This window comes from Benincasa hispida, chromosome 2 (genome assembly GCF_027475165.1).
Source record: "Benincasa hispida cultivar pf3 chromosome 2, pf3_genome.v1.1, whole genome shotgun sequence".
In the NCBI taxonomy this organism is placed as follows: Eukaryota; Viridiplantae; Streptophyta; class Magnoliopsida; order Cucurbitales; family Cucurbitaceae; genus Benincasa; species Benincasa hispida.
The window spans coordinates 53,644,832-53,716,920 of record NC_143479.1 but is presented as its reverse complement, the minus strand read 5'-3'; the positions used below and the strand labels follow the sequence as shown (position 1 = coordinate 53,716,920).

The 72,089-nt window shown below is 32.6% G+C and overlaps 4 protein-coding genes and 2 long non-coding RNA genes across 6 annotated transcripts; 2 read left to right on the top strand and 4 right to left on the bottom strand.

Moving 5' to 3' along the window:
* Window positions 1–6,109: 6,109 nt before the first annotated feature.
* LOC150038001 (uncharacterized) lies at window positions 6,110–6,901 on the bottom strand. Its single transcript, XR_016527932.1, has 2 exons — window positions 6,445–6,901; window positions 6,110–6,305 (listed from the first exon to the last, which is right to left on the bottom strand). It is a non-coding gene; the product is annotated as an uncharacterized LOC150038001 (long non-coding RNA).
* Window positions 6,902–26,859: 19,958 nt separating this feature from the next.
* Window positions 26,860–27,843, top strand: LOC120071574 (NDR1/HIN1-like protein 13). The gene has a single exon (XM_039023913.2). It carries the CDS (start codon window positions 26,914–26,916, stop codon window positions 27,682–27,684), a length of 771 nt encoding a protein of 256 aa, XP_038879841.2. The 5' UTR covers window positions 26,860–26,913; the 3' UTR covers window positions 27,685–27,843.
* Window positions 27,844–32,861: 5,018 nt separating this feature from the next.
* LOC120070772 (Fe(3+) dicitrate transport system permease) lies at window positions 32,862–36,717 on the bottom strand. Its single transcript, XM_039022656.2, has 3 exons — window positions 36,330–36,717; window positions 34,634–34,961; window positions 32,862–33,345 (listed from the first exon to the last, which is right to left on the bottom strand). The coding sequence occupies exons 1-3, from the start codon at window positions 36,475–36,477 to the stop codon at window positions 33,129–33,131; spliced, it is 693 nt and encodes a 230-aa protein (XP_038878584.1). The 5' UTR covers window positions 36,478–36,717; the 3' UTR covers window positions 32,862–33,128.
* A 972-nt stretch (window positions 36,718–37,689) lies between these two features.
* Window positions 37,690–49,256, top strand: LOC150038000 (uncharacterized). Its single transcript, XR_016527766.1, has 2 exons — window positions 37,690–38,096; window positions 48,993–49,256. It is a non-coding gene; the product is annotated as an uncharacterized LOC150038000 (long non-coding RNA).
* Window positions 42,281–46,521, bottom strand: LOC120071839 (uncharacterized). The gene is made up of 4 exons (XM_090310896.1): window positions 46,083–46,521; window positions 45,914–45,979; window positions 45,748–45,825; window positions 42,281–45,351 (listed from the first exon to the last, which is right to left on the bottom strand). The coding sequence occupies exon 4, from the start codon at window positions 44,287–44,289 to the stop codon at window positions 43,645–43,647; it is 645 nt and encodes a 214-aa protein (XP_090167022.1). The 5' UTR covers window positions 44,290–45,351; window positions 45,748–45,825; window positions 45,914–45,979; window positions 46,083–46,521; the 3' UTR covers window positions 42,281–43,644.
* Window positions 49,257–57,098: 7,842 nt separating the features above from the next.
* LOC120070814 (large ribosomal subunit protein eL30) lies at window positions 57,099–58,820 on the bottom strand. The gene is made up of 5 exons (XM_039022698.2): window positions 58,670–58,820; window positions 58,462–58,567; window positions 57,967–58,068; window positions 57,409–57,477; window positions 57,099–57,318 (listed from the first exon to the last, which is right to left on the bottom strand). The coding sequence occupies exons 1-5, from the start codon at window positions 58,688–58,690 to the stop codon at window positions 57,278–57,280; spliced, it is 339 nt and encodes a 112-aa protein (XP_038878626.1). The 5' UTR covers window positions 58,691–58,820; the 3' UTR covers window positions 57,099–57,277.
* Window positions 58,821–72,089: the final 13,269 nt, after the last annotated feature.

Sequence of the window (72,089 nt, the reverse complement as noted above, 5' to 3'; positions counted from 1 at the left end):
AAAGCTATCATATAGCTGGGATGTTTATCGTTTAGACAAAGCTACACTATCGTGTAGGTTTTACTAAGCGATCGTCTAGTAATAGGTAAATGATCCTTTAACCATGAGATCCCCATTCGTTAACTGCCAGACATTCCACTAAAGACCAACATTTGAACTCTTCCTACCACAGATATATTTCTGTGTCCATCGGATATAACCAATCATGAGTACAATGACCTTCACAGATGCTCGTAAGTACAACTGGACCAATTTACCATTTTGCCCCTGTAGTTACATCTCACTCCTTAAGTACCACCGATTCCTCTAATGAACAATACAACATAGTCCAACTATGTGTGAACACCTCTTGGGCCAAGAGAAGGTGTGTGGCACCACATCGTTCAAACCCTGTAATCAGCCCTTAAGGGAGCTATCTATCTACTTGCCCCAGCTTCGGGGAAGGAGTGAATTCCATCTTGTGTAGCTGAGTTTCCAGCTCCCAAATCAGACGAATCCCCAAAATGGTAGGTTTGAATTGGCGACCTAGCCACTCGCACCCATACAAATCAAAGGACCGCCCTCAATGGTAAAAGTTCCCAACTCATTCAGGATTGAGGTCATGTTATCTATAGTCATCCTAGTGAAGTGAAGTCTCTATCATGAATGGTGTTATATAACGAGACGTTAACACTTCGTGGTCAGGTCTTATACCAACTCTTTGTATAGGACGCCCCCGCTCGCATGTCCTCTACACGAATGATCAGGATTAGACCATATGTGACAAGTCACAATATTTGTGACCATTCCTCAAAGCGGGCCGCGTCTATAGCATTACCAGGGTAAGGTTTCCTTCCTATATCCATATATTACAGACCATTTTGGTTATCACTTAAGACATGATCCACTTGTTTGTCACCACATGCATGCTTAAGTTACATACAGATAACCAGAGATTTTATGTTTATTGGTTTGTGGTAAAGCAAATAAAACATACAACTGAGCAAAATCAAAATACTAAGTAAAATATCATATATTATACAACACAAGTGTTAGTACAAACTGTTTACAAACTACAGAACACGAGATTTTAGGGCATCAACCCCAACAATTTTATTCACTATTGTCTATGAAATATGAGATATTTTAGTTGCATTAACCACAAACCAATAAACTGTAATCCCTGGTTATCGTTGTAACTTAAGCATGTATGTGGAGACATATAAGTGGATCGTGCCTTAAGTGATAACCTAAATGGTTTGTAGCATATAGATAAAGGATTGAAACCTTATCCTAGTGACACTACGGATACGACCCGCTTTGTAGATGTTATAAGTGTTGTAAAGTGCTACAAATGATCTGATCCTGGTCATTCATATGGACACATGCTAACGGGGGTATCTTATACAAAGGAGTTTGTATAAGACCGGACCACGAAATGTTTAGTCTCGTTATATAACATCGTTCATGACAGAGACTTTCATTTCACTAGGATGACCATAGGTAACATGACCTTAATCCTGAGTGAGTTAGGAACTCCTGCCTATGAGGGCGGTCCTTTGATTTGCATGGCTGCGAGTGGCCAGATCGCTGACTCAAACCTACCACTTTAGGGATTCGTCTGATTGGGGAGTTGGGAACTCAACTACACAAGACGAAATTCACTTCTTCCCTGAAGCAAGGGTAAGTAGATAAATTACTCCCTTAAGGGCTGATTTCGGGGTTTGAACAATGTGGCACCACACCTTCTCATGACCCGAGAAGTGTTCACTCATAGTGGGACTATGATGTATTGTTCATTAGAAGAATCAATGGTACTTACGGAGTCAGATGCAACTAAGGGGAAAAAAGGTAAATTGGTCCAACTGTGAAGGAAATCAAACATGAGGATTTCCATAGCAGTGGAAGGATCGTTCCAAATTCCATTCGAGTTGAACATAAACAATTACAGTACAAGAATGGAAACTAACAGGTCATACATAACACAAAATTACAGCATGCTTACAAAAAATATCAAGGGATAGAGTATGCATACCTTTGAAGAAACATTTTTCAAACTCCCCAGATCAATCTACAAGCGTCCACATCAACACAGCCCTCGAACACAACGACCAGTGCAACACGATCACTAGCACGAACACAATGATCATGAACCCAATGAACATCCTTCGGCTCCTCGAAACCAATCGAGTTGAGTAAGGACACCACCACAATGGTTACCTTAGTATTCTCAATGTGAGAATCTAGGAGTTATGGGCTCTGTATGAACTTGGCTTGAGAAAGAGACTGAAGGACAATAATCGTGAAGACGATCAAGCAAGTGGGAGATAGGAATTTGTCTATCGTATAGACGATATGCTCGATCGTGTAGTAAATGGCAGTCTATCGTATAGACAAAGCCACGCAATCGTTTAACTACGATCAACTAATGAACTATCGTATAGTCAATGTGCACGATCGTTTAGTCTCTCTATAGCTATTTCTTAGTGAAACAATTTCACTTAATAGCTTCTCCGTGAGTTCTTTCCGAATCAAGTAACTTCTAATTTAAGGAAAAATATTTTTCCTTTTGTCTCACGGTTATCATAAAACCACCAATAACCTCCCAATCAATTGGTTATTAGAGAAAAAGAGATAATTATAAAATAATTAATATTATTATAAATAAATATGATAACCAACTTACCATATTATATTTATAACATATAGTTTTAATATTTTATCTCATGAAACATACAAACCATAGTTCTTTTTCTATTTTATAGTATTTCATGTAAATCATATTTACATTAATCCTCCACTTGATGTATCTCATACACCACACCAATTATATCATATATAATTGAATTTTCTCTTGTTAATTTGAATACTTCAAACTAACCCTAAGAACTGATTCTTAACTTGAATCCATTGAGCTACCAAGGGGACCTTATACACCTGTAACTTGAAGCTCCAACGGTACGCGAATAACTGACTAAACTCTTTAGTCACAAGATCCACCATCCGTTAACTGTCAAGCACTCCACTAAAGACCGACAGCTGAACTTTCCTTACCATAGATATATTACATGTTCATCTTAATCAATCAATAGTGCGACAATCCTTCACAGATTGCTCATAAGTATAGCCGTCCAATAACCGTTATGCCCCTGTAGTTACATCTAACTCCTTAAATACTATTGATCCCTCTAATGAACATAAGTCATAGTCCTACTATAACTGAGTCCTCTCTTCCAAAGAGAGGTTGTGGCCACTATGTTCAAGACTCGGAATCAGGCCTTAAGGGAGCAATCTATCTACTTACCCCTGCTTCGGGGAAGGAGTGAATTCCATCTTGTGTAACTGAATTCCCAGCTCCCCAATCAGACAAATCACCAAAAAGGTAGGCTTGTTGAGTTGGCAATCTAGCCACTCTCACCCATACTAATCAAAGGACCGCCCTCAAAGGTAGGAGTCTCCAATACACTCAGGATTAAGGTCATGTCACCTATGGTCGTTTAGGTAAGATGTAAGTCTCAATTATCAACAAGATTATATAAAGAGACGAATCATCTCGTGGTCTGATCTTATATAAACTCTTTGTATAGGACACCCTCGCTAGCATGTCTCCACATGAATGGTCAGGATCAGACCATCTGTAGTAGTTCACAACACTTGTAAACCTTTACAAAGCGGACCGTATTCGTAATGTCACAAGGATAAGGTATCCCTCATTTATCCTTATACTACAAACGTTTTAGGTTATCACTTAAGGCATGATCCACTTGTATATCTTATATACATGCTTAAGTTTACATACAATAACCATGTATCTCTATTTATTGAATATGAGGTAAATAAAATAAATTCATAACAATGTGTACAATGTTTACAAACTACGAGACTCTGGAAGAATTAGGACACTAATCCCAACAAAATGATCGTGAATATGTAGTTGATTCCAACTAGCAAACTAGATGATGAAAGCCTGTCTGGGAATGTTGCCTACAAACCAAAGGAACTAGACCAAGGAACCACATGATGCCTAGGATGTAAGGACTCTCATGCACTAGCGGCAGAAAACACTCATGAACGATAAGGAAGCTAGGTCACATGATCCTCTAGTTGTGACGATTTTGGGAGCTAATTAAGTCGGATTGCTGCGAAATTTTCATCATAGTCAGCCTCGTTTCTACTTCTTTAATTGTATTGTCGATATGCCTATGCGAGCCTAGGTAAATTTTCTTGGGATTAGTTGTATGTCTTAATTCTGGAAGGATAGCTAGTTGATTTTACTTAATTGTTGTGAACCCTTTGGGTGGATTTGATTGAATCTTAATGAAATTTTTATAAATTGATTTGACAAATCAGTTATTGAAATTTTTGTTTGCAAAATTGTCATAGCCTATGCATATATTGGTTGATTTAGTTACGCATATTAGGATCACATGTCTAGGGTCTAGACTTTTTCTAAGCAAACTCGTGTATGCCCCAATATAATCTTTCCTAATTAATCATGCTATAAGGTATGACTTTTTCGGCTTATAACATGTCTCAATAATTGAACCCCTTCGTAATGAAATTCAATTTTAACTTGTATGTCACTAAAAAAGAAAAGTTATAAATTGAATTAATGCTAGTTTGATTTATCATCAAAATTGGCTAATTGGGATATTAAATTTTCTAATAGGTTGTGGGATTCACAGAATTAGTTCAATTAACTAGTACCTGATGATAGAAATATAAAACATATATACCAATCCCATGGTTTGTCCATCGAATTAATTCACTCCTCTTTCTGTGCTAATTCTTATTTCTTCGATTGCTTGTTAATTGTTTTTACAAAACCAACCAACCCCTCATTACTTAGAATTCTTGAATTATCCTAGCTAATCATTAGTCTCTCTGTGGATTCGACCCAGATCTTATCGCTTTACTGTGTTTGTGGTATAAGTCTTAGATCGGTGATTCTCTCTCTATTTCCTTGCTCGGTCCGGCAGGCGTGCGAGACGACGCTTTCTCAGGTCCCAAAAAACTGGTTGTCGGAGTCCGTGGTCGATGCTGCTACTTGCGGATTTTTTGCGTAGTCGTTAACAGACAAGACAAAAGGCAAATATGGTGGCCGTCGGCTCAAAGGGAAGAGGTAAAAGATGATGGAGGCTAGGGCATCAAGATAATTGATTAAAAGATCCATCTTTCAAGCCCAAAATGCCATTTTTTAAAATCAACTTTTTTTAGGAAAATTGCATTGGGTGGCAATTTAGGAATATAATATCATAGGCATGTCACCTACTTTTTGTATTTTGTACATATGAAAAAAATTTTAAATCCTATTTTTCTTTTCTTATTATTCTCAAATTGCCCATAATGGAACTATATATTCTTTTCCCTTCTTTTCTGCTTCAGCTACCACCCCAGTCTTTTTCTTCTTGTGTTTCTTCTCATTGGTGAGCATCCTCCAACGATGATAACAAGACACAAATACCTAATGTGTGGTGGATCAATGGGCGACGACAAATGATAGAGAGAGAAAAACGAAGAAGACGATTAATAGAGAGAGAAAAATGAAAAAAGAGAGAGATTGACGATCAAACATGTGTTGAAAGAGGTAGAGCAATTGCCGGCAGCAAGTAAAGCGGTGGCTAACAAAGGTAAGCAGCCGACAGAGTTGGTTTATGAATGTGGGGGGAGGGGAGGTGTCGTGCAAAGATATTTTATTTCAAGTGTATCATTATAAGTATGTTGATAGTATAAATTAGTGTATATCAAGTATATCAATAGAATATCAAGTGCATCATTATCAAGTTTATTAATAGCATATCAATTAAATGTATCAACAGTATAAATGATTGCATCATTATCAAGTGTATAAATAGTATATCAGTCAAGTGCATCAACAGTATAACAAGTGCATCATTATCAAGTCTATAAATAGTATACATGAGATATAAAACATGAGTGTATCAGATACCAATTTGCAAATACTTGAAGTAAGACTTGTGTGTATCAATAGGATATCTAACAATAATCAACATTCCATGTGTATCAACAAAATATCTAACAACAACCAACATTTAATTAGTAACTTATTTTAAAGTAAAAGATGTGTGTTTCATTTTATAAGCATGAGATTCCAAGTGTATCAATAGTATATTAGACACCGATCAGTAAATAATTTATTAATTGATATAATTAAAATGAAGTATATCATAAATATATCATCTATATATGATCAACATAAGGTATATCACTTAACAAACGTACTTAAGATTGAGTATATCAATAGCAGAGGGTATTTTAGACTTTTACATCTTTAACACTTGGGTTGGGCTGGTGTTTTCCTAAATCTGCAATAGTAAAAAAAAAAAAAAAAAAAAGCGCAAAGGCACGCTTGCAAAATTGATATCTTATTTTGCTATGTATGCAACTATCCCTTTTTTCATCTTCGGCGTAATCATCCACAAGCAAATTTACAAATTTACCCACCTTTGTTTTCTCTCTTCCTCCATCTTTCACGTTTTCTTTCTTTTTCTTTTTCTTTTTCTTTTTCCTGTTCTTCTTCTTCTCTCTGACTTTTGCTTTTCTTCTCCGACCCCAATTAGATTTGGCATATGCGACCCATCTAGCGAGTTTATGCAACTAGGCTTCCTCCATCAGATCCAATAGATCTTCTTCTTCTCTCCCTCATTTCCGTTAGTGTTGCAAAATGAAATTGAGTGCTAAAGAGTGAGATTGAACGAAAAAGGGGAGAGGAGAGCGATATCGAGCGAGAGAGAGGAAAGCGATCGTGAGAAAAATGGAGATATGAAAGCTATATGTGAGAGAGGAATGGGAGTGAGAAGCCAATATTTGCGTGCGAGAGGATTTTGTTTTACTAATTTTACCTGACTTTAACGTCAGGGAAACCTCATATTCAAAAAGCGGGTGAAATCTCATTCTTTCCTCATCCATACAAAACCCCTAGGGCATCCCTACTTTCTTTTTCTCTTTTATCCTTTATCTTTTCTTGCTTGAGGTTTCTCTAAACCTTTTTCCCCCCAAGACTCAACCAATTCTCTAATTCAAAAATCAAGATTCCAAATTCTCTGAAATTGCAACCTCATAAACCTCACTAATCCAACCCAGATAAATTAATCACATTTGAATCTAAATGGGTATTTAAAATGGGACATCGAAAGAAAATAAAATGAAATAATTTGGAGAAAACTAAATAAACGGACCAGAAACTTGGATAATGCCATTGAATCTCAATCAATGCAAGATTTTGGTTTAAAAAAATTGTACATTGTTTTGTTATATCATATAACTTGGAGGTGACCAAATCAAATCGAAAAATCGAAAAATCGATCGGACTACCATCGACACATCGACTCTAAAGGCTCTTTGGATGGCTCACCAATATCATTAAAATTGTTCTAACTTGGCTCATTAGATATGTAATAATAAAAGAAAATTAACAGTTTACGGAAAAGAATGCATAAATTGGCATGGAATAATCCATTATTAAATATAAAATAAATCTTGAGGCCCTATTTGATAATCATTTTGTTTTTTATTTTTGTTTTTGAAAATTAAGCCTATGATACTACTTTTATCTTAAAATTTCTTCATTTGTTATCTACTTTTCACTAATGGTTTAAAAAACCAAGTCAAATTTTGAGAATTAAAAAAAAAGTAGTTTTAAAAAAATTGTCTTTATTTTTAGAATTTAGCTAAGAACTCAACTATTGTACTTAAAAAGATGAATTTCTAATAACAAAAAACAAAAAAAACAAAAAAAAACAATATGGGATCTAAATAATTCATTTTTCTCTCTCTTCAGTATGTTGGTCATTGTATATTTAAAAGTTTTAAATTCAAAATCTAAATATAACAAAACATATATGTGTTGTATTTCAACCAACATTCAGTCTAAACTAACTCCAATCAATACTTTCCATTTATTCAAATTACTTAACAAAAAAGGAAACAAACCATTGAGGAAAAAAAAACAAAAGAAAAATAAAAGTTAAAATCATATTTGGATCATTTATTCATTTTTTATAGTTCATACAAAGTTTCAATGGTATATACTTACGGGAGATTGCATTGTATAGTAAAAACATTTTAAGAAATCAAAACCATAGTTTTACCTTTTTTGTAATTACATGTGTGGAAATCACATAGCAATCACATACAAATCAGATAATCATCACATAACAATCACATAAAAATCAGATAGCAATTAAATTTTCAGGCAGAAGTTTTTTGTCATGTTTGCAAAAAAAAAAAAACAAAACTTAGAAACACGCACACAATTCTCAATTTATTTTTTATTAAAATTACAATTGCCCCTATATTTATTGTCTATTTATATCTGATTCTTACAATGGTGTTGTTAACGAATTTCAAAAGAATTATATTGTTTGCTTAGGTGATTTCCAATCTCCTTTTACATTAAAACAAACAAACAAACTTTTCGGCTAAAATAGTTAGATTTTGCATGATTTTTACGAGATTTAGAGGTAAATTACATATTTAACCTTGTCATGTACTAATTTTTAACTAATAAATCATAATTAAAAGTTGTCTTAGCAAACTTTGTAACCTTAACATCATTTTCTTCATTTGCCATCCAAATAAAAAAAAAATTAAATACATCTGTTCAAAGTTAAAAACGTATAAACTAAAATAAATATTTTGAAAAGTTAAGAACCCAAATAGGTCAACCTTGAAAGTGCAAGGATCAAATTGATATTTTGAAAGTTTAATGACCAAAATAAAACAAACTTGGAAATTCAATTATCAAAGTGAGATTTAAACTTAAAAACATAACTAAATCATGAAGTAAACGTAAATAAGTCATAAAGTGAGTTTCACGCAACATTAATTGATATGTACTCCTTCTTTAAAGCTTGGAGGTTCAATATGTACTTCTTTGTTCATATGTTCTTTGTTAGCTTATATTTGTACAGCTTTTCATAAGCGTTGGATTTAGTTTATTTATTACTCTACCCTTATTCTTCACTAAAGAATGGAGGGGCAGCTAGCTTTGGGGCCTTTTTCATAAATTATGTTTTCAAAACAATTGAAAAATACTGTTCGCACATGTTTGAGAGTGATTTTGAAAGTGTTAAAATCAATTTTATTCAAAATCATTTTGAAATACTATTTTAATCACTCAAAATTAATTTAATATTTGATTTTACAATGTTAAATGCAACTTTTATATATGATAAAAGTTGGCTTGCTGGTCTTTTTATGAGAATATTTGCAGCAAAATTTGTGACCGTTGAAGGTGAATTAGTGGACTTCGATTTGACTTAGTAAAACCTTCATCTAATATACGTATAGTATATCATGGATTTTATTACTACAAAAGTCATTTCAAACAAACCTTTAATAATTTTGACGTGGTTGAGTACTCATTTCTATTGAATGAAGAACATACATAGATTTATCATTTCTCATGCATTTCCGAGAATTCTCTATTGTTTGGTTGATTTTTGTTGGTGTGTTGTTTCTGTTCCTAAAATCAAATGTTTGGATGTAAAATCTTATCTGAAAAATTCAGAATGCAGAGACCAACTTTCTCACTCGTGAAGCAAATCAATGGTATCAACAACCTGCTTCGGCATCCACTTCTAGTCTGCCTTCCGAGCATCCTGAATCAACTAGATAGCTGGTTCGACTTATGTAGTGGGAATTTGATGCAGACGGTTGAATTCATACGTTTGATTTGGAGAAATGGAACGCGTGATATTCTTGGAGTTGAAGTCTTGAAAAAATAATTGTATCTTTAAAGGACTTTAGTCTTCAAATGTAGTCCGTTTTAGGAGTTAGTTTTCTGATTGATGGGAGAATTCTCTATACGCTTTTTGTAGTATAAAATTTCTATCGAAGAGAAACTCTCATAGTGGACTTTGTGGACTTGGGCTTAGTTGGTCAATGAACTTAGATTTTGGCCTAATTTGGTATTTGGGTCAAATTAAACTTTTTTGCTCAATTAAACTTTAGCCCAAATTATAATATGAAATTAGACCAAATTAACTTTATTCAATCCAATGGTTATGATAAAAACAAGTGGCATCATCGAAATTTATCAATTTATGTTTTCAATTTCAATTTGAGACACATGTCAACTTTTAATTACTCCTAAGTATGATGATTTATAATTTTGTTATTACTTAAAGAAATGACATGATAATTTATTATTGGTGCAAAATTTCTCATTTAACAATAATAACCTTACAAAAGTCCAAATGAATTTTATTTATTAATTTGGAATGATTTTTCATTATATTATTAAGACGTAACTATAAATTTGAGAGTTTGGTATTTTTTTATCCTTACGGAATTTAATTTCCTAAAAAAAAGGATGTTTTTGTAGATAGTGCATTCTAAGTCCCTCTCTCCCTACCTTTTTTCTCAAAAAAAAAAAATAATTAAAAAAATTCTATATTTGTAAATAGTTTGGCTCATTTTGTTATATTTGAAAACAACCCGAGAAAGATTATTAGTCATTAAATTTTGGACTATATATTTTGTTCTAGTTTCTATTTGGTTATAGGTTTCAAAATGTTACACTTTTAGTCATTAAATTTTGAGTTTGATTTTAAATTTGTCCCTACGTTTCAAAATGTTACAATTTTAGCCTTGAAATTTAAGTTTTGTTTCAATTTGTTTGTTAGTTTCAAGATTTACATTTTGAATTTCGATTTTTCACTAAACAGTAAATATTCACCTTGGTCTTTAATGTTAATGTCTATTAGTTAATTTAAAATAATTATGAAGTGAAATTTTAAATTAGTTTTTGTTAGAGATTATGGTTGGCCACATTTATTTAAGAATTTCTGATGTTCTTCAGAATGTCTCTACAATTGTTTTTGCCGTCTATTTTTGGAAATGCAGATTCTGCAATATATTTTCCATATTTGGAAAATCCTGTTCATTTTCATATTTATGCAAATCTTTTGCCTTCATTGTTCTCGTATATTTTTGGAAGGTGGGGTTTATCGTTTGCATGCTTGTTGTGCTTATTTAAAGGTCTTATCCTCTCGTTGAAGTTTGGCGAGTTTACGAAAAATATTGAGTGTCATTGTGATCATTCACGAAGTTCTTTTTGAAGACATTAGTCATTTGTATTGTTGTATGTTTGGAGACTTCCACCAAACCATTTGTTCCATTTCATCAATAGTCTTCTAACGAAGTTTCTTTGAGCTTAGGAGGAGCTAAGTGAAACAAGCAAAGTGGTCTTTACTCGAGTGGGAAAGACAAAATTCGAATCGAGAGTAAATCTCAATCTTAGAGGGAGCCTAAGGCGTTCTTTACTTATATTACCACTTAGGGAAGCCTAAATCAACAAGAGAAAGAGTCTCTAACTTGTTTATGTTTAAAGAGAGAAGGAAAAGAAAATCATTTGATTTAGTTTTTTTCCTTTTTACCAATTTATCGCAATAATTAATATAATCAACTGTTAGAATTTTTAACACTATCCTTTGGTTCCAAAGCTTCTTTTCAAACATTAATTGTAATTTGAATTTATAGTTTTTTCGTTGCTAACGTTTTTTTCAATTTAAAATTTAAAATAAATACCTAACTTGACATAGTGGGCGTAGTGCTTTTCAGTGTCACGGTTAGAAAATGAAATTTGCATTAATCTATGATTTATACAATGAGATTTTCTAATATCATAATTTTGAAATACTTTGGTTCCTTAGCCAAAGCACTTTTACTCCATCATCCATTTCGACCTTCAGTACTTTGGTTCCACTAAAAATATCACTGACACTAATCCAACAACTCAAACAATCCAGACTACTTAATTCAAATAATAATGATTGAGTTGGGTTAGTTTTAATTTTGAGTTGGTATAGGTTAAATTTTTTTATGTTTTTTTCGGGTTAGATTGAGTTCAGGTTACAATTTTAAAAATTCGGATTGACCTAACTCAACCTGAATTTCTAATATATATATATATATATTAACTTATAAATATTATAACTCATGTATATACTTGTGATATTTGTATGAAGATTGTAATAGATATCTTAAACTTTGATATTTAACATTTGAGTTTTATGAAAATTTAATCGTCAGTATGTGTTGTACACAAATTTAAGTATTTTAAATTAATAAAAGATGTAATAAAAAAGAAAAGAAAAATAGATAAATTACCTGACAACCTAACCCAACCCAACCCAAATTTTAAGGGCCGAGTTGGAGACCTTATTTGGGTCATTCGGGTTGCCAACCCGACAAATCTGAATTTTCGAGTTGGTTCAGAAAATTTCTTCAACCCAACACAACCTAATCCATGTACACTCCTAGTTGACACACTTTTTATCAATGACGCACAAATCAATTTCTTCAAACTCAGGTTCTCACTTAAGTGCAATTATAGGTAATCAAATCCCTTAGAGGATTTCGATGTGCATCTTCTCAACATGGAGATATGGAACACACAATGCGTGGTAAAAAGAGACAGTGACAAAGCTTAGCAAATAGGCTACAAAACCATGTTACTCCTGCTCTAATATCTCGAATGACCCAATGAATTGTGGCTTAGCTCTCTTTTCTCTTCGAACCACGAAATGCAGGTATTACAAAGGACGAAAATATTGTTATCGATGTAAATATCGGTAACTCAAATTTGTGAATATATCAATGGATATTCCGAAAAAAAAATCATGAATATCACGAAAAATTATAAAAAATAATGTGAACCTTCAGTTAAATTTTAGACCAAACTTATTTTAAGTTAATAAACTATGCCTTTTAAGAATATAAATCAATAATTAGAAGCCAGATATGATTAGCAATGGAATGATAGATAATAGTGAAGATCGAAAATGACTATGTCATTGATAAAGTCTTAGGACCTCTTTGGGTTAACTAGATGAAAATGTGTTTTTAAAAAAATCATTTTTATTTAAATTTTTAAATAAAAACTATTTAAAATATGCTTTGAATGTTTAAAAACTATCTTGAGTGGTTGCCAAACACTTTAATTTTTTTTCAAAATGACTTAGGGTCTATTTGGATTAACTAGAGAAAAAAATATTCTTCAAAAAAATCATTTTTGTTTAAACTCTTTTGATAAAAAAAAATGTTTAAAATACAGTCTAAAAGTGTTTCAAAAGCTATTTTGAGTGGTTGTCAAATACTTTAATTTTTCTCTTTTAAAAATGACTTATTTTTAAAATTAAACATTTGAAAAGTTAAATCAAACATACACTTATTCTTCAAAATTAAATACTTGGAAAAGTTAAAACAAACACGCCTTTAGTTATACAGATAGAAGACCAAATACAATGTTCAATAGTAAGGTGAGTACCTAGGAAGTACTAGCCCAATATTAGAATAATTTATTTGATAATGATAGTACTACTCCCCCAGTCATAATATGTTCAAAACTTCTAACATTATTGAATGTATGTCATGCATAAGTATCAATGTTGGCTCGAATAAGGTCATATTATATGAGCAGAAATCTATAGAAATAAGCAAAATTCACATCAATTCAAGTTTGAAGTGAAATAATATACTAATTCAATGATTTTTTTAATGAAGTTAGCCCAAATCCAAAAGTCACAACTTACGCCTCATAACCATTTGGACCCACGACATGAAGCATCTAGGCATGTTTCCTAACAAACATGACCAATGAATTCTTTGATGTTATATCTAACGCTTAATATATTTATTTTATCGGACGGTTCGAGTTTCAATTCATTTCTTTGTCTAACACGAAATAGACCTGATAATTTTTTATTTTTATATTTTCAATTCGAAACTACCAAATTGACCGACTTCAACCCGAACTGACAGGCGGTGTCAATCAGTTTAAGCGGTTTTTTTCAATTTTTTCTTACACCCTTAGTTTGTCCTTCTCTTCTATGTTAATGATTTACAAAATAAAATTAAAAGTAAAGCGGTCACTCGTTTATATTATGGGATTCGATTCCTTCAAGAGAATTCGACACCGTGATTTTATAGTGGTTCGGTACCTGCATCCACTTCCCAAGTTCGTTTTAGATATGTCACTCAAACTTGATCAAGTTTTGTGAGACTTGTTTGGCGTGGAGTGCGGCAAATGTGATATCCTCTTCACTAGTCACAATCAATTCTATCAACCACCCCGCTACAACAACAAAATACTCAGATTCTAAAGACTTAGTATAACGCTTGATCGAAACCAAAATATTTAGCTAGAGAAACAAAGAGAGTGTGGAGAGGAAGGTGAGAGAAACGAGAAAGATCAACAAGTTTAAGGATTAAAACTTATGCATTCGAGGAAAAGAATCAGAGGATAAAAAAATAGATATTGTAATATTTTTGCTACAAATTAATAAAATAAAGTTCATTACCACGAATTAAATTTTTTTTTTGTTGAAATCTCGTGTAGACTTTTTTTAAAAGGACTTATGAAGACAAATTAAAATAAGTTACACTAATTAAGAAGTATTTGTAACGAACTTGGATTTCATCACTAACCTAGGGATCATTACCCAAGTTTAACATAAACTAACCTTCTAACTCTCGTGTTTTAGAAAATTTTAGACAGCATGATGGTGCTACCACAACAAAACTGAAATTTTTTACTTGTTCATTAAGTACATATTAAGAGTCGATTTGTAATTAGTTCTATAAACTGAAGTTAATTGCAAGTACAAGTTCATAATTTATTAGCAGGAGTTTGTGTTCATAGTTCATGAAGTAGTTGGAATTTCATTTAGGCCCGCTCCTAACGATTAATTAGCATTATTTGATTGGAAGGATAATTGTTTAAATGGAAAGACTGTTGGAAATATTTTTAAAATAGTAAAATGTTATGTCTGTCACTAATAATAGTGACATTTTGTTATATTTATAAATAAATTGGTTCATTTTTTTTATATTTAAAAATCACTCTATTTGAAACTTCTTTTTTTATATTAAACGTGTAGGATTTAGCTTTTAGAAACTGGATTATTAAACATATTGAAATTACTATTCATAACTTTATTTCATTAAAAAGAAAAAAAATATATCTGTTATTTAAAAAAACTAGCTCATTCTTTTTTTTTTTATATGCGGGTGACTTAAATTTCATTGTAATGGCATTTAATTTAGATTTTGAAAATAATGAAGTATGACCCTATCATTGTCAAAGTGTATTAAGAGCGTTCTAATTATCTATACTATCCCTCACACACCAATCACCATTAACGAGGATTCGCAGCAGCAAGCGTGAGGATTGAGGAGGAGCATAAGCAAGGGAGTGAGGAAGGAAGAGTCCTAATATGTGAGAGCACTATTGTACAGATGACCTTAATTCCATTCAGTATAATCGCAAAGAACAATATGGATAGAAGGTCATACTTCATTATTTTCAAAATTTTGGTGAAAATTAAATCACATTGCAGTTGCGAAATAAAGATCATTCTTTAAAAAAAAAAAAAAAAAAATCATATTTTAACTAGTTGAGCTATATTCAGGTTAACTATTAAAAAAAAAACTTGTTTATAGTTTTTTCTTGCCAAGGTATTGAATTGCAATAAAGATAAAGGATCTCACAACCTAAGGTCAAGGTACAAACAAAAAACAATGAGAAGATAGGAAAAAACAATGACAAAGAAAACACTCGCACAACTCAAGGAAAAATGTCCTAGTGGGAAGTATCTACATGAAAACCACAAGCCACTTAGAACAATAGAGAAAAACATTGGACTGCATAATTTGACTAACCACCTGATAAGGACATAAGATAGCTCTATGAACACAAAGATTGCGCTCTCTCCAAAGATGATAAATAATAGCATATTAAGCTACTTTTCAAACCTTACATCACATTTAATTGTCTGAACTCATATGCCAAATCTAATCAAGCTTTGTATCTCAATGAGATATCTACGGGAACACCTCCCCATAAGAGTGCATCCCCTCAGATAGCCTGACTAAACGGATAATCAAAGAAATAAATGGTCTCAAAACTCAACAATACTGATGGAAAGATCAAATACTAGGGATATCAAGACACCGTCTGCTAAAACAATAACGAGTCTATGGTCGATTCCAAATACCAAGCCAGGTGATGAAAGTGTGTCGAAACATTACCTCCAAACGAAAGGAACTAGACCAAGCCACCATAGGAAGCCTAGGACGTAAGGACTCCCAAAAATTACCGACAAAAAAACACTTCTAAATGACAATGGAGTCAAGTTACATGATCTTCCCTCCCAACCTCAGCCGCGAAAGATTATACTTGCTCCAAGATTTGAACCAATTCTTTAGAGTTAGAAGGTTCTCAAGTCCCATCTAGACGTAGAAAATCACACACCTTAACATAAAAGAAATTGTTGAAAAATGTTTACACAAAATTAGCGAATGGAAGTACTAAGTAAAGACTAAACTAAAAAAACGAGATTAAAAAAAAAAAGTTGAATTTCAAAAAGAAAAATAAAAGTTTGACAAAAAGAGAAACTAAGTGTTGGGAATAAAGAACAATGGATGATTAAAACGAAATTAGATTGAAATATATATACTTTTTTATTTATATAGAAACGAAACTATTTAATATAGAAGTGAATGTAAATCAAAGAAATTTGAATTAAATACAAACCTTGAATTCTACTGACCCCACAGTCAAAACCAAATAATTAATTCTCCATCTCTTCAAATTTCTGACTTTCCTCTCATTTATAACACTCGAATTAATTACAAAGATTACAAAACTATATTAAATGAATAATTGAAAAAAAAAATTAGATTAAAATCCTATTTTAGTTAATGTATTTAAAATTTGTTTGATTTTAGTTTTTATATTTTAAATGTTAAAGATTAATCTCTATTAAATTTGTCACATTAGAACTATTGCGTATCTTAAATATAAATTATTGTTATTATTTTACTCATTTCTATGTAAAAAAAAAATTCAAACAAATAGCATAAACTAATGATTAGATTTATTAAAAGCATGGAAACTAAATATGACATTTAGAAAATATATGAGCTGAAATAAAACTGGGTTTTAAAGAATCATGACAAAAATTGATATTTAATATTATATTTACTAAAAACATATACTTCAACAAAGTATTAATGAATAAAATATGACATCGATGTTATCGACTTATATATCTTGACTTGATAGATATCTTGATTGTCACAATATAATGTGGAACACATAACAAAAATAATTAATAGAAAAAGAAAAGTCAAAAAGAATTATTAAACCCTTTTCAAAGAAATTAATAAACTTGAAAGGAAGAAATAGAAAGAAATGGTGTTGACAAGAAGGAACATGAACAAAAGACAAACTAAAGCCAATGAACAACTTGGGGCCTCCAATTCTCCAAAACAAATTAAACCTTCCCTTTTCATACAAATGGAAGCACTTTGAAAATTTGGCAAACATTTCATTAAACTATATAAAAACAACCCATTTTTCTAAAGCATGTGAGAGGAAGAAATTAGTTCATACCATTTTCTTTTATTGTGTTTTAAAAGTTTCTATTTTGTCCCTTATATTTTTAAAATTTATTAAATTGAATATGATAATATTGTTTATGAGTCCTTGTTTTTTAAGACTTATAATTGATTTAAATCCAACAATCCAAATTAAACATTTCTTTTAGTTCGACCATCTAACTTTTTGGATGGTAATTAGTATCATTATTTGTTGAGTTATTCTTAGGTTAACAACTAAACAATGTTCAATATCATATAATCGTAAGATATTTTCATATCATACTCGATTAAAAGAAACTTACCCAGATTAGATAAGTGTTACCATTGACGCTTTACATGTTTGTATCACTATTCCATAATATTCAATTTAACAGTATCTTGAATATATACTAGATTGAAATTTAGAATTTTTGTATGAATGACCTTGAATTTTTTTAAAAAATGAAATTTGACCAATTTTTTGAAAATAAGGTTTCATGACCTTTTCTTAGTGTCATCAAACCTTTTCTCAGACTTATTTTTCTCTTTTCTCACTCTAGTTTTAGTTCTGGCTCACTTTATGGTTCTTGTTTTGATTTTTGGTCATTTTCTCACTCTTGTCCTCTACACTTGGTTCGCTTGGTCTAGAAAAATTTTGTTTATTGCCATCAATCATTGTGTTGTTGGAGGAAGAAGAAACAACTTCATTCGTTGTCGTTGTTGTCATGGTCAGAGGTAGAAATACAGGGAATTAAGTGTTATCGTTGTTGAAGATTGTTAGATATTTGATGTTGGCAATATTTGTTAAGGATGTTGTTGTAGTAGTCCCTTGAGATGTTTATCAACTTGTCCCTTCAATTGTCCTTCAAGATGTCTCTTCGTTTGTTGATCCTGATAAATATATTTTCTTCATCTGGAAAATTCTAGGTAATTATTTCTCAAATATCTTTCCCTTCTCTTGTTTATGGTATGGGTTTGGTTCTCTTTTTCCATTGTGCATATTTAAGAGAATGTTGTTCTCTTTCTAGAGCTGCCACTATGAAAAATATGTGTGTCATTGTTTTGTGTTTGTTGTAAAACACAATGGTATCAATCCTTGAGATTATGGAGGCGTTGTTGATCTTGAGTGTTTCTCTAGATCTTATTGAAACGTTCTACTACAAATTGAGAAGGGATTCTCATACTTATGAGGAGTCTACATTTCTAAGTAAAGTGGTATTCATTTGAAGGTGGAAAGATAGAAGTTCTTATTGAGAGCAAATCTCACACTTAGGGGAAGTCTAAGTTTCATGAAAGAAGTCTCACACTTAAGAGGAGTCTAAGTGATCATTCACTAAGTTAAGTTATTTGTGTGTCACTGCAATTAACATTTATTTACAAATAAGTATAACGATGTAATCGATTGGCTTTATATTACTGAAATTATCTTTTCTGAGCACACTGCACCCAAAACATAAATAGTATTACACGAACTAGGTCACCAAACCTTGAGTTATGTCTTTTAGAATTTTTTTTATTTGTGCTTTACTATATATACGTACCCTTGAAATTGCTTTAATATTGTGTGTCAGATTAACCCTTCTTTCATAGATGAAATATAAAGAAATGATCTTTAAAAGGTCTGAAATACAAAGAAATGATCTTAAAAAAGAAGACATTACGAGGAAGAGAGAGTATGGATTTAGAGAGAGAAATAGAACCAGAGATAAAAGAGAAAGGAATAAAAAAGGACATTAATCAAAAAAATATTTTTAAAAGAGTTATAAAACCTTATTTTAAAATAAAAAAAAAATGGGGTCAAATAACATTATAGCCTAATTTTGTAGGTTAGTCTATCAGGTAATTGTTGAAAATTCTCAAAACATGGAGGATAAAAATGAAACTTCCAAAACTTGTAAGGGCTAAATTGAAAAATATGTGGTGTATAGTTTGAGGACTGAGTAAAATATAGAGGCAAAAAATTGCTAGAGAGTTGACAAAAAAAGTTTTGAGAAACAAAGAAAGGAAAAATGACATAAGAAGAAAGGATGAATAGAAAATTAAAAAAAGGGAATTTGTGTTTGATTAATTCAAATGAAAGCTAAAGTGAAAGAAAGGTGAGCAGCTGAAGTAAGCCACAGCCCTAAGCAATAGAAGAACATTTCTAGATTTTTTGTGCCATTTTTCTTCACATCCTTCAAATATGGTTGGCATAAAGCTGGCCTTTTCAATCTTATTACCAACTCTCTATATTTTCTTTTTAACATATTTAAATGGTCATCCTTTCATATATGCACATATTATTATTATTATTATTAAATTACAAATTTACCCCTCCAAACTTTTAAGTTTGTGTTTTAAAGATTTTTATAAACTAGGACAAGTTTTTAATACACCTCTGAATTTGTTATTTTGTGTCTAATAGATCTATAAGAAATTGTTTGGGCTGCTGAGTTGGTTATTATAATCGATATTTGGAAGGTACGTTGTTTTAATTTGAGTTATAATAGTCTGTGTTTGAGTTTCAGAATATTTTAGTTTGTGTTACAAATGATGAGAGAGGATAGTTACAACATTTGAAAATGTAGATAATCGAAATCTTTCGATGTCATAATTTTATATGTCCGGCATCCTTAAATTATAACCATGTTTCTTTTATATAAATGTTTTGAAGATATCCGGAATACTTGGATAACCATGTTTTTTTTTTTTTTTTTTTGTAGGGTTTCCTACTCGGAAATGTCTTAAATTGACATAATGTTCCAAGAATGTTCTTGTGACTTTTTATTAATTTATAATTATTGTAACATAATTTAACTTATATAACATATTTATTTCTTTTAATTTGAATTTATTTTTAAATTAATATAGTTTGATTATTTTATTTGTTATTTTTCTAACCAAAATAGTATATATTAATTTAAGATTTTTTATAAAATAAATATTAATTCGAATTTGATTTGAATATCTTTGTAAAAAAAAAAAATAACTACAATATAGTAGAGAGAGTATAGTAGAGAGAGTAAAGTATATAGTTTCCTGTATTTATTTGATTATAAAAGAAAAAAATAAAGAAGAGTGATAATATATGGTGGAGAGGAAAAACAAAAGAAAGATTAAAAATGTAAAACAAGGATACCCTCGATACAATAATCTAAAAAACTCATGTTTCATAAGATCCTCCTGAACTTTCGAGATACCCAGGAATCTTCAGGCGTCCAGACATTTTACATTATCGAAAAACAAATACGGTAATCTGGATGTCCCACTTCATGAAAACTTTAGGTTCCCACGAAACCAACGACCTCTAAATTTATCTAGAAACCATTTTTTATATTTTTCTACGAAAGGGTATTGTATAGTTAAATTCTTTTTTATAAGAACATGTTTGTAATAATATATTTAGTGGGTCAATACTCTTGAGCAAAACTTTTATTATAAGCTATGTGAGTTACTACAAGTTGCTATAAATATTCCTTTTAATCTATGATATCACTTCATCAATATTGGATTATTTGAACTATTCTTAAAGTTACAAAAAAGAATTATATAAATAGATTATCATAATTCAATATATTTAAATACTAATAAGGTTATCCATGAGAATTGCATGGAATTGGGGTAATAAGAAATTTCAACATTTTAGTTCTTTATTTACACATGGTTGATTTGAAGAAATTATCATTTTTGGGTTTGTTTACACTTTAATTAATCACTATTAATTTTGAAGAAGTCGTTTTGATGAAAAACATGGGTAATTAACAACTCTCTTATTATTGTCATTTTTATATTAATCAAAAGTAAACTCTTAAGGACTGATTTGTTAGGGTAGGTTTGAGCTACATGAAAATTATAATATAACTTTTAATTAAATTTTCATGGGTGATGGGAATCGAACTTCCGAGTCCAATGTCGATAGTGCAAGCATTTTGTCAGATAAACTATGCTCATTTTGACGACCTTTAATTAACTTACCTACACTTTTTCATGGTACAAATTAAAAGTAGAAATATTACTTTGTTTTAATACGACTGGGTCGTCCTCACCCTCTTATTTCATTCTCCGTTCTTACAAAAAATTTTATTTAGTTCATTGTAAAAAAGTTAATTAAATAATTTTTTAAGAAAAAAATTTCAACTAAATAGTTAACTTTTCACTCTAAATTCTCACTTAAATGTTTAATTCCTTGTATTTAAAAAAAATGTTTAATTCTCAATCCTTCTTTTGAACATTGTGGTGAAGAACATGCATGAAATTAGACTAACAAGAAGTAACAAGGTTGTAATCGACAGCAAGTCGGCAGATTCAATTAGAAAAATCTTCCCACCAAACCTAAGAACAAATTCCATCAAGCATCCAAGAGACTAAATTGTCCGTCACATGATATTATGAATAACTATGCTACAATCGCTCTACCATACTGCCTGCATTTAGTTCAACAATCTCTTTCGCAAAGGATCTCGTAACAATAAAATTGACCTCCACATTCAATGGATATATTGTTATTAAACCATTAAACTCTATTATGATCAAATGAAATCCCTCTAAACATTTCTAAAAGCTGTTAAATGAAATAATATTAAATTTTATATTAAATTATTTAATTATCCATACATAAGCATTTTTAAATGGTTATTCAATATATCAAATTATTTATACAATATCACTATGCATACATGAGCATGCGCATACACACGGGAAAGTAAGAATGTATTCTCCATCTTTATCCTCGTTTAATTCGTGGATAATTTGTTTTTTTCGAAAAAAAAAATACCATCTTTATTTTTCAGTTCACTCCCTAAAGTGTACATAGTTGTGGATTTAGTCCTAATTTGAAACTAAAAAAATTACTGTTTTATCTTGTTGGATGATATTTTTGTGATTTTGAATAATATAATCAAAACTTTACACCCAGATTTTATTCAATCCATCTATATGCTTATATGATTTTCTTACTGTTAAGATTTAACTCTACAATATTTTTCATTTTTCAATAGGAGAAATAATATATCTATACTATCATATTTATATTTTCAATCAAACTTAGTAAACAAATTTTCATTTTCATAATATTTTGAAAGTGATTTGAAACTTAGGGATTAAAACAAAATTGTATTGATTAAAAATGAAATTACAAAGGACGGTACAATTTGAAATTTAAAAATTATGTTTTAACGAGTCCATCGTATGGATGGTCCTTTTTCAATGGCGTAAATGAAATTTGGTCTACTATTTGAAATCGAATGAAATTTGGCCTTTTACTGATGTAAGCACGCTATGAAATTACCGATTCAACCTGCGAATGGACTGAGAACGAACTTAATCTCTCTTCTCGATCTAGCTTTTCGCTTCTCAATCTCGTCTCTCACTTTCGAATCTTGCTTCTCGTTCCTTTATCTTGCTTCTTCAATTTGTTCACTCATCAATGTTTCCCTCTGATTCTCAATCTTGATCTCACTTCTTAGATAGAAGAAGAGGGTGGGAAAAAAAACACAAAACTGAAAAATGCTAGAAAAGAAGAAAGACAGAAAAAAGGAAGAAGAAGGAAAACACACAACCAAAAAAAAAAAAAAAAAAAAAAAAGAAATGCGGAAAATGAAAAATGAAAAAAGAAGAACAGAAACGGTCATTTCACACGAGATTGACATAAGTAAATAGTCAAATTTCATCGATTTCTGAAATTAGGGTTAATTTTCATTTGGACCTCTCTAAAGGGTGACTATGCAATTTTCCCATGTTTTAACACCCCAAACAAATTCTCCACCATCTACTTGAGATTAAAAAAATAAATTAAATTAAATTAAAACTTACCTTCAAAAATGAACACCAAACTAACCGAAAATTTTTTAAGATGCATTTGAGAGTATTCTTTTTTAACTATTTTTAGCAAAATGTACTTTAATAATTATAAAAAAAAAATACTTTGAACTAAAAAAGCCCAACAGATTCTACATATATATTCTTGGAATTTTAAATTTTTATTTATTTGGCCTTGAATTTTTAGATTATTATGTGTATTTAATTACTAAATTTTTAAAATATCTAAAAATTTGGGCCATGTTAAAAAGTTCTAAACATCAAGTAATATATCCCATATAAAAAATAACCCTAAAACTTTAAATATAGCATCTTTTAGGTCCATGATTTTTTGTATAAGAAAAAAGATGTCAATAAAATAACTGTAATTTGACATAAAATTGAAAGTTTTAGAATTTATCAAAATGTTTTTAATTTGACACACTTGGAGGTGGAATCATTGAAATGGTTTTCATAAAAAATAAAAATAAAAACAAAACAAAATTGGTGTCTTGTTTATCTTTTTTTTTTTAATAAAAATTATACAAAATACCCTTAAATGTTGTACTTTGTGTTAAAAATAACTTTGAACTTTCAAAAATATCCTTAAACCTTCAAAAACAATTCAAAAATACTTTTGTCATTAGTTTTTAAAACGATAAGTATTTTGTTTCAAAAACACCCTTAAATTTTCAAAAGTTTCAAAAATACTCTCAAATTAAAAAAAAAAAAACCTTCAACATGCCCATTTTGGTAGAATATGAACACAGCCGTAAATACTAATTTCATATATATTTTTGAATTTTCAAAAGTTGTATTAATACTCTTAGCCTTATAAAAAAAAAATTTATAAAGTTTCTTGAGTTTGAAAAGAACCAATTTTAAAAACAAATTATATTGATTTTCTCTTTTTTCACATAGATACTCTTCTTTTTTTCTCATTTGTCCAATTTTTACACCAATTTTATCAAAAACAAAATATAAACCAAAGTTTCAAGTTAAAAGAATAAAATTCCATAAAATTTCAAAATAAAAACTCCCTTTAAAACTTATCAAAACGATAAATAACTAAAATACCAAAGGAATGTATTTGGCACACTCAACTACCAACATACAATCTTGTTAAACATATAATTCCTAAAGTTCCTTTGATGTTTCCATTATTCTCTTTCTTTTTATTACAATCTACATACCTCAGTCGAATGTTTTTTTTTTTTTTTTTACAGGGGGCAATAGAGAAAATAGAGAAGTGATGATTTTTTTCTTTTCTTTTTGCAAAGATATTGTAATTAAAGTGTGGGGTGGGGGAATCGATCCTCTAACCTCGAGATCGATGATATAAGCATTATGTCAATTGAGCTATACTCATGATGGCAAGTGATGAGGTATTAGCCATTTTTTAAAGTGGGAGAGATAAAGGAAATGGAAGAACGAGATGGTGATGTGTAAGAGCACTTTTATTTTTATTTTTTATAGTAAATGTACTAAAGCAACTAGAAAAGTTTATATATATTTTTAGAATAAGGTATTAATAGTTTTTGTTCATATATCATCCGTAAGAGTATTTTTTAACTTTTTTGTAATATTTTTGAAACAGAATACTAATCGTTTAAATTTAAAATTAATAGTAAAGATATTTTTATAATCTTATTGAAAATTTGAGGATATTTTCGAAACATTTGAAAATTTCATAATACTTTTTACAAAAAGTTGAAGTGTATTTTTTAAAAGAAGAAACATAATAATTCGGAGTAAAAAGTGAATTTTGACCGTCAATGCTCCAAAACATAGCCATCGAAAATTTGAAGATTGGTCCGATCAAAATTGACCAAAATAAAACAATGAACACTTTACCTAGGTTAAGCAATATTATAAAAGAAAGAAAATAAAACATATAAAAATAAAGAAATAATATATTTTTAGTTCTTAAATTTTGACTCTAGTTTCTATTTTATCCATAGATTTTAAAAAGTTAAGCAATTTTTATTAATTAACTAAAATAATTATAAAATTTTAAATTTAATTTTAAAAGTGATATAAATATTGAAATTTAATTAATTATATTATTTTCACAATTTTTAATTTATTAACATCAATTAACTCTAAATTAGGAAAGCAAATATTTACTTAAAAATCAAGGTTAAAAGGACAAATCTTAAAACAGAGAGACCAAATTGAAACAAAACTTAAATGTGAATAATAAAATTATAGCATTTTTTAAACTTAGAGACTAAATTGAAATCAAATTCAAAATTTAAATACTAAATGTGTAACATTTTGAAATTTAGTGCTTAAAAAGAAACTAGATCCAAAATTTAAGGATCAAAAGTATTTTTCTAAAAAGTAAATATAAAAAATAAGTAAATAATAATAATAATAAATTATTAAGTTTGGGACGCCAGCCCAACGCTACCGGTTTGGAATGAAGGGTATCCCCTCACACGTGTGGAACCTTCTTTCTCTTTTTCTCTCTCTTTCATTACAACGAAACATAGATATGAGAGAGAATGTGACAATCAAAAAATATTTGTCCCTAACTTTGGTTATGATTTTTCAAATGTTAATTATTTAGTTTTGAATTTTGTTTCAATTTAATTTTTATGCTTCAAAAAATGTTATAAATTTATTTATGAAATTTGAATTTTTTTTAATTATTAAATATTAGAGTCAAATATTGAAAATATTTAATAAAAAATCAAGATTAAAAGTGTACATTTTGAAATTTAAAGATCAAATTAAGAGGTAAATTGGGAAGTTATCTTTATTCCTGCCGCCTATTTCAATCCTCATCTCTAAAATTTTTAAAGAAAAGATTCCCGGTTTTTTTATTTATTTATTTTTATTTTTTCCAACCAAATAGAATTTTTAATTTTTGTATGTGTGTTTAAATTGATCTCTTCAAATATAATAATATTTCATTTTCAAAGATATAATTATAATGTTCAATTCCTATATCTAAATACTACAACAACATAAACTTCTAGCTTCTAGAATTTGTAAGTATCATTATATCGAGAAGAAGGTAGAAACAGAGATGTTTTTATTGAGTTCTGACAAAATATTAAAAAGAAATGCAGTTGTAAGTTCATAAAAGTAATGAGCTAACACCATAAAAGAAGCTTATAACTTTGATTTCAAATTGTTCCGATTAGAAATACTTTAAATTTGAGTGTTCTAACTATAATTAAATTCTCTTTTTTTTATTCTCTAGTTTAATAGTGAGGAAAAAAGTTGTGAGTCGTACAAATGCACTTTGTAATAATTTTTCACGTAATGAAAAATTTCTGGTCTATGATTTTTTCTCCGATTTTGAGTTTTTTACTTACTATCTTATAATTTCTCTGTAATTTTCCTGTTTATTCGAATATTCAATCTTCACTCCATTCGATGCAGGTTAATAAACATCTTTAGCATTAGAAACTTACTAGTCTCTCGTTAAAAGTTCTTAAACTAAATAGACAAATACATTAAAGTTAGGGACTAATTTGTAATTTAATAAAATTATTTTAATGAAGTGAAGTATATACAATAAAACCCCTAGAGGATAAAAAGATAAAGGCGCGTGAAATGTTTGACGCATTCGGCCGTCCGGCCATGGCAGCGCGTCCTTAACTGTACCTCACTTTTTCTTTTCTTTTTTTTTTTAAAAAAAAATTAATTTTTAAAATTTTAAAATTTATTTATTTTTATATTTATATAAAACCCCCTCTTCATCTCCTTCTTCCATCTTCTTCTTCTTCATCATTTCACAAGTCTCTCTCTCCGCCTCCCATGGCCGACCGCGTTCATCCCGCCGACTCCCCCCGTCCGAGCACTTCCTCCACCGTCTCCGACTCCAAACCTCCCTCTCCACCGCCCGGCACCTACGTCATCCAGCTCCCCAAAGACCAGATCTACCGCGTTCCTCCCCCCGAAAATGCACACCGTTTCCAACTCTACACTCGCCGCAAGCAACGCCGCAACCGCTGCTGTTCCTGCCTCTTCTGGCTACTCGGTATACTCACCGTCCTCGTCATTCTCCTAGGTATTGCCGTCGCCGTTTTCTACTTAGTCGTTCGCCCTAAATCGCCTAATTACTCGATCGACGCCATTGCCATTTCTGGACTCAACTTAACCGCTTCATCCTCCTCCGTGATCTCGCCTGTGTTCGATCTGACTGTTCGAGCGGATAATCCGAACAAGAAGATCGGAATCTATTATCAGACAGGTAGTTCTGTTCGAATTTATTTCTCTGATGAGAAGCTTTCCGAAGGCGTTTTGCCTGATTTCTTTCAGCCTTCGAAGAATGTTACCGTGTTTCGATCTTCTGTGAGAGGCTCTGGCGTTAATTTGTCGAGTACAGCGAAGAATGCGTTGACTGATTCGCAGAAACGGCGGGCGGTGGCGTTGAAGGTGGATATTCGAGCGCCGATTAAACTGAAAATAGGATCGGTGAAGACTTGGGAAATGAAAGTGAAGGTAATTTGTGATGTGACGGTGGATCAGTTGACGGCGGCGGCGAAGATTGTTTCGAAGAATTGCGATTATAGTGTGAAGCTTTAGTAAGGATATGAATTATCACTCACTGAGTTTTTTCTTCTTATTTTTTATTTTCTGTTATACTGTAAACTTTTGTAATGAAACAGACGACTTTTTTTTTTCTTCTGACATGTGATTTTGCGGTGACGAAATAAAATTTCCTGAATTACTTTAGGAGGAAAATTAATATTTTTTATACAAAACTTTAATGTGTAACGATGGATTTTTTTTCACCTCGATATTATACCCGTCGAAAGCACAACTTAATTATGCTTGTGTTGGCCCAACTGCATAGCTTTCCAGAATTGAATCTTTCATCTCAAAGTCGATAATCGTTTTTATGACGGTTGAGGTTGAACTAGGTTTATTTTGGTTTTATTCGATTTTTTGGTTTGAAATCTTTTTTATAATTTATTGTACATAATTTTTGTGATAATTGTATGTCAATGGAGCTTTATTTTGGTTACAAATATAGCAAAATTGATCACTATCACATTCTATTACAAATAAACAGTAATATTTTACTATTATTTATAAATATTTTTAATAGATTTTTGTAATAACGGTAAGATAAAAATGGTAACATTTATGGTTGTTATATGTTCAAATTTGATCTATCTTGTCAAGTTTATGGGTTTTTTTTTTTCTAATATGTGAATTATATAAATTTTCTTAAAAAAAGAATTATATAATTAGTTTTTATTTTAAAGCTATGAATTAATAATAAGATGGAAAAAAAAATGATAGGTTGGGGAATTAGGATGAAAACGTGGAAACATGTTTCCAAATGTGTGCTAAATCCAATTTTATTCCGCGTACGCGTGTTCTTGGGAATTGTGCAACCTTTTTTAATTAAAATATCATTTTAATTCTCTATTTTTTAATTTTGTTTCATTTTATATTTTCAATAAATTTTCATATTAGTCCCTGTATTTATTTTTCGTTGATTTTATCAAAAAAATAATCTATAAATTGTTAAAAATATATTCACGTACTTTCTTTTCAAAATTATAATTATTATTTGATTTAAGATTGGTTGAAATTACAAAGATTTTAAAATTAGTATTTTAACTTTTTTTATTATTTTAGTTGAGGCTTTTTTATATATTCTAAAAAGGGTTAAGTAATTTTGAAAAAATAATTAAAGAAATATGGAATAATTAGCGTTTTTTTAGTTCAACCATTAGAGGTGGAGAATCAAATTATCAACTTTTAAAATAATTTATCCCGTAGAATTTTTTCTTTTTAGTACATAGTTAACGTAATGTAAATTCTAGCAATGCTTAGGTGCTATGTAGGCTACCCTAAGTTTCATGCTCCTACTTCTTCTATACAAAAAAATAATTTTTAATATTTTTTTAAAAAAAAGTGAAATTAACTCGTGGTAATTTTTAATTAGGTGCACCAGATTGCACAATAAATTGGTTTGAACCACACCCAAATTCTTTTATTTTTCCTTTGAATTTTATTAATCATAGAGAATCATTAAGGACATGATTATTGACCTTTTATTTAATTTATTGCTCTCTTAGACTTATGAAATTGCTACAGTTAAAATTGTTAAGAAATTTTAGAACATGAGAATATACATTGATAGGAAAAAACAAGTGTTATACGTTTCCTGATAATTTTATTACTAAAATATATCAACGTGTGTGTCATTTTTTTTTCAAAGCCAATTGAACCTCTAACTTCAAAGTTGATAATACAAACTTTGTATCAATTGAATTATATTCATTTTAACTATACCATTATAGTCTTTCATATGGATAGTTAACTTCAAATTTATTATACTATTGTGATTAAATTCAATCAATATTATACTTAGAAAAAAAATAATAAAAATGATTAAGGTAGAATTTAATTGCAACAATTTTGTAACTTTAAAAGAATAATTACTCAAATTGAATGTTTATGATGCAATAATTATTTCTTTTTCAAAATTATTATTATCTTTTATCATTTGGTATAATAGTTTACTAATATTGTAATTTTTTTTTTAATTTATTAGAAAAATATAGTTGTTTTGAAACTTATTAACCATATAGTGTTGTTTTATTAATTGCAACAAATTGTGCACTCCTCCCAGAAACTAGTGTTCATTAGTTAAACTAGTTTTTTTTAAGAGGAATATGTAGTTTTTTCTCTTTTTTTTTTCAATAAATTGGATGATACTCATCTCTTTCAAGAGATGAGATCAATGAAACTAAATTTCAAAACATTATATTTTTCTAATAAGTTTAAAGAACAACAATATTAATAATTTTTAAAAAAGATCATTCTTTCCATACTTTAAATTCCTTCCATATTTATATACTATACATCTAGTTTTATTAAAACAATTGCTCTATCAAACTTTTTTTTTTAATACAAAAAGTAAGAGGGATTTCAAATCCTCGATTTTATAGTCAAAAGTATGTCTTAATTAATTAATTGAGCTATGTTTAGATTGATCATTCTATCAAACTCATTTATTCTTGATATCTTAATAGAAGAAAAAATAACAAGTGGAATATTCCATTAATGGAAGAAAAAAAAAACTTTGAACTTGGTTGTCATTGAAGCTTGTGGGGTTTGCCAATTGCATGCAACTAAAATCAAATAATTTTCTTTTAGTTCAAATAGAATCAAATAGTTTGCCAATTTGGAATTAATAAATGCCCAAGTTTTGGATTATTGAATTTCAAACCATGAAGTTTTTTTTTTTTTTTTTTTGGGCATTTGGACTTATTCAAATTTTGTGACAATAAATACTCTTACTTTTCTAGAGTTTATTATATATATAAATCCCAAGTGTAGTTGGAATTGGAAATTGGAATGTCTCCATCCTAACCCTAAACTCATCTTACATTGGTTTGAAATCTTCGTCAAAGTTATTTTGTGGTGGGTAATTATTTAGTTGAATAAATATAATAAAAAAGTGATATAAATAAATGTAATAATTCTGGTTATTATTTTTTTTTTTGTTTTTTTAATAATGGATTTGAATTAAATTAGGAGGACAAAAATGAAATGAGTGTATGATCTTTAATTTTGATCATTATATCTATTTAGACTTAAGAAATAAGGTAACTTTTCATTGAAGATTTTTTTTAGTACGATATAGAATTAGGGATTCATACTACAGACTCTTGATTGCTAACACTACATGTCATGCTCGCTTTGACAACTTACAACGTCTATGAATAACTTTTAGATTGACTTTCAAGAGTGTTTTTCAAGTCTTTGAACCTTCGATTTTGTGTCTAATAATTAAATCTATAAACATTTTAAAAAATGTCGAATAGGTCCTAAACTTTCCATTTTCGATGAGGTTGTCCTTAAATTTTTAATAATTTTAAATATGTCATTAAATCTATTAACACAAACTATCTAAAAGTTAAAAAGCTAAACTCGTCATTTAACTTTTTTTTTATAAATTTAATTTCAAAACCATAATCAAATAATTTACATGCTATATTTATATTTAATTTTGGGGCCTTTTTCCATTTATACTTTCTATTGATCTTTAGCAATATAATAATACAAGGTTTATTTAATTTCTTAACCACTAGGGATTTTCTTTAACCCAATGAAGGCATCATATAAAAAATGATTGAAATTTCCCATTACGATCAGTCAGCTAAGAAGAAGTCTAACCTCTTGTATATGAAATCACCAAGAAGAAATTATTGAGTTTTTAGGTTAAAGTTTTCCTCTTGAGATCATTTTCATGTTTTGTTTAAGTAGTGGTTAGAGAAGTGTCAAACTTTTAAGATATATTTGGTATTCAACTTCAATTTGACGATACTTTGTCAAAATAAACATAGTTCAACTGGTATGATGTTCTTAACCTCGAACTAAGAGGTTTACTTCTTCAATCCTACATATTATTTTTTTTTTAAGGAAAAATAATACTTGAGTGATGCCTTTTTTTGGAAAAATATGGTCCATAGATTTTGAGTTTAGTTTATGTTTAGTCCCTAAGTTTCAAAATATTATAAGTTTACCTTAGATTTTAGTTTTGTTTCAATTTTAGAACCCTATGTTTCAAGATTTATATTTTAACCTCTATTTTTCACAAAATAATCATTTTTAGTCTTTAGTGTTAATGTCCATAAAATAGTTTATAACTAAAAAAATTATAATTGATTAAGTACTACTTTCATCACGGTTAAAACTAATTTTTATATTCATTTCATAATTATTTTAAATTAATTAATGGTCATTGACATTAAAGACTAAAAGTGATATTGAACCAAAAAAAAAAAACAAAGTTAAAAATATAAATCTTGAAATCTAAAGATCAAATCGAAATAAACTCAAAATTAAGGATAAAATTGCAATATTTTGAACCTTAGAGATTAAAAATCAAATCAAATTCAAAACTTAAAAACTACAAGTGCAACATGTACAAACATATGGACAAAATGAAAACTAGACCAAAACTTAGAAACCAAAAATATTTTTTCTTTTTTTTTTTTTCTTTTTTTCCCCTATTCTATGCGTGAGATGAGATATGTATATTAAACCTGTATTTGGTAGGCCAAAATCAAATTAGTGAATTAATAAATTGATGTCACGTATTACCGATTTAAACGTTTTTTAAGTATAAAATACATTTTTAGTCCCTATATTTTTACCCTTGATATTTGAGTATCATTTCAATTTGGTTCTTAGATTTCAAAATTTTATATTTTAAACTTCAGTTTTTCATTAAATACTCATTTTCAATCATTAACGTCAATTTCTATTAATTAATTAAAAATAATCATGAAGTGAAAATTAGAATTTAATTTTAAAAGTGATAAAAAAATAGTGAAACTTAATTAATTATAATTCTTTTAATAATTTTTAATTAATTAAAATAAATTAATACTAAAGATGAAAAATGATTATTTAGTAAATAATCGAATTTAAAAGTGTAAATCTTGAAACATAAGGGTCATATGAAGTAAAACTCAAATGTTAAGAGTAAAATTGTAACATATTGATACTTAGTAAGTATATTGAAACCAAACTCAAAACTTAAAAGCTAAATGTGTAAAATTTTGAAACTTAGAGACTAAATAGAAACAATATTCAAAATCTAGGGACCAAAAAGGTATTTTTTTTTCCCTTTTTTTTCTTTTTATTTAAGTACCTAAAAGTCATGGCAAACAAGCTCTAAAAGTATAAAATCCGAGTTTCATTGGGAAGTCAAAGAGAAACAAATTAGGCACTTTCAAAGAACAAAGCGGTAACTACATAGATGGTCCTAACATTGGGTCTATGTTTCAACAAAGTAATGAAGCGGGATGTTAACCTTCTATTGGTCATTACATGAAACAAAAAATATCTTAATTGTGACAAAATGGCAACAAAGGAAGACAAGAAACTGACCTTTAAACCCACCTGGTGCTGATATAATACAGGGTTCAAAGTCAGTCTTCAAATTTCCCAGAAGATCAAAAATATAAGTATCTGCAGGAATGAGATGATATAAATTCTTAAAGTACAATAATTTTCCTAGGCAAATTGTCTCCTATGGAACCTCCATGTCCGTGGTGGTCGTGCTCGTGGTCATGAAAGATGAGTGTCAGAATACCTACTACGCACAACACTGAACCTACAAGAAGTTTGTCGTATCGTTCGACCCAGTGAAACTTGAGCTGGCTCGCGCCATAGAATGACAAAGCCACCAACGAAGTCATCACAGTTATTGTGCTGCAAATTCAACACAACCGAGAGGCAAGTTATAATGTATCAATGAAATGAATCTTAATATGGATGGAATGCTTAACATGAATGGTTTTTTAAACAAACAGTTCTTAGGTTAAAATCAATTAAACTTTGTGATCGATCCCTTAGAATGTTATAAAATAAATCATGCTCCTTCACAAATATCATAGTTACATTGATATGTCCAACTTAAATGAAAATAAGATCCAAGCCAGCCTAAAACTTCATTCCAGAGCGAACAGAGACTTCCCTTGGAACCCAAAACAATCAAGTAGAATACTTCACTTTCACTACCTAGTTAACATTGATGTGAATCGGCATTAAAGACAGATTATAATAGCAATCCCGGCTGGAAGTAGATATACTATCGCATATAATTAAATTCCAAGGAAAATCTACAAATAGCGAGAACGACTGCCAGTAGGGGGGAGGCTATCTTCGTTTTAGTTTTGGGGATGTGTTCTTATCAGCCTTCGGCAGTTCGGCTTCAAAAGCATAATACATGCCAATGTGCAACTCCAACAATTTGTCAGAGACAGAGTGCTTGTCAACTTTCATTGAGGCTCTCATCGGTGGCATAATGTACAAACTACAAATGATTGTGCCATTTTCCTTCAAAAACTAATTATTGGTAAGTATGGGCTCCACGCTAATAGTTCGGATGCGGGTGTGGTTTCCACTAATACTTTTTCTAAGCTATCTCAAACTTGTCTTTTAGACTTTTCTCAAATCCTTAAAATATTCAGTCGAGGAAGGCCATCACATTCGCTTCTAGGAGGATATTTGATTAGTCCGTACATTCGCTTCTAGGAGGATATTTGATTAGACAGAGTGTATGTGTGATTTCTCAAGCAAAAGATGTTTCTATAGCAGTTGACTTTTTCATTTCTCATTTGCTTCTAGCCAGAGGAACCAAGATTGGATTGAGTTTTGTAATGTCCACCTTCTTGCAACAAAGAAGAGCTTCATGGAATGGTATTTCCATAACTCTGAAGAATATTTGGGTGGAAGGGTTATGTAGAAAGCTTCCAAGATGTAGTGTGAACTTTGACTTTTTTGATATCTTTGTTTAGGCCAACGCCAAACATAACTAATCTCCATTGATATTGTCTTCATTTTTTTTCATGTAGCCCTCTGGTCGACTTAAGAATCAAGTTTTTAGGCAGCTTCTGCTTCCTTCCCTCCATTTTTCTCTCTAAAAGTTGGTTTCTTTCTCTCAAAACAAAGAAGTTGCATAATGTACAACAGACAAGAAAATTTTATGCCTAAATACCTGAACAGCAGCACTATGATAGCAAGCACCATCATGGAAGATGAATTTCCAACAGCAAGAAACACTGGAAGAGTGGTTGCACAGGGAGACAAAGCAGGTACAAGGACAAGACCAGCAACAGCCATTTTCTCCATTGGTTGGTTGTGGGAGTGGCTATGACTACCTCTTCCAGTCATAAACAATAAAACATAACATGCTCCAAGAATTATAAGCAAAAGAGAAGCCAGCTTGTGTACAGTTTCTTCACCAGCAATTGTATTAGCCATCGTGATTGCGGTTATTCCAAGAAGTGAAGTGGATATGACATGTAAAATTGCTCCAAAAGCAGCTGCAAAATAAAATATGCATCTAAACATAAAATTTCCAATTGCAAACTTTGTGAAACTAGAAATACACTAAACATTACTTGCATTTTGTAAGATAACAAAATATATGCGCAGCGCGGGCTTCTTAAATTTAAAAATAAAATAAAATAAAATGAAGTTCACTTTTATTTCATCATTATATTTATAGTCTGTAGTCCCATTCTAATTTGGGACACAGAGATTAATCAATTTACAAAAAAGACATCAAATCTCCATAAGTGACCAAATTCTAAAATAGTTTACTATTGGCAAAACCTTGCAACTGCCATTATATTCATGCCCTAAAAATTCCTATAAGTTTTTTTAACTGTTCTAAATCTAGAGACCAGCTGAATAAAGATTGTTAAACCACCGGTTGACCCAAAAGCTTAAGTTGATGGATGAAGTAAATTTACGGGTAATTACAATGGGCAACATTTTTAGGGCTACTAAAAGTGTATAGCAACATTTTTAAATAATTGTTAATGTAGCAAAATCTATCAACGATGGACTCTTATCTTTGATAAACTCCTATAAGTGACAAACTCCGAGAGCTGATCTAAATTTTGCCATATCTACAAATTCTTTTCTATTGTTATATCTGGTAATACTTTGGGCTGATCGCTATATTTGTAACTGCCCTTAAATGTAATATTATATCAAGACTCTAATACTACCCATAACTTGTGGGCTTGAACTATGTAATGTAGAAAATCCTAACAAGTGGAAATCAACAATAATTGGAGTGCAGAGGTTTGAATATAGAACCTTCCATGCTAATACCATGTTAAATCTCTGATCAACCCAAAAGCTTAAGTTGATCGGTGAAATTAAATTTAATATTATATCTAACACCCTATCAAACATCAAGACTAGAAAAAATAATATATAACATTTTAAACGGAGTATCAACAGCAGCATAAAAATAAGCATATTATATGGACTCATTATGAAATATGATAGAAAAGTGATGATAAGGACCTAATACGCTAATTAAGAGATATAGTTAGCTAGATCTCGCAATTAGTTTATGAGCTCTGTATGATAAAATCCTCCTCTGCAGCCACTAATCCTCAAAAGAACGCGCTAAGAACTATCGTTCGAGCAAAACTACCGATAATTAAGACAACATTGTCACCGACTCACCATAACACCGGACAAGATTCAACTAAACAAAACAATTAAACTGCATTTTGATAAATCAAATCCAGCCTTGGCAATTTTTCTCTAAGGCACAGAGCAGCATCCGAACAAATTTTCCGAGTAATTCGCAAAACAATAAACCAAATGGATGGTGAAACAAAGGCAAAAATAAGAGATCTAAGAAATGCGATCGGTTGCAGAAAACATACTGACGAGGAGAGTCCTGGAGAGAGTCCATTTCTGAACGCGGCCGACGACGGAGAAAGGAAGCCAGTGAGTGGGAATGAAGGAATGGAGAAGCGAAACGGTCGCAATTCCTCCGATTGTGGACAGATCTTCGGCAGTAAAACCTTCCATTTGGCACCGAAATGAAACAAATCCTCAGCCGGAGGAAGAAAATATCACGAAACTAGCAAATCCCGGTAGGATTTTAACTCGCCGGAACGGAATCTGAGACAGATCTAACGTTGAAAATGAAAGATTTTCCCATCGGAAACCATTTGAAGTAATAAATTTGATAATGATACCTAAACTCTCGTCGATTTTGCTTTTGGACTATATTTTTAATATAAATAAATATATAAATAGCTGAGAAATTATTTATTTAATTTGTTGGTTTTTACCTTAAAAAAATTGGTCAATTTCAAAAATAAAAAATAGATTGGATTGCCTAACATAAGTCGTAACAAATTTTTAAGTCTGTATAAACTCTTATTTCTAGTCCTTTTTTTCTAAGATAGATTTTTAGAAATTATTTCTTGTTTAGACTTTAAAAAATATTTTCAAATTAGATTACAAAATTAAAAAAAAGTTAGGCTGGTTTGGTAACTATTTAATTTTTTTTTTGAAAAATAAGCCTACAAACACTCTTGTACATCCAAACTTCTTTCTTTGTTATCTATTTACCGATAGTTTAAAAAACCAAGCTGAATTTTAAAAACTAAGAAAATTTGTTTTTATTTTTTGGAATTTGGATAAGAATTCAACCATTGTACTTAAGAAATAAGCAAATAATTATAAGAAATAGGGACATAAATTTTATCTAGATTTTAAAAATTAGTGCTAAATAAATTAAGTATAAAGTTTATTAATTAATGGCTATGATGTCAATGAAACTCATCAAGATGAGTATAGTTCAGCTGACATAAAGTTTACACAATCAATATCAAGTTAATAGGTTTGACTTTACTGCCTCACATGTTGTAAAAAGAAATTGAACATAAATCACATTTACGAGTAATGAAAATTTGATTCAATCATAAAGAAATTTTGTTTGATACGATGATGCAATCATAATCAAAATCCATAGATATTATTTTGAAATATGAATAATTATCAAAATGTTCTTTTCATATTTTTTTAATTAATTAAAACACAGTAACTAAATAATATGTTATACGAATTGAAACACTTTTTGTAACAATTCAAATTTCAGGAAATTTCATTTATTTATTTGAAATTATTTGAGATTGTATTTCGGATTTTGCAGATTTGAAATTTATTATTTCGAAGAATAAATTAATTTAAATTAATTTTGGTAAAATATATGAATTTTATTTGGTTTTAATTGGATTAACTATTGAGATTTAAATTCCTTCTACTCTTTCATTCGATCAGACCCCCTTCTTTTTTTCTATTTCTTTTCCTTCTGACCGAGTCACACGCCACCCGTTGTCCTCGCCTCTGACCGCCTCATTGACGAAGCTACGCCACGCCTCCATCCCAACCAGTCATGACTCACTTCACTGCGCCGCTCGTGGGTTCACCGGCCGGTCGTATTCCACCTTACCGCTCAAGGGTTTTTCCAGCCGGTGCGTCCGATTGCCCTCTCTCCTTCAAGTCGTCGCCAATTTTGGTTTGATCGTTGTCGATTTCTACCATCCAGCCGTCGTCGAACATGTGCTTCACCATATCTACTGCCAAGCTGGTCAATAGCATCGTCTACAATCGTTTCTTCGTCTGATTCGTAGTTTTTGGTAAGTTGTTGCTTGTTTCAGGTTCGTTTTGGTTCAATTCTTGTTTGCTCAACACGTTTTGGCCTAATATCTTGTCGTTCTTGGCATGGAAAGAAGGTTTGTGTAACGACCCGACCCTCTAGGACTTAGGTTAGGCCGTTACTAAAATAAATGTATGTTGAAATAAATGCTAATTAAACCAGAGAAGTTCAAAAGACATTTATTAAATGCAATGGTTAAAACAATAATAGGGTACCCAAAATTCGTAAGACTAATAAAAGTATATAAAAGAAATAATCATTAGTAATAAATTAAAACTAAATATTAAGGGAAAAATAAAGACTCTAAATTTCATGATGCAGAAGCAAGAAAAACTAGTCCCAGTGACACGATCAGGAATTCCGCTGCGCCATCACCGCTACATCTTAGTATAAAATACTCAGTAAGTAATCCCACCACTGGGGTTAGGCTAGGCATCTATGTCTCTAGATACCCACCTATGGCACATAAACACATGAAACAGGCAAGAGACTGAGTCTTATCCTACTGTAGTTAAGTATGCCCACAAAACTGGTGAATCCCCAAGGAAACACAAAACTGGTGAGCATTTAACTAATCAGAGGGGATATTCACACAGTCTCAACGTTCAAAAATTCAACACCGTACAATTCTATGACATACATGTAATCCTTGATACCATGGCTCTATCACATACACATAATCCTCAACAATACATTCTACAACATTCATATATACCTTAATCATCAAAATTCCACAACATACAAGTATGCCTCAACATCAACAGATCTGATATCAACATATGAAAACACATACCCTCACATATTAACGATCACGTGCCTAGGTGTGTCTTTAAACAAAACAGAACTCGTGTCAGAACATACTTGATTCAGGTCATACTATCAGACAACATGCTAACATTTACCATAACATACACTCATCACGCTAGCATACAAATAAAGTCTGGCCCGTGGGCAGTTCTAGTGGTAAGATTACTTACCTTAATCGAAAATCCACAAATAAACTCAGACAACCAAACGATGACCGCGGTTTGAAGAAACGACCCTAACATATGAATACAACCATTAAGTTTCAGTCCAAAAATAATTGCGACATCTCAGAGTCAAAACCACAATACCCAAAGCTTACCCAAGGAACTCGATTAACAACCACTCCAAATCTCATTCCAACAGATTTTAACTCCCAATGGACGACAACTCGGAACCCTAGGGATACAAGGGTTAAGTCAAACTTAATTCAGTGATCAAAGCGTGCCCACAAACCAACAATAAGGACTATACCTCTTACCAAAACTCTTGCCGAACGATCTCGAACCTGCTGGACAGCCCCTCCAACAGTTTCCTCGATTCAAATCTAAGGCCAAAAATAATTCGAATAAGTTAGCCTTCATTCCAAATTTAATGGGGGCCCAACTTCCACCCAAAACTTCACAAAAGGTTTACCTAAAACTGCCAGATCCGGCGAACCTAAAGATGACGGCAGTGGCGGACGGCGAACAGAGGCTAGGAGGCGCTACAGCTGGAGACTGGAGCGGCAGTGGGCGGCGGACGCGCAGATCTGGTGGCTGGGCTCGGACCTGGGCGAAATCGGCACGGTGGACGGGTCAAAATAGGAGGGGCGGTGGCGCACGGATCCGGTGGCTCGTGCGGCGAAGGGAGTTTTTTGATTCATGACTTTAATCCACTCATCTTTGTCAACATCCTCCATTGTTTGCATATAAGACAATGGATCCTCAACTCCATCATCAGACATGATGTTTTGGGCTTCAGTCAAACCCATGTAGCGTTCCGGTGGGTTCGCAACCCTCTACTATGTCGAGGCAGTCTCAACTCTTGAGATGGTTGACTAGATGAACCGACATCAATAACTCTTGTTGATCTATCAATCTATTCAACAACTCTTGTTGAACTCTCAATACTCTCATTAGAAATCTCATTTAAAACAAGTTTGCTTCGTAGTTTATGATCCCGGATGTGGTCTTCTTCCAAGAAGATAGCATTTGTCGATACAAACACCTTATTCTCACTCGGATCATAAAAGTATCCACCCCTCGTTTCCTTGAGGTAACCTACAAAGAGGCAAACTTTTGAACGTGGTTCCAACTTTTTAGGGTTAGCCACTAGCATGTGGGTTGGACATCCCCAAATCCTGAAGTGGCATAAACTACCTTTATGGCCTCTCCATAGCTCAAAAGGCATTTCAAAAACACTCTTTGAGCCAACGTTCTTCAAAATGTAATATGCAGTCTCCACTGCAAATCTCCAAAACGAGCCTGGAAGATGAGCATAATTCATCATAGACTGAACCATGTCCAACAGGGTTTTGTTTCTCCTTTCTAATACACCATTCTCCTGAGGTGTACCTAGAGTCAAGAGTTGGGACGTGATTCAATGTTCTATCATATAGTTCTGGAATTTAAGGTCCATATACTCTCCACTACGATCAAATCGTAGTGTTTTTATCTTCTTACCTAACAAGTTTTTAGCTTCAACCTTATACTCTTTGAATTTTTCAAGAGTGTCAGACTTATGTTGCATTAGGTATAGATACCCATATCTTGAATAATCATCTATGAAAGAGATGAAATATTCATACCCACCTCGAGCTCTAACACTCATCGGACTATAGAGGTCTGAATGTATAAGCTCCAAGGTTTCCTTGGCTCTATAACCTTTTCTAGTAAAAGGTCGTTTGGTCATCTTGCCTTCAAAGCATGATTCACATACCGGCAAGGAGTTTTCTTCTAAATCTTTTAGAAGTCCACGGTTCACCAACTTCTCAATCCTATTGAGGTTGATGTGACCTAACCTTAGATGCCAAAGATGGGTGTTTTCCTTAGGAGAAACCTTTGGTCTTTTTGCAGTTGTTGTTATTTTGAACATTTCAGTATACAAATTATTTTCCATTGAACCAAAACCAATCTCTATGCCATTCTTGAAAATAAACACTTTATTCTCAAAAAAGGAGACGATATAACCTTGTTCAATTAGACAAGAAACTAAGATTAAGTTCCTCTTGATATGAGGAACTACAAAAATATTATCCAGTAACAAAAAACGTTTCTTGTCCAAAAATAACTTCAACCTGTCTATAGAAATAGTTGAAACAACCTCACCAGTACCGACTTGAAGAGTCAACTCTCCATCTTCCAACGTTTTTCAGGAACTAAATCCTTGGTAGGAAGAACTTACGTAATTAGTAGCACTTGAATCGAGTATCCAGACAGAATCATAATTCTCTATCAAACACATCTTCAAGACAAATAAATCACATTTACTGTCTTTAGACTTCTTCCTCTTCGAGAAAATAGTGGGATCAACATCATAACCTATATAAGTTCCAAGTTCTATTTCAAAGAACAATTCTCGTCGATGAACTTTTCCAAAGTCAGTAACAATTTCTTTCTCTTTTAGTCCTTTGACATTCAAGAAAGACTGAAGATTATCTTGGGAACTGACACTACTAGTTTCTTTGTCATCCATCTTTTTGTGCTCAAAAAGTGAGAACTTATGTTCAAACAATTCTTGCAACGAGTCCGTGATCTGATGTGCAATGACCATGTTCTTAACCCTTTTGGCTAATGCATCAGGTATGCTAGCCAAAATGTAAAGTTGGGCCATCGAATTAGCCTTCATCCACACCTCATATGCATTACGAACATTTCGCAGTGCATCAAGGGTCAGGACTTGAGGACACTCCTCAACCATGACAAACTCGAGATCGTTTACCACGAAATATGTTTTAAGAGACTCTTTCTAGTGTATATAATCGGTCAAATTAAAAGAGGCAAGTAGCAGAAAATCATACATGTTGCTGAAAAAACAAATACATTGATCTACATTAGATTTTAGCAAATACTCTTTAAAACAAAATTCAATCTGGTTTATTAAAATCTAAATGAACCCTGTGTGACATCTAGTTTTACAATCATGCCTAAGTGGTTTTGGACAAAAGCCACCGAAGGGTAGTCAATTTATCCCTCCTCTGAACTGAGACACTCTCAACCAGTCATTAATACCAGGGTAACTCTTGTTCCTATAACGACTATCCATCATCGATTTGGTCAAGAAATCATTAACTTGCTTAACAATTTCCCGTAAGTGCGACCCTTCATTTTAGATCCTAGAGTTCCACCCCAAACAGCCAATCCGAAAGGAAAAAATCCAATTGGGGTAATAGCTAAAGCGACCCTATCCATTTTTAGAGTTCACCTTGATATTGACCAACCGCACAAACTAGAATTAGCAACAAAACCGAGTCCCTCTCATTCCAAATGAGAGGGCGGGATCCCTTGTTCAAGCCCCAGAATCAGCACTTAAGGGAACAACCTCTCTACTATCCCTAAAAGCGAATAGGAGTAAATTCCCTCTTGCACCCTACTTCCCCAGCTATCATCAGGTCTTACCTCTGAAATGGCAGTCTTATTGAGCCAGCATTGTTGAGCCAACCCTCACCCCTCACCTATGCAAATCTAAGGGTAATTCCAAATAAATAGGAGTTCATAGTTAGTTCAGGATTAAGGTCAAGTTACCTAGGTCATCGTTTTGAAATAGTCAGTCTTAAAAAGTAAACAACGTTATAAAGTAAGAGTGACTCATTTCGTGGTTTGATCTTGTACAAACTCTTTTGCACAAGGACACCCTCACTCCTCATGTCCAACATGAACGAATTAGGATCACTTCGTTTATAACACTTTACAACTTCTTGTAATAACTACAGAGTGGGTCGTATCCAATAGTGTTATTAGAATAAGGTACCCAACCTTATTCATATACTATAGAACATTTTGACTATTTATTCGAACTTGGTCCAACTTTATGTGGAACCTTTATGTCTCCACATAAAGTTTAAGTACTCATCTAATAGTCAAGGGACTTTTAGGTTTATTGGATTTCTATTCAAGCAATAGATCTATTCAATAATACCTTTATTGAATTTTCAGAATAAGTTCCATTGTTTACATACCACGAGTTTTAGGACATAAAATAAAAAAAAACTACCATCCCGGCCCCCTTGAACTTAAAACTGGCTTCCCTAGGGGGGTTAAAAATCACCTCCTTACGAGAACAGTCTATGCTAGCATGGGTGGCAGTCAACCAATCCATGCCCAGAATCACATCAAAGTCTCACATGTTTAACACTATTAGAGTCACATTAAGGATGCGATTCGTTATTTCTAATTGACACGCTTTTATCTTTTCACTTGCTATCATAATTTCTGCTGACAATGTAGATACTGATAAAACATAACCCAGAGGTTCTAAAACTAGCATAGCATGCTTTATGAACAACGATGAAATGAAAGAGTGAGACGAGCCAGAGTCAAATAATGCCAAGGCATATGCCCCAAGATTGGGAGCGTACCTATCACTACTGTTCACGAATACTCAGCTTCCCGATGATTGGTGGCATAGACCCGACCCTACTGTTGCTGTCAGTTTGAACTACCCTAATGCGAACTCGGGGGCTGACCCTCTGCACTTTCGGAACCACTACTAGGGCATTGGTATGTCGTATGCCCTGCCTGCTTTCATTTAAAACAAGTCCCCGTGCCAATCAAACAGTATCCCCAATGATGCTTTCCACACGACTTGCACACTGGTCTTTCCCTCCAAACTCCTCCTGAAGCAGTAGCGTGCCGTTGGGCATGCCCTTGCGACCTGTCTGTACTTTGAACCTTCTGCGAAGGTCCCAGAGCTTTCTGCTCAACTTTCCTCTTCTGGCCTGAGGCAGGTTCCTCTGTCAAGGACTTCGAGAACTCTATCCCTGAAGGATAGCCCACACGTGCTGCTGCTCGGAATGCTGTGGCATAGTTGGGAGGCTCCAGAGCTTGCACAATACCTCGCACCTCGTCCCGAAGTCCTTGCACAAATCTTTCAGCTCTTTTTGCTTCAGTAGACACCAGATCAGGGGCGAAGCAAGACAACCTGGTAAACTTCTCCTCATACTCCTCTACTGTCATGGTCCCCTGCTTCAGATTCATAAACTCAGCCTGCTTGTTGTACCTCACGTGAGCAGAGAAGTACTTCTCGTAAAATTGCTCCTTAAACTGGTCCCACGTGGCTCGGCCCCCACTGGTTTCTATCATTCTTTCAGCTAGCCGCCACCAACACTTGGCATTATCAATGAGAACAAAAGCGGCACACTGCAGCTTCTGCTCCTCTGGACACCTCATGTACTGAAAAATCCCCTCCACAATGGAAAACCACAACTCTGCGTTTGTGGCGTCTTTCAGGGACCCGTTAAATGTCTAGGGATCATAATGCTTGAAGTCCCATAGATATCTGGCCTCCAAGGAAGGGTCTGCCACAGTCCGGTTCAGGGCCCTACTTTGATTCTGAAGTTGTGGTAACGGGACCGACGAGGATGGAACCTGCTGCGGCTGTGCGTGCTGAGCTATCTGCTCAGCCACCATATCCCTTAGTTGCCTTATTACGGCCTGTGTGACGAAATTCCCAACTGTAGTCATGGCTGTGCATTCTACTGGAATTTTTTAGGATGACGATTCTGGCGAGGGCACAGTCAAAGTTCGAGGCCCGCTTTTGGTCTAACTCTTTGCCAGGTTGACCATAAGGGTCACGAGGTGGCGGGTCCCACACTTCTTGGCTCTGCACCTCAAAGTCTTGTATGTTAGGGTCCTGCTCCCCAACTACTTTCTTAGCCCGATAACCACACGTAACGCTTTAATAAACACTAGCAGGGTAAACCATCAAATGGCTACACAACAGGTAAGATTTCATACATAATTCCCTAAAGAACTTTAAACGACATACCTGGCGATGACGAGAGATCCATTTGTGGCCATAAGGAACAGTTTGGACTCACGATGTAAGTCAGTCTATAGAACCTAAAACTTAGGCTCTAATACCAACTGTAACGACCCAAATTTCTAGTATATTTCTAGGACGCTACTCTATGCATGCATAGGCTTTGCAATACATTTCTCGAAGAATAATTAAATAAAAGAGAAAAAAAAGTTATTTCATTAAATAAAACTGAAATAAATAAAGAAGAGAAATCCTGGAAATACCGTTCAAGGTACCTCTAACCCAACTTTAAAATAAATAACAATTAAATAAATCAATAAATGAAATCAAGGAATGTTTCATAGGATTTTAAAATGTCTGATTCCTAAACCAAACACTAGTAAATGAAACCTAAGTATGGAAGCAATAAGTCGTCCAAATGGTCAGGTCACAAATCTCTCTTGTCATGTGGGGTTTATCTTTGCCCTTACCTGAAAAACATGAGAGAAAAAAAAAAGGGTGAGTATATATGTATACTCAAAAAGCGACCCACTACTAAGCCTAATCTGCTAGCCTTTCCATCGGGACACGGGTGCACAGCAACATCATAGGCATAGGCATAAGGGGTGAACCTGAAGGCACGCTTTCATAAGTAGAGACCTTGGTAGGTACTAAGGTAAGCATAAGTGGTGGTCCCAATGGAAACGTTAACAGTCACTGCAATCTCATACAGACAAGCATTCATCCAACGTCATAAATCATGCTAAGACTACATAAACGTTCACCATTCATCCATCCATATATAGACATATCAAAATATTACATTCCAATTGGAACCAGTGATACGCATGCTTAGGTTCAAGGGCAACCGTTAGTAAATTGCTTACCTTGGGTTTAGGCCCATGCAAAAGGAAACGAATAGCTGAAGCTCTCTCCTAAATTAGCAAATGCTTGAATCAAAGCCCCTGACACCAACCACAACACATAATTCAATTTGTGGGGCGAATCCCCAAAATCTAAACAAATTAATTCAGCAATCCTCGCACAACTTACCCCCAAAACTTGCCTAAAACAATCAATGAAGGCTTTGGTTGCGCCTTAGAACCTCCACTTCAGTCTCTTGATTCAAAAATTGGACCAATCGTCAAGTCAAGATTTCACTAAATAGCCAAGATCTTTCGAGAAACCTTAAAAGAACTGACCAAAACAACCAAGTTCTTACCCCACAATACGCGAACAGAGGCCACATGAGCAGGCTCGACGCTGTACGGACAACCACTGCCGCGGGTGTCGATGGCCTTGACGACAACGGTAGAACGCAGTTAAGGACAGCTGAAGATGGCATGGCTCGCATCTTTACGGCGACAGCGGACTTGACTGAGGTCGATGGAGGCAATCGCGGCGCACGTTTGGAACGACAAACTCAACAAGGACGCGTGGCGTTGGCGGCGGCTGGATGAACGCAGCTTCGTGTCGACAACGAACGACGACGCCTCCTGGTGCGCGATCGACGGCAGCTACGGCTAGGCAGTGGGCTCCTCGCGTGGCTGTAAGAAGAAGGCTTAGAGAGGGAGGCGTGCGGCTGGGAGAAGAAGAAGATTTTCCCTTTTTCCTTTTTTTTTTTCTTTACTTCACGCATCTTGAGGTCCCCTTTTTAAAATAATCAAACTCTTAACCCTAATTCTTTTAAGAAAAGAAAAGACAAAACAAAAAATAAAAATAAAAATAAATAAATATAACAACCCCCAATTTCTCTTTTCTCAAAAAAAAAAAAAAAAAAAAAAAAAAAAAAAAAAAAAAAAAAAAACTTAAACCACCAACAAATTATTTAATTACCTAAACTTTGGCCTTGAATTAAAAGAAATGAATAATTTCATGAATTAATTTAAATTTACCTAGATTCCAAGACGTTACAGCAACAATGCAAGGCAATAGGGAGAATTTGCGAACAGTAATCTCAAATATAATGTGTTCAGATTGTACACTTAATACAAGTTGCCTTCAATCTGATGTTTTTAGTTGCAATTTTCTCTCATCCTTCTAACATTAAAGATCAAGATAATAATGAGATAAGAAGCTTTTTGCTTGTCAGTTGTAGGATTTATGTTTACTAAGCCTATTTTGTTGGAAAATACAGAATTGGACCATTAGAAACATTTGTAGTTTTCTAAATTTATATTGTTCATTGATCTAAGTTCAATTTCCTAATTTTTATGTTAAGTTTGTTCTTTTTTTTCACATGTTTACCCTTGAAGTGAAGTAGAGAGTAATGCAATACTTGAAATTAGGGTGTATTTTCATTATTCTCTATAGAGTTGAATGATATTTTTTAGTATTATTTGGTTAAAGAATTATTATGTATTTAAGATATTTCACTCATGTTCTTGATATTGATACAAAAAATGGTAATGGTAGTCCTTTGAACTATGAGAACTTTAATTGTATGATATTTTGATCAGAGACTAATATGATTAAAGTAATATCATATACAATTAGTCTTCGATCAAATTAGTCTATCATATAATATGATTAAAGTAATATCATATTATAGGATAGACTGGAAGCACCTCTTTGTATGCTTTCGTCGTCTGGCGTATTCCCATTACCATTGAAACAGTGGTTAACATTTCTAGATTGGGAGTGTTAACATCGGGTGTGATATGATAACTTATTTACTCTTGTGTTTTCTAATATTAGGTGGAGCTTGAGATGTAGTGGTCATGTTGGATATGGAAAATGTCAATAATTAAGTTTCTCTTTTTTTTAGACTTTAAAACAAAGGAATATAGTTCTACTATTGTGGTGAAAATAACTTTGCTATGAAGATTTATTGGGTTGTATGTATTTAAAGTGTGTCATTGATTTAATGTTGGTCAAGAGGTAGTAGCTTAAGCTCGTGAAGTTGTTTTGGGCTTTTACTGGCTATTGTATATTCCTCAACCAGGCCTATCTATAATGCAACCTATGTAAGAATCATCTATCTTTTAGCCTTTGTTTCATTGTTTTCAGAATCTGGCTTGTTTGTTTCATATTTCCTGGGAGATTAGAAATTTAAATATTTAATGTTGAATTAATTTGCATGGAAGATTGGTTTAGGTTACTCGTTGGGTTGTTATTTTTCTATCCTACAATTATGACAATCATTTCGCATACACATGTTTCGTGGCTATCCAATGGTTATAGTAACTACTTCTAGGTTGTTTCAAGTTAAGTTCTAGTCTTCAAGGGCACTCGAGCACTTTTAGGCTGTGTTTGTAGTTTTAGGAGGTGGGTGACACATCTTAGGTAACCGTAGGAATTTTTTAGGTAACTTTGGAACGTCTTAGATGAGAGTCAAAGTGATACTTTGGCATTTTAAGATGGTTTTGAGAGTGAAAGTAACACTCAAATAATTTTTAAATTATTTTGAAAGTCAATGTCATTTAGACACTTTTTAGGAATTTTTTTTATGTGAATTACATACTAAAAATGATAGTTGACCACTTTAGATTCTCCTTCAGATGTAAAACTCTCTTGACTCTTTTAATTGAAAATGTTGTGTTTGGGTTTTTCTTCTCTTTTTACTTGAAAACATTGAGTTTCTCCTTTGTATCAAGAAAAAGAGATGACCTCCTAGAGCTACTATGTCTAGCCACTAGTATTTGAGTTATAAGCATATTGTTAGTTTCTTGGCATTTGAATAGTTCTTGAGTTATAACTCTCCATTTATTAGCTTCTTTTTTGGATAGTTATTAAGTTACCCCCTCCATTTTTGTTAGCATAGTTTGTTAGTTTCTTGGCATAGTTTGCTCATTTTTTTATGTATAGGTGGAATGAACTCATCTTAACTATAGGAAATGTTGGTGTAAGAGTAGCTAGCATGTAGTATTGGAGCGTATTGAACAAAATCATGTGGGAACATCCCCTTCGAGTTGTATAATTGATGATGCAATTAGTAGAGTTTTCGATCCCAATCATGGTCATGTACGAGACATACATATATTGTTGCATGGTCAATGGATAAAGTCAAACTATGTAAGAAAATTTATTTACTATTTTGTGAATTAAGTATGTATTTAGTTCATTAGCTACTCTATTGTTAGAATTAGATCATGATGATTTACGAAAGCTATTTTGTTTTATTTTTTATTAGGTGATTGATATGACTACAAACATCGGAGCTACATATTTTTTGTGGGAGAATTTTCATATCGCTATAATCTAAACATCTCTTTTGATTGTATCAACTTTTTGGGATTATATATGTAGTCATTTTATTTGGGTTAAGAATTTATAACTTGTTCTATTAGGTAAGAATTTTGTTGGAATATACTTTTGATGACTATATCAAACCTTTTGGATGAATATAGTATTTTATTTCTTTTGTATGCTATAAATTTGAAGATTTTGGTTTTAATTATGATTGTGGATTTGGATGAAATGCAAATTACATCTTTTTTCATCTAGACAATAATATTTCTATAAATATATGTTTATAAGTAATTCTACAATAATATTTGTGAAACAAATTGTATAATCTAAAAAAATGTAATTAACAAGTGCTATTAAAGATCAATTATAGCATTGTTTTTACTACCACAAAAAAATGCTATAAAAAGTTCATTAACATTAAAATTCATGCTTGAAGATGGGGTATTTATAGCTTTTTTTCATTACAATGAAAAAACGCTAATAAAAATGAGGGACTTTTAATAGCGTATCTAAAATTGCTATAGAACGCCTTTTATAACATTTTTTTATTGTTACAAAAACTTTTGATGATACTTTTTCAAATACAATGAAACGTTTCTATAAAATTGAATTAAAGCCATCATATGTTAACTTTCTATAGCGATATTAATAGTTGTATAAAAACGCTATAGAAAGTTGAGGACTTTTAATAACATTGGCTACGACAACATTTATAAAACATTCTGAAAACTCTTTTATAGCATTTTTACAATGTTATTTAAAATGATATTGAAAGATTTTGATAGCATTTTTTATAGTGTTGAAAAAACGCTATCAAAACGTTTCAATAATGTTTTTTTAGTATTTGAAAAACGCTATTTAAACGTTTTGATAGTGTTTTTCTAATGCTATTAAAACATTTCAATAGCGTTTTTTTTTTACGCTATGAAACGTTTTTATAGCCTCATATAAGCACGATTAAAATGAACTTTTTATAGCGTTTTTTATAGCAGTGAAAAAACGCTATGGAAAGTCATGAACTTTCAATAACATGGGCTACGACAGCATTTCGAAAACGCTATGGAAAGTCTACGATAGCGTTTTTTTAATGCTATTGTAAGTGATATTTCTTGTACTGAGTGTTGACGTTATCATCCCATTTCCATGAATTTAAGGACATCCCAGTAGCAGTTTATAAGTCGTCTTCGAGTCTATGACATGAAACAACACGTCGGCCTCCAGGTCATTAATGAGAAGTTCTAAGCGTATCATGTCTATCGCCCTTTGGCTGCCTTGGTTGAAACCTTAAATTACCAACTTGTTGTTCGACAATTCTTCCATGAGGATGCCCAATTGCTTCATAATCGTCTTAGGCATTATATTGACAGCTGATCCATTATCTATGAAAATTCTCCCAACTCTATATTCTCGAACGTATGCTGAGGCGTACATAGGCCTATTATGCAACTTTGATCCCAACAGTAGATCCTCATCTGAGAAACCTATGGACGTACAGCAAGAGGCATACGCGTGCGTCGTAGAGGTCGGAACACTAGATGTGTTGTACTCTAACAACGCATCAATGAGAGCCATCTTCATTTCTTGAGGGAGTGACAACAGGTCATCTATATTAAATGATAATAAGTCTTTTTTTTCTTCCATAACTTTCGATGAACTTAGAAGAGTATCCTCTTCTTCTGACGTGCTCACAGCGTGACATACAACAATCTCTGGCGCTTTCCTCGAACAATAGCCCTAAAAGTTCTCTAATAAGAAATCTGCTAATGTCACCTGTCGCCTGGGTTGAGAGAAGTCCTCATCTTCCTCCTCAACAAGCCTGGGCTTCCAAGCCTTTTTTTTTTCCTTTCCTTTTCTGAGTCATGTTCCCTCTTCCAAGCCTCCCAAGTCTAGGCTTGCTCCGGTCGTTTGCATTTCGGTAGGTGAATAAGTTGCTTTCTAGTAGTTGCTCAAGCATATATGCAACGTCGGAGTCATGAAACGAATAAACTTTTTCCTACCTCTCCTTCAAAGTTAGGCGACGTCTTTCGCCTCCATCATTTTTCTTCCCAATTTTCTTCTCTTTTCCTTTCGAAGAAAATTTTAGCAAGGTCATATTAATGACCATTGATTCCTTCGTGGCACTTTTCACAATCTTCTCAGTGCCCTTTATCTCTTTTTTGTCCTTTTTCATCTTAGGGATCAAGAAATCCCTCATCCCCCTATTGTCGATGCTCAACTCCATATTGTGGGTGTGAGTTGCCAAGTCCTCAAACGTACAGGGTTTTATTCCCTGGAAAATATAAAGACGTCCCCAGTGCATACCTTGAGTGCACATTTCAACCGCAAATAGTTCGATGAGTCGGTCTTTGCAGTCCAAGCTTAGTGCTCTCCATCGGTTGATGTAATCAATGACCGGTTCTTCTTTTCGTTGTTTGGCATTTGTCAACTCCATCATGTTTCCTATGTGTTTGGTGTTGTAGAAGCGATTCAAGAACGTTCTTTCCAGTTGTTCCCAACTGTCGATCACCTCAAGCTCTAGATTTTCGTACCAGTCAAAAATATTTCCTTTCAATGTTCCAAAAAACTATTTGACCAGAAGATCTTCTCTGGTTCTTGCGTTCTTGCATGTTTCGATAAAATGGGCAATGTGTTGTTTCAGGTTACCCTTTCCATCGAATTGTTGGAACTTCGAGGGTTGGTACCCAGCAGGCATCCTCAAGTTGTCAATTCTCTGGGTGTACAGCTTGGAATACAGGAGGTCTGAGACAGGCCTCCATACTGAGCCCTCATAGAAGTTATGATCATATCTTGCAACTGTTGGACCAATAGAGACGCAACAGAGTTTAATTTCTGCAGTTAAGCTACATGCAACGCGGTCTTCCTTTTGTCATTTGCCCTAACAGTAGGGGTTTGACTTGACTCAACGGTTTCACAAGTCTGCACCTGCTCTCTTAAGACAGCGATCTCATGATCTCGCTCCTCAACAGCTTTCGTCAGAAAATTTATCTTTCTTTCCATTTCCATCATGGCTACCTCGACCATCACGTCTGCCATTATGACAAACATCACATTGGGGTGTGATTCCTTCTTCGACTTGCTGAAGGCAGAAGTAGAGTTGTCAAACAAGGTATTTTCCTTTATGACAACCCCGCCTCTAGGAGACTCTGTCACTGTTTTAGAATGCTATGTGCGATGACGAAGCTCTGCTTTTGTCTCCGTAGAACCTTCTTTGAGCAATTGCAGATGACAGGTCCCATGTAGGAGTTACTTGCAACAGTTACTTTGGATATAGCTTTCTTTGGTGCCATTGATTTGTTTGGATGTTAAGAAGAGATGAAAGATAGAGACATCCCACCAGACGTGCCAATTTATTCGCACGAGATTTCCAGAGAAACTTGTTTCGTGGAATTTGAACTTGCGTTGATGTAGATTTGACGCAAACATGATTCGATCTCTAGTACTTGATCGTCTAATTCTCTCTCAGTTGAATGCGTACGCTTGACTTGAAGAAGCGAAGCGCTTGATGTTCTTGAAGTTGAAGTCTTGGAAGAGTCCTTCTATCTAGGAGTCTTCTGATTGCTGGGAGAATTCTCTCTGGGCTCTCTAAAATTTAGAATTGTTGACCCCCACAAATGAAGAGAGCTCTTATATTTATAGGGTTCTCTGGTGGGTTTCGTGGGCTTGGGCTTGGTTAGTCCATAGGTCTGGCCCTTGGGCCCAATTTATTGGACTTGGACCTACTTTGGCCTTTGGGTCAAATTAAGTCCATTTTTTGGCTCAACTAGACTTTAACTAAAATTATAATATCAAATTGGGTCAAATTAATTTCACTCAATCCAACGTTTGTGATAAAAACACACGACATCATCAAACTTTGCCAATTTATGTCTTCAATTTTAATTTGGGAACACATGTCAACTTCTAATTGGTCCCAAGTCCAATTATTTGGAGTTGCATCATTAATTTAGTGATTGACGTGGCAATTTGTGACTGGTCCAAAATTTCTCCTTCAAGAGGAGCAATTAAAACCTATGTTGAAATTGATTTTACTTCAATTAATTACTTTGAACCCCTGACGGGTAGATTTCTTGCTACACAATTTAATTCTTATTAATGACAAAATTTTCAACATCAAAGGGAGGAGTTAAGGAAAAGTTGGAAAAATAAATTGAATAAAATATATAAGTATGGTCTCATTTTGATCATCATACAGATCACTTTGAACCAGAAGTTCAAAAGATAATTAATTTGCAAAATATTGCAAATCAAATGCTATATGCATTTATAGAATATTTACTGCTGCAAGAAAGCAACCAAGTTATACAAAAAAATGTGGAAAATACACCCTCTAAAATTGATATCACATTACAACAATACTAATGAGCTTGCAACACGCCTGAAGCGTGACAGACACATGGGTTCCAAAGATAAAGATCCTCGAAAAAAAAGTAGTCGATAATCAAAATGACTCAGTTGAGAATATGAATATTCCAGAAGAAATCCTAAATATGAGTACTTATGAGAATCTTGAAGTAAAAGAGGATAATAAAGATATGTCGATAATTTTATGTCATGACAAGAAAAAGATGAAACCATACTTAAATGAGTTGATAACATTTTTGCATACAATACTGCTCACGATATTATTTATGAAAATAAGAATTATATACTCAGATATATTGAAAAATGTCGTGACATAGAAAAAATTGACCTATGTGGAAAGAAACAATCCAATAAAAATAAATTCATTTTTCAAAACATGAGAACTAGTAGTTGAGGCATTAAAGAATGTCAAATATGTGAGATATAATTAAGTATTTGTAAGAAAACAAATAGAATTGAGTCGCAATATATAAAGCGAGATAAATTCCACAATAATTTTGGCAAAGAATTGGTATTGATTATGAGGAGGCATGTTATCCTATGGTGGATACAATACCATGAGATATTTAATTTATCTGCCTGTGCATGAAAAGCTTAACATGTATATTATGGATGTAGTTATTGTACATTTATATGAATCATTTAACAATATATCCCTAAAGGATTCAAGGTACCAAAATCATATAAGTAACATATTAAATAATTATATATATATATAACATAGATTTTTATAAAACATTCCTAAAGTAATCATCTTATTAAATATTTGATGATATGAGGGTATAAAAATATCCATATTTGTCCATATGCTTTTATAAAGAAATCACAACATGAGATTTACTATATATTATTTTTATATATATATCTTGATGATTTGAGTAGAAACTCCTGCAGAAATTTCAAAGACAATAGAGTTTCTTAAGAAAGAAATTGAGATGGTAAGTTTTGTCTTAGCTTGCAAATAAAGCATAAAAAAATGAAATTGCATCAATTTATATATAAAATATCCTATATGGACTGGTTCCATCATTAAACATTTCTATGATGTTTCATTGGCTTGGTGTAAAAATTTATATCATCTGATATCATAAAAATAATAAAGAACTTTAGGTCTCAAATAACCATAGTTTTTAGAAAATATGCACACTTGTATCTTTACTAGTTTATACGCTACTTATCATAGCATAAATATAAAAAGATATTGAAGTAGAGTTAAACATATGTTATGTTTTTATTTGAGAATTAGTTTATATGGATTTATTTTATTCTCATAAATCTATTTGCAATCTAGTTGATCGTGAAGATGTAAGTTACTTATCTGACCCATTAGAATAGATCTTAACTAAGTTACCTAGTACATAGAGAAGATTTTTTATATCGTAGTAGCTTATGAAGCAAACTATAACTACTTTAAATCATGTTAAAATCTTGATGATGTACGAGGCTAGCCAATAGTGTTTTTGTTAAGATAAACCGTAAAGTATTGACATCACTATTCAATGAATTTCTTCAAAAGACGACTCGAGACTTATCGACAAAGGTGTAACCTGCAACAACATTTGAGAAGTTAAACACACAACATTTGTATTTGACAACCAAGACTAGTGATGTTTTCATGAGGGGAGTAAATATGTTGCACTCTTTTTTCTTCAGTAGGTTTTTTTTTCCATTGGGTGCATATATTCTATATGCTATAGACATCTAATAGAGAGTATTATAAATATGAAAATTATGTAGATGTCCATGCATAGCCTCCATAATAGATTAAAACTCATCCATTAACCTCTCCAATTAATCCCCATAATTATCTCGTCCCCTCTTTACGTTTCATTCTTGTAACCATCATTCTCACAACCTTATAAATAGAGGTTGTAGAGATCATTTAAATACATACCTCAATTGAACATAATACATATATTCTCTACTGTTTCTCTTCATTTCTCTCTAATATTCTTATGTGTGTTCTTATCTCTCTATATTTTGTAACATGTATATTTTTCAAAATTTTGTTAATCCCTGTAGAGTTATTTATAGTCAATTATCTTAATAATTTATGTCACCAGTCATTATGTTTCTTCATAAATAGATTTTAAATTAATCTAATATTATAAAGTACTCTTAGAAATAAATTTATTAAAAACTCATTTGGATTGATTTTCTAAGTGTTTATAAATATTTTTTTTCACTTATAATACTTATTTGAACACTTAAAAAGTCAATCGTGAAACACACTAAAATTGCACAAATTATATGGAATGCAAGCTCTTTTATTTAAGAATTAAGATTTAACCCACAAAACTACTTAGACAAAAATAAATAAATAAATGAAAATCAAGTAACCTTGAACAAAGGATAATATTTGGATACATTCCAAAATGTATAAATCTTTATACATCTCATATCAATATATATATATATATATATAGATTTTTTTAATTAAAAAAAAAAAAAAAAAAAAACAGCGTAAAAATCTATTCAAAATGGTCTGTTTCGATACAAATCAACATTATGATTTGGTATTATTGTTTACACCCAAAAAAATTGTGTTTTATGATTCGATGAGTTAAGAAAATGTATTTGATGAGCAATCTTGCTAGCAAACTATTTTCAGATCAAAATAGAATACTGTTTTCGGATTTGTAATCCAAACACTTAAAATGTTGAAAATTGGGTTATGTGACCATACCACACAAATTTAGTAAACATTGTTATGTTTTCTATATATCCAGATTCCGTATTAAAAAAAATTAATTGCAGAATTATGATAGAAAAAGATAAAACAAGGTTAAAAATCACAATTAGTCTAACAATTCGAATTTCAGGAAACGATTTGGCATGTACTTTTCAAATAGCAACAATTTGATCCTGTTGAAATATATGTTAAATTGGTCATCTTCTTATAATGTTTGCTACTCCAATGATCAGAAACAGACGCCATCTTTTCAGAGATAACTTCAACAAAGGACTTCAAAGTGGAAGCAGAGCATAATCAAGCCAAAAAGGTATATGGTTTCATATTTAAGTCCTTTGGATTGACATTTTATTAGACTTTTCATTTAAAGTTAGACAACAATTATTGAAAATGAAAATACACTCCAAAAACTATTTTGAGTGATTGTCAAATACTCAAACGTCTAATCTTTTAAATTAGTATATTTATGGTTTAAAGTGTTTTCCCATTCCTGATTCCTGTGTTTTAGTTGCATTGATTGAACATTCGACTTTATTCTTCGGGCTCAACTCCTAAAGGAAGTTCTAAATACAAGTAATGAACAAGTTTCAAATTTTCTAACATTTTTAAAAATAAAAATTTTAAATATTAAATAAATATAGTATTTCAGGTTATAAATTCAATTGTTTTTTTTTGTAAAATTAAAATCTGAATTGTTAATACATTACATATTATACGACATTACAAAATGGGTATTTAGAAAATTTTACCATAAAACAAGTTGATAAATTAATTAGTGATGGTATATACTCAACCTAATATTTAACTATAATTGGATTTATGATTTATAAATATATTATCAAAAAATTGTTTAAATTAAAATTAAATTTCAGAATCTACTGTCAAACAGATATTTGAAAATATTCAATAGTGCATTACCCCTTAAACTAGACAATGATAGAAAAAAAACTCACAAGATGCTTGTTTTGTTATAAGACAAGAACACCAAAATAATGATATGAAAATTTTCTGGAATAAGATAATCTCGAACATAAAAAGGGTTTACAATGAAACCATTCGTTCAATGATATCATGCCTCACAAGCAAAACACATAACTACGTTCAACCCAAAATCAAGTGAATTAAAAAGAAACTCTGAAACAAAAATCTATGACCTGAGAGGAAGTTGTAACCTAACTTTCTCCAGGCATGCTCTTGATAATATCCGAATCACCTGAAAGCCATTAAAATACCATAATTAGAACATTATGTTCAAGCAGTAATCCAGCAGTACACAACAAGACTGGATTATCGAGAGGTATACCGGGATCGATAATGCTGAGGCAGCATACTCTGTAGTATTTGCCACAAGCGGTTCCAAGGTCTACATTGCCTGAGAACGTACAAAGAGAGATTTGTTCACAAGAAGTCAAATTCAAGCAAATCTATACCATCATAATTAACTTCTAATGCAGAACAAGGGCACACTACCCTAGACTAAGGGTAAAGTGTCAAAAGGCCATCCTAAATTCTTTTGTTTAGGCTTTCTCCTAATCCTAAACTATCACAATAGGCTCTTCTTATTCCTTAGCTTTCTGGGTGGGGATTTACACTACCCGGCCCCTAGGTCGTTCCATTGTGACTCTGCCTTTTATATTATACTAATCATTTCTTGTTTAACAAAAGATAAAATCACAAATTGACCAAAAAAGCTTAAGCTAACGGGTGTATATAAATATAAGAAAAGGTCATTAAGGAATCCGATAATTTTAAGCCAGATTTCTAAAGTTTGCAACCAAAATTTCACACAAATGCAGGTAAATATATACATGTTCTAATTTTAAAGACAGGTCAATCCTTTGTTGAAGGGTTAGAAACATACTCCCATTGTAATGGTGAACTCCAACCTTCGCCAACATAGCGTAGTATTCGATCTCGGACTTTCGGAGTGGAGGGCAGTTGTTGGCAATGATGATCAGCTTACCTACAAACCCAAAAAAAAAAATCAGAAATACCCACAAAATGTAGAAATCAATGGTAAAATAAAGCATGGACAAACAAATCAGACACTACAAATCCCTTTACTCTCAAAGGAAAAAACGCGAATATAGTAGCTTCATTTAATGGGTATAACACAAATTAGTAACCTAAATCGGCTAAACACGTTTCAGATCGACGACATACAACACTTTCATTCTCTCCAGCTTATCGAAACTTTCAGTAATTTCATCTAAAATTCTAACTAAAATACAACTGATAAACTAAAAAATAAGCCGAATATCAACAAGGATAGAGAAAATCACCGAAACATCCATCGATGCAAGGTCTAGAGATCAAATTAAGGACACAGAGAAAGAAAGCTTAATCAATAGATTACCTTTAGAGTTCCTCAAGGTCTTGAGGACGGTTTTGTATCCCAAGGTATATTTTCCGCTCTTCATGACGAGAGCGAGTCTGTTGTTGATGCTCTCATGAGTCTTCTTCTGTTAAAGGAAGAAAGAAAGAAAAATGTGAGAATAACAAAGCACCGATCGAAAATGGAAGAAACAAGCTCAGAATCGCCGTGAATGGAAGAAGGAGCTGACCGTCTTCTTTGCGGCCACCATGATTGAAGATGAGAAGCTGAATTCGCCGACTGAACGGCCAAAAACCCTAATTCTGAAAATATATATAGAGCGCCTAAGGGTTACTCTAAAACTTGGGCCTCATGTTTTCACAAAAACGGGTCAGGCCCAATTTTCAAATATGAGCTTTCCTCTTGGTTCAACCATAGGAATCGATATTAAGGGTGGAAGCGATTCGGTTCGGTTTGGAGGCCAGACCGAACCGAACCGCTTTTATTTATACATGAAACCGAACCACATCGTTTGTGCGGTTCGGTTTCATTTTTCTAATGAATCGATTTCACGAACGGGTGGCAGACGAACGAATAAATTTGGTTCACTGGCACGAACTTTGGTTCACTGGTTCACTAGTTTACTGACGAACAAGCACGAACGAAGAACTCTGGTTCACCGGTTCACTAGGCACGAACTCTGGTTCACTGGCACGAACGAAGAACGAAGAACTCTAGTTCACTGGCGGTCTCGAACGAGCACGAATTAAGAACGAAGAAAGAAGTCGTGCGTCCTGCGTCAGACTCAGACCGGCGACAGCGGCAACAAAAAACCCTACAAGTTTTAAAGGAAGAAATTGAAAGCAGAAGGAAAAGAAGAAAATAAGTCTTGCGGTGCTTACTGATGTAATCGAAAGCATAACAAAAAACCCTAAGGTATTTATTGATGTAATTTACTCTTTAGTTTTAAATTTAAGTTATTTATTATTAAATAAATATTAATATTATATTTATATTTAAACGGTTTGGTTCGGTTTAGAAATCAGTTTTCAAGCTTTGAACCGAACCGAACCATTTAAATTCGGTTTCAATAGCCCAACGAACCACATCGAACCGAAAAAATCGGTTTTGCAATTTGGTTCGGTTTTGTTGTCCATCCCTAATCGATAAATGTCTAATTAACACGGTTTCTATTAGGGGTGGTCATTCAAACCGCGAAAAATGAATCGTTTCTAATAATTGAATCGAATCGAACCAAAAACTCAGTGAAACTGAAAAATGTGGTTCGATCCAGTTTGAAGAAATAGTGAAACCGAATTATTCGGTTCAGTTCGGTTTCACTTTCGAAAACCGAATTTTAAACCGAAGCGAACCGTTTTTAACTTATATATATATAGTTATTTATTTATTTATATATTTAAAAAAGAGTAAAACCGAATTTAAAACGTACTGTTTTTAATTTAAAGAACAAAATCGAATTAAAAACCGAACCGAACCGAACCGTTTTTAAATTAAAAAAATATAACATGGATTTTTTTTAAATGCCAAAACTGAATTTGAAACCGAACCGAACCGCATTGTTCAGTTTGAACCAATAAATCGGTTCGGTTTCACATATTAGAAAATTCGGTTCGATTCGGTTTGACTACCAAACCGAATCGTTTCCACCCCTATTTCTATTTCCAAAATATTTAAGTGCTCTTAAAAATTAATAAAATTATAAAATATTTAAATGTAAAATATAATTCACATTTTCAAACAGGAATAAGAATCTAATCAAAGCTTTATCTTAAAATCAGTTGAAGCAAATATTCAAAAATAAATAAATATTGTATGAGAGCGAAATGAAAAAACGCATTGTCTCTGCGGATATATATAAATAAAATTAATATGGAAACAAAACAAATAAACTATATTTATTTAATAGAGTGGCATTACCTTCATTGATATTGTGTTGTAAATCCTAACACTATTAACTATGGAAAATGAAAAATAAATACTATATGCAAAATATGCAAATGCATTGTCCATACATCTTTCAAATATAATGTCTGCTAACATATATAAGCAAAATTAATTAGAAAACAAAACAAATATAACGCCCGACCACTAAATTGATCTAAAAATTTGGGCTATGTTTAATACACCATCTAATCCATCATTAATCACGCCCTCTTTCCCATGTTAATCGTACACCGTCTAAACCCTTTCAAATACCGATAAAATTAAAATAATAGGGTAGTTTTAAAAATGTTGTACTTTTGAAACTATTTAGAAAAGTATTATTGTTGTTGTTTTTTTAATACGTCGGTCGAATTTTGAATCTTCGACCTTTACTTTTTTTTTTCTTTTTAATAATTTAGAGATCGAAGGTTGGAAATTCAACCTTTTTTCTTTCTTTCTTTTTTTAATTTTTTTTTCTATTTTATAAAAACAATTTCTAAAAATATTTTATTATTTTATTTAAAGTCTAAAAAGAATAAAATTAAAAAAAATAACATCTCATAAAAATAAAAAAAAATGTAAATTAAAATATCTCATTTATATAAAAATAATTACAAAAATCAATGTGTGCCACAAGGCGGACGTCGTCGATTTCGAGCTGGTTGTCGTCGTCAACTTCGAATTTGAGGTTGCTCTGGTTCTTCTTAATGTTGCTCTGGTACCTCTGCAGACGCTTCATGATATAAATATTCATTATGCTATCCACAACCCCGACCATGTCCATGCACGTATGAAGACGAATGACCAGCCTCTGAGTCATAATGTCCTGAACCAAATGTTGGCATCATCATCATTGGACTAACATAATCAGTTTGACTTTGTGTTTGCATCACAGGGGCAACTCTTCTACATTATGGATAACCTCATCAAACCCATCCTCTTCCCGTACAGGTCCTATACGTTTAGGAGCTAGTGGAGAAACAATAGGTATATCGTACATTAATGTATCTTCTTCATATAGCTTTGGTTGTCACTACATATAGCAATAACCTGGTTCGAATCATTTCCAATATCACGGAGTCTACTTTTGTTCGATCTATGTGAATTATAAAACAATTAGATAATATTTAAAATAAATTTAAATTAAAAATAATTAGATAATATTCATTCATTTACCAGATGACCCACAGTTGCTCATGAACGAATGACGTAGCGCCCTGTGATATTACTATACCAATGAATGTAGTCTTGAGTAACATCCTTATCAAGCTATTCAATAGAAACCCCCATTGCAATAAACCTTGCACAATAGTGGCATCGCATTACCAAATGTACAATTTTTTTGGACCAATTTACAGTCCTTAAGTCGATATCATCAGTAGGGGTTCAGTATTACAAGGCGATGAGACATCCTGCTGAAAACCGAATTGTCTCATCACCCTGTCAGGAAGATGACACTCATCAATGTGAAAACATGTGAGAGGACTCCGCCATATGTTTTGACCATTCGTACAGAAATTGGGCAAAGTATTCATAATAATTTTGTATGGTTCTCAAATAATCCGAAACACAAAATATTATATTGGAGAACATTAAAGGTAAATACAATAAAAATGTGTATAAAATAATTAATTAGGTTCAGTGTAATGTACAGGTTGAGGCAGATAAAACATGTATCTGTACTGGCTGACTACATGTATGGCTGCCCTAGTCACACAAAATTTGTCTTTCCACCTAAATTTTTAAATTGATAATTTAGAATTTAAATTAACTAGATCAATGATATAAAAATTAAATTGAATTAAAACAACATATTGAGAACCGTAGGCTCGTCTAGCTAACTGAGCGTCATTAACATCTTGTAGTTGTGGAGCCATTGTTGGAAATAGCTCCCAAGCCCATAGTTGCAAAAGTATGAGAGGCCCAACTATCTCTCGAACCTCAGGTCTCGTTGCTTTGCATAGTTGTCTATACGACCATGCCAAACATGCTCCACCCCACGAATACCGCCCCGCATCCTAGAGGTTAGTTAATAGTGGCAGGAACATCAAGTAAACAAAATGACTTGATTTGTCGGAAAACAGACTTCCACCTATCACTTGTAGTATATATGCTCGCGCATAGCTTGTGACGGTTTATTCGTCTGCATCTTCTGCGAGCTCACGAAATTATGTTCCTAACCATATCAAACTTAACCCCAATCCATTAAGTTTGTCGGCAGGTGGGGTCACACCGAGGTACAGTTGGCAAACTTGTGGCCAGTTATCGTACATCACTCCGGTGACCGGCTCACCGTCAACAAGTAACCCCAACAGACATATGAAATGTATGCGTCTCAGGCCTCCATCTCTCGACCAAGGCTGTGATCAGATGTCAGTTCAAAATAAATCCCAATTTGGTAACCCCATAGAATTCAGATGTGCACAGTAGTGGTAGTATTCGATAGTGGAGTGGGATAGTGTGCTGGAGAACTACCTCTCGACGTCTGTAAGATATTTCTCCAGTAGTACGATCTCACTATACAACAGATGATCGATGAATGGACTGGTCGTACAAAACATCATGCTCAACAAGTCCTGGGTTTAAAGCCATGATCTGAAATAAAAAAATATTTATTTCTCACTTAAAAAAATATTTATTTCTCAATTAGAAGAATAATGTACAACTTAATTAACTTAAATAAATAATATATAACTTAATTAAAAGAATAATGTACAACTTAATTACAAAAATAATGTACAACTTAATTAAAATAATAATGTACAACTTAATTAAATTAATAATGTACAACTTAAATAAAAAGAACAATGTACAACTTTATAAATTATAATAAAAAAATCTGAATATACAATAAAAGTATCTACACTTAATTAAATATACATGATAAAAAGATTATTTATTTCTCAATTAAATAATGTACAACTTAATTAAAAGAATAATGTACAGCTTAATTAAAAGAATAATGTATAACTTTATAGATTACAATAGTAAAAATTGAATATACAATAAAAGTGTCTACACTTAATTAAATATACATGACCAAAAAAGTATTTATTTCTCAATTAAAAGAATAATGTATAACTTTATAGATTACAATAAAAAAATTGAATATACAATCGGTAACATTTGGTATACGATCGTATAGTAAAAGGTATGCGATCGTATAGGTTTTGAGAAAGTCATCGTCTATTTGTAATAGGTAAGCGATCGTTTAGGAGTTTGTGGGCGATCGTGTAGTGAGGAAAGTGAGCTCTCGAGAGGCCGTCGCAGTGTGCCCTCATCGTGTACTTCCACTAGGCGATCGTGTAGTAAAGTTTAGCAATTGTGTAGCATTTGGTATACGATTGTATAGTAAAAGGTAGGCGATCGTATAGGTTTTGAGAAGGTGATCGTCTAATTGTAATAGCTAAGCGATCATGTAGGATTTTGTGGGCGATCATGTAGTAGGGAAAGAGAGCTCTCGAGAAGTCATCGCAACGTGCCCTCATCGTATACTTCCACTATGCGATCGTGTAGTAAAGCTTAGCGACCATGCAGCATTTGGTATACGATCGTATAGTAAAAGTAGGCGATCGTATAGGTTTTGAGAAGACGATCGTCTAATTGTAATAGCTAAGCTATCGTGTAGAAGTTTATGGGCGATCGTGTAGCAGGGAAAGGGAGTTCTCGAGAGGCCATCACAACATGCCCTCATCATGTACTTCCACTAGGTGAGCGTGTAGTAGCTCAGCGATCGTGTAGCACTTGGTACACGATCATATAGTAAAAGGTAGGCAATTGTATAGGTTTTGAGAAGGCGATCGTCTAATTGTAATAACTAAGCGATCGTGTAGGAGTTTGTGGGCGATCGTGTAGCGAGGAAAGAGAGCTCTCGAGAGTGGAAGTTCGGAAGACGCTGTCGTGAATAGGCCATCGCAGCGTGCCGTTCATCGTCTACTTCCACTAGGCGATCATGTAGTAAAGCTCAGCGATCTTGTAGCATTTGGTATACGATTGTATAGTAAAAGGTATGCAATTGTATAGGTTTTGAGAAGGTGATCGTGTAATAGTAATAGTTAAACGATCGTGTTGGAGTTTGTGGCCGATCGTAGAGAATTTAGTAAGCAATAGTTTAGTCATACTAAGTGATCGTGGAGAGATTGTAAATGATCGTTTAGCCTTTAATAAAGAAGTTGTTCATCATTCCCTTGTTCACTGAAAGTCTGCACCTATTGTTACGTTAATAAAGAATTACTAAACGATCACATAGTAATTTTACTAAATGATTGTGTGCGATCGTGTATATAATTACTAAACGATTCTTTAATTTCCTTTAGGTCAAGGGTTGCAAATTTTCTCATCTTCCCTTACAGATCTTCTTTAGTTTTCGACAGGTCGAGGGTTGAATCCTCATCCTCTTCTCAATTTCCTTTAGGTCGAGGGTCAAACCCTCGATCTCTTCTTTAATTTTTGATAGGTCGAGGGTTGAACCCTCGTCCCCTTCTCAGGTCGAGGGACAAACTCTCAATCTCTTCTTTAATTTTTGACAGGTCAAAGGTTGAACTCTCGACAAAATATTTTAAACTAAATCTCCGCCTCGAAATCTCAAAAACAATCGTAGATTTCTAAATAGTTTCAAAACCACTATATTTCCCTAAATAGTTTTCGTAATCACAATATTAAAAAATAATAAATAATAAATAATTAAAAAAAAAAAACTCTTTCAAATACCTTACATTAAAAAACAGCAAATTGCTTCAATTCTGTTTTAAAATTACAACATAGAAAAGAAAAAAACATACATCAGTATGTAGTAAGTTAAGCATCAAATTAGAGGGAAGATGGAAATTTCACAATGCATCTCCCTCGAACAAACTCGAGGTACTACCATTGAATCTTCCCTGCTATTATCTTGGTAAAGATCGATTTGTGAGAACTGTTTTCTGAAAAGAGAAGGAAATTGAATTATGGAGAACTCACTTTTCAGTAAAGAACCTTGGGAGAGTAAATGAGGAAATGGGAGCCGAAGTTTTATTTTCTTTGATAACATTTTTTTTTCCCTGAAAAACTTCCCATCCCTTCCTTTATTTGAAAAATGAAGTTGGGAGTTAATCAAAGTTAACTTTCTACTTAATTAAAACAAATAATTTACTTTAATCAATTATTAATTACAATAATTCATAATTAAATTAAATTGATTAAATACTTAATTAGTTTTTTAAAAAATTAAATATCTTATATTTGATTTATTAAATATTGAAACTTTATTCAAATATTTATCTCTTTCATGACCTATAGTTATAATATGAATCTCATTCATATTAAATTTTAGCTTATGAATACTTATATTAATTATTTGAATTATATTCAAATAATAAATCTCCTTTTATTATAAAGTTTAATTTTGAATATCGTCCAAAATTAATTTTATATTATAATGCATCTATATACATTATATTGATTTTATCGTATACAATTAATGTTATTCCCTTTAATAATTTGAACAATTCAAATCATTTCAAAAGTATTGGTCCTTGTTTACCCGTTGTGAGCTAGCAAGGGAACCTAGTAGACCTACATATTAGAAGCTTCAATGATTCGATTTTAACTAATTAGACCCTCTAATTATGTTAATGAACATTCATAGAATATTTTTTCCATCAATGGATTTAACCATTACAGTAAGTAAATCATTCACGAGTAGTTCGTAATTATAGTTGGACCAAATTATTGTTTTACTCCTGTAAGTACCTCGTATTTTTTTTTTTTTGAAGAGGTATTGTAATTAAAGTGTGGGGTGGGGGAATCGAACCTCAAACCACGAGGTTGATAGTATGAACATTATGTAAAAAACGCATAGGTATTGAATGTAAATAATTGACTATCATCAATAAATAGTTATTGATGTTATTTCGAGTGTCATTAATTGTATTGTCTTTGTTTTATCTTAATAACCTTAGTCCAATAAACAAACTTCCTAAGTTGTCTCATGAGTCTTGAACTGTATGTGGAGACATATAGGGATCAATGTTTAAGATATAGTCTAAATAGTTTATGGTACAGGGATAAGATTGGGTACCTTATCCTGGTGCTGTGGATTTAACCCACTTTGCATTTGATACAAGCGCAGTGAGTTTACATAAGACCGGACTGCGAAATAGTACCCATTAGATGTAATTCCATCGACTAATTAGGTTTACATTTCAATAGAATGACATAGGCAACTTAGTCTTAATCCTAAGTTTATTATGAACTACTATTCACGAGGGATTTTTCTTTGATTTGTATGAGTGAGAGTGGCCAGTTCGCCGACTCAATTTATCTACTATTTTAGGACGAGACAGAATGGGGGAGTTGGGAACATAATAATATAATATGGACTTCACTCATTCCTGACAATAGGGTAAGTAGATGAGTGTTCTCTTAAGTGGTGTCTTGGGGACTTGAACAAATGACACTACCCTCTCACTGGCCCGAGAGGAGTTTCTATCTAATGGTTGGATCATAAACAGATTGTTCATTAAAGAAGCACTGGTACTTAAGGATAAAGAAGTAACATAGGGGTATAAAGGTAATTTTGATAAGCTGGTGTTACCAACACTCATGAAGGACTAACTTGTTGTTATTGGTCTATATTCATGGACACGGTAATATACATGCAGTGAAATAAGTGCAACCATGGGTCTCTAGTAAAGTGCACTCACAGTTAATGAATATTGATCAATGTGGTTAATGAGTTTAGACAATTAGTCTCATATCGTTGGAATTTTTTATCTATAGGTCCACGAGGTCCCATTCTTAGCTCGTAAAGGGAATTGAGTATTTATGTTTTGAATGGAGTTTGAAATGTTCAGATTCCCTTAGGAGAATAGTATAATGTATAATGATACTTATAATATAAAGTTTATGTTTTAATTAAACTTTGTAATGTAAATTTAATTTTAGATATGATTCAAAATTAATGTATGATAAAATTAAATATTTGAACTCCAAATATCAATTTAATATGAATGGGATTCATATTAAAACCATGGGTAAAATTAATGTGTATTAGATGCATCTTAAAACTATAGGTTATGAGAGAAATACAATTGAATATGATTCGAATGTAGGCTAAATTAAATATTTGATATTTAATTTGGTAATAATTTAATTAGAGAATTAATTAATTGTTAATTAATTAAATTAAATTAAATTTGATTTAATTAAATTAACTGAATTAAGACCATAGATTATATGAGTGATGATATGATTTAAATGAAATTATTAATTAAATTAGATTTAATTAATTAGGCACCTATGGTCATCTTAGTGAAATGTATTTTTCTATTATTAACGGTGTTGTATAATGAGACTAATCATTTTGTGGTCCGGTCTTATATAAACTCTTTGTATAAGATACCCTCACTCACATGTCTTTACATGAATGATCATGATTAGATCATTTGTAGCACTTTACAACACTTGTAACATCTACAAAGTGTGTCATATCCGTAGTGTCACCAAGATAAGGTACACAACTTTATCCATCTACTACAGACCGTTTAGGTTATTATTTAAACAACATCCACCTGTATGTCTCTACATACTTGTTTAAATTACCTAAAATAACATATGATATTAGTTTATTGGATTGAGTGTATGCTCAAAAATAACAATTGTTTTATTAATAATAATTTATTTTTACAATGTTTACAAACTACGAGAATACAAGAGATTTAGAATATTAGTCCCGATGGTAGGGTGATCAGATACCCCTTCACTGAAATGAGACCATCTCAACCAATAAACAAAATAACTTTTTGTTCTTGTTATTATTAGTCACCATTGTTTGATCCGCAACTTGTTAACTAACTTTACATTTTCTTGTAAATGTAACCCCTCATTTTAGATTATAGAGTTCCGTCCCAATGAGCCAACCATAGGGAAAAATCGATTGGGGCAAAAACTAAAACAACCCTATCTATTTATGAAGTTTGAGTTCGACTTTTATTCACTTTAGTTTATGAAATATGAGATATTTTAGTTGCATTAACCACAAACCAATAAACTAAGATTCATGGTTATCGTTGTAACTTAAGCATATAAGTGGAGACATATAAGTTGTCACACCCCCTTTCAGACTACTCTTTGAGTCTAAGAAAGGATATGGCTGCATTAGTTATCAACCTTTTTGCTGACCCTTACTGCCTTATAACTCTAGCAGAAATAACTTTGATATCAACAAGCAATTTCATACACAGCGAATGCCTCTATGGCTAAAAACATTAAGTGTTAAACACAAAATATTTACAGATATTACAGTATTAGTTCCATGAGTCCCGATATCCAAAACCTTAGTCCCTATATGAACAACTGTAACATGCGTACAATATTTATAGTAACCACCTAACAGACGGATTACAATAACTTTTGTCCTTGAGTGGCAGAGCAAATGCAGAGCTACCTCCTGAGGATTTGACCACTACTTGGGAGAAAGAAAAACAATTGAAAACGGGTGAGCTTGCTAGCCCAGTGAGTGACTTAAGAAAGAAAACTAATTCTCATGAAAAATTCTTAATAAAGAGAACAAACTAAAATGTAAATATTTACAGTAACCTTGTACTGCAATATAGATATTTTCGCATAAAGCATATAAAGATGTTTTGATCATAAAACATTAATTGTTCCTTAGTTGAGAATAACCCTGTTGTAGTTTAATCCCAACATACTGCTTAGTCAAAAGATAACCCTTTTCGCATAAAGCATATAAAGATGTTTTGATCATAAAAAATTAATTGTTCCTTAGTTGAGAATAACCCTGTTGTAGTTTAATCCCAACGTCAACTGCTTAGTCAAAAGATAACCCTTTTCGCATAAAGCATATAAAGATGTTTTGATCATAAAAAATTAATTGTTCCTTAGTTGAGAATAACCCTATTGTAGTTTAATCCCAACGTCAACTGCTTAGTCAAAAGATAACCCTTTTGCTCAATTTCTGACTTTAACTACCTACGTGCACGCGACCATAACTAAGTATCGTCATACCTTAGGTACTTTTGCTCAGATAACTTCTCAAAATGTCCCTCAGTATCGAGCTACTCGGATACCTTCTCAAATGTCCCTCGGTATCGAGTTTCGAGTAAAACTAGTCATACAACGACTTTATCTTTAAAGCATGTAAAGAATAACGCATAGAAAACATGTCTTTAAAAATACTAACGCATGTTTTGTTTAATTAAACACACATAAATAGTTTTTCAATAAGCTTTCATACATGGCATGCGTTTAAAACATAACTCATGGTTTGTTTGGAAATTACTTTGTTAAACTAGCTAGCATGAGAATAATCTTTCTTTAAAACATTATAAACATTTAGTCACTCACAACTTTTAGAACTATTCCTCAAGGGTTGATATACTTCTATCACTGGTGTCAATCCTGTGGACACAAAAGCATATACTAACTACTAGCATAGGTCTCCCTTTTAAGACTAACCCTTAAGTAAGCTTTGCGTTAGCCTTCCCTTTTGAAGACTCTCACAACAATGCACTTTGCTGTAGGTTTTATACTTAGGCATTTCTTTGAGATTGGGCTCATGCAAAGCTTCCAACCGCTCTTTACAAATGCAACACCACTTATGTAACCAACACTTTTCTCTCTAAGTGTTCTTATAGCTGCACATGGTCATCCTCAAGGCTACTTATGCGTCAAAGACTCCACTGCAAGCTCTCCTCGGCCTACACAGCAAGTCCAACGCATGGAAAAGCTCAGCTCTTGGTCTGTCCAAGTGTTTCCTTCGAGCTATCAGCTTACTCAACTTAAGCAGCTGCCTGCTTGTTCATACAATTCCATATTCAAATTTCGAAATTAATAACTCGAATTCTAGAGCTCATCTCAAGAAATATCCTTCTACAAACTTGTTAAGAATTGTCTTAGGAAGCTTATCTCAAAATTTCAGCTCCAGACTCTTTGTGGTCTATCCTAGATACTCGATTATTTAATAATGGCCCGAATTCACCTAATAGCAGAACCTCTGGTCCTTTTTCTTCTTCTCCGGCCTTATCCCGATGAGGAATTCTTCTAGAAGTGTCACCTCTGGAAGTTTTACAACGACACCAAGAACTCTAAATTTACACGGAGGAAATGATCAAACTAATCGTTTGAAGTTCGACCTCCCATTTTTATACTGCTTTCCACCGCTTCTCATTAAAGCATAGCATGACACCTTTAGTTTTCATGGAGTTAAATCCGGTGCTAAGGACATCTGGTGTTTTTAATCGGTGATTAATACCGATCAACAAAAGTTCAATCATTTAGCTCACCGACCCATCGTTTAGCTCATCGTTCAGTGACCTCACGTTAATGCTTGTTACCCAAAATCTCGCTCTCGCCCAACGCATAGCACATAGCCTACTGCACAACTCTTTCTCATCGTGCAGATCTCGTCGATGCCCATCATCTAGCGTATCACGGCTATCATCTAGCACCCACGCCTATCATGTAGTGCCATTGCCTAGCGTCATTGTCTAGTGTTGATGTCGATCGTGTAGTGTCAATGCCTCGTCGATTAACGTTATCGTCCATCACACAACACTATCGTTTAACGCGACTCTTCACATCATCTAACACCGCACCTTGCCGCACGATCACCTACCACATTGTTGAGTACTGCTTAATTGCTACACGATTACCTACCGCATTGCTACACGATCGCCTCCCACATCGCTTAGCTCCGCGCATTGCTACACGATCATCTACCGCATCGCTTAGCTCCGTGCATTGCTACACAAATCGTCCAGTGCGTGCAACTCCAACACCCAATGCCCACGCTCGCGCACACTTGAGGCTGCCACATGCTTGCTAACCTCTCAAGACTTGGCTGCCACGTGCTTGTCCACGCATAGCCTTTCTCTCGGCCACACTTTGGCTTCCTTCAATGCCTAAATAACCTCTCAAATGAGCAAAACCAACGCATGGCACAACACTTAGCCAATTTTCTAGCCTCCAACGCATGGGTTACACTTAGCCAATTTTTTCAAGCTTTACCCAATAGTCAAGCCTTCAACTCAAACTTTTCTTCTAACTTTTTACCCTTTTCTCCACAATTACACGTTAATTCTCACATCAACCTACTCACCACACTGATCTCAGTAGGGAACATACTCAAGTAGAGAAATTAGGGCTCAGGGTTCACACAAGTGGATCATGCTTTAGGTGATAATCTAAATGATTTGTAGTATATGGATAAATGAGGGATACCTTATCCTAGTAACACTACGAGTGTGGCCCACTTTGTAGATATTACAAATGTTGTAAAGTGCTACAAATGATCTGATCTTAATCATTCGTGTATTAGATATGCGAGCAGGGACACTCTATACAAAGAAGTTTATATAAGACCGGACCACGAAATGTTTAGTCTCGTTATATAATGCCATTCATAATTGAGAATTTCATTTCACTAGGATGACCATAGGTAACATAATCCTGAGTGAGTTGTGAACTCCTGCATATGAGGGCGGTCATTTAATTTGCATGGGTGGGAATGATTAGATCGCCGACTCAAACCTACCATTTTGGGGATTCATCTAATTGGAGAGTAAGATGGAATTCACTCCTTCTCCGAAAAAAGGGTAAGTAGATAAATTGCTTCTATAAGAGTTGATTCTGGGGCTTGAACAATGTGGCACCACACCTTCTTTTGGCTCAATAAAAGTTTAGTCGTAGTGGGACTATGATCTATTGTTCATTAGAGGGATCGGTGG

Excerpts from the sequence above, each read along its gene's own strand:
- LOC120071574 (XM_039023913.2), top strand. The coding sequence starts at position 26,914 with ATGGCCGACCGCGTTCATCCCGCCGACTCCCCCCGTCCGAGCACTTCC.
- LOC120070772 (XM_039022656.2), bottom strand. The coding sequence starts at position 36,477 with ATGGAAGGTTTTACTGCCGAAGATCTGTCCACAATCGGAGGAATTGCG. Across the intron at positions 34,962-36,329 it reads CTCCAGGACTCTCCTCGTCA|CTGCTTTTGGAGCAATTTTA; the intron begins GTATGTTTTCTG and ends TTTATTTTGCAG. Across the intron at positions 33,346-34,633 it reads ATCATAGTGCTGCTGTTCAG|CACAATAACTGTGATGACTT; the intron begins GTATTTAGGCAT and ends TTGAATTTGCAG.
- LOC120071839 (XM_090310896.1), bottom strand. The coding sequence starts at position 44,289 with ATGAGGTGTCCAGAGGAGCAGAAGCTGCAGTGTGCCGCTTTTGTTCTC.
- LOC120070814 (XM_039022698.2), bottom strand. The coding sequence starts at position 58,690 with ATGGTGGCCGCAAAGAAGACG. Across the intron at positions 58,069-58,461 it reads GACCTTGAGGAACTCTAAAG|GTAAGCTGATCATCATTGCC; the intron begins GTAATCTATTGA and ends TTGGGTTTGTAG. Across the intron at positions 57,319-57,408 it reads CCTCAGCATTATCGATCCCG|GTGATTCGGATATTATCAAG; the intron begins GTATACCTCTCG and ends AATGGCTTTCAG.